This window comes from Lactuca virosa, chromosome 2 (assembly GCF_052849685.1).
Source record: "Lactuca virosa cultivar CGN04683 chromosome 2, Lactuca_virosa_CGN04683_v6, whole genome shotgun sequence".
Lineage (NCBI taxonomy): Eukaryota > Viridiplantae > Streptophyta > Magnoliopsida > Asterales > Asteraceae > Lactuca > Lactuca virosa.
The window spans coordinates 185,290,583-185,362,671 of record NC_136427.1 but is presented as its reverse complement, the minus strand read 5'-3'; the positions used below and the strand labels follow the sequence as shown (position 1 = coordinate 185,362,671).

Sequence of the window (72,089 nt, the reverse complement as noted above, 5' to 3'; positions counted from 1 at the left end):
ACCCAATAATCTTATAATGGAGATTAGAGGGGAAGGTCTTGATACGAAGGTTCTTCAACGTTCTTTTTGCCTTAATTATCACCAAAAAAAATATAAATTAGTAAAAGCTAGTAATAGATTTAAAACAAAAAAATTCGTTACCTTAAGCCAATCGATCTCCCTGATGCTACAAACATTTTGGTTTTCGAGAAGAAAGTCCACAACTTTCCCTGGTTTGACTATCATTGTAGTCGATACATCTATAAAAGAATCAAGTCAATGTCGATTGATAATCAATTAATCCGTCACATCATTATAAATTTTAAAATTAGCCAAAAAAAAATGTTGAAATCTTTAGTCTTTTTTACCAATGTTCAAACTAAAACCAGATTGTGTGGCATGAAAACTGGAATGAAAACCCTTGCAACCCATAACACCACCTCCAATGTCTATGAAGTTTCTTGGGTCGTTCTTAAAATAGCATTGTCTAACAAGAAGACAACCTCTGTGTATAATCCCAAACAAAACATGATTAAGGTTATCTAATATGAATAATACAAATAATTAAAAATTATGTTTGCATGTGCATGGCTTACTGTTTTGCAGCATGTTGTCTCAAAAGAACATCGAAAACCCTCATAGCTTCATTGAATTGCTCAGAATCTTGACCTTCAAGTGCATTAACAATGGCTTGAATCGGGATCTTCGTGGCATAACTTAGTGTTACCTTATATGGTTTGGATTGAGGCAGACGCCTTGATCTCTTGGTTTCACCTCGTATAGTTCTATACAAACAACACATGTTAGCAACTAGATCCTTAAAAATATCAAAAATAGACAAAAACATTTAACATAATTGTATACCTATTTGAAGAGGCGTTCTCCAACACAACTATGAACTCGAGTTTAGTCCCTGGTAAAGCACCAACTGTAAAAAGTGTCTTTTCACCATCAAACGCGACCTCTTTACCACCCATTTCAGACTCATAAGTTTTATGGACCATATCTAGTAATCTTCTACCTATTCCTTTTGACTCTACAGGATTTCCATCTTCATTGAAAAACGCAACCTGAAAGGCTTAAAATAGTTTCAGATCTAGTGTTTTTCAAATTTCAAGTTTGATATTGAGATTCAGTTATATCATATTTGACACTCAAAATTCAAAATTTGGCGTTTTAGAAGAGGACAAATCCATCCTCGATGATGCACATCAAAGAATCAACTTTTGACTTTAAAGCTTCAAATTAACCTAGTTTTCATTAAATTCAATTTTTTCATAAGGATTTCCATGGTTTATTGTTTCTTAAATTGATCAACTTATACATAATTGCTAAACTTTCAACACAATCCTAAACAATTTTGAGATTCAATAAACTTTATTGACACTCACGATTCAAAAATTGGACCTTATGAAACAACATACAATCCAAAGTGAGAAACTTTTACAAGTCCAAGTCAAAGAATTCAGTTCTGATTTTAGCGATTGAAACCTTCATTTCTTTGAACTTTAAGTTTAACATAAACCCAGACGCCTTTCAATACTTCAAATGTTTAATAACAGAATATTTGCAAATTAGAAGCCAAAAGAGTTGAAGAGATACATTGTATTGATAGAAATGGTCATTATTCCTGCTTAATTTCACATTGAAATGGTTGGTCAACAGAGAGATCCTTTGGCCTTTAGTGCCAAGTTCACTCCTAGCCATTGGACGGCGGTTTGACTGATCGACTTTTGCCGGAGCAAAATTGGATGGAATCACAGGCGGAGGTGGTGGCAATGATTCTGGTTTCGAGTGCTTCATTTTTGGTATTATAGCCAAGAAAACACAAATGAAGTGTTTCTTCAATTAGGGTCCCAAAACCTTTGTGAAATCGATGTTTTTGAGAGAGGAGGTGTGGAAGATAGAGTCAGAGAGAAGCTGTTACTGCAACTACCAGGGTAAAAAGCACTTTTTCGTTCTACTTGTACGGGTGTTCGTACGCTTCACGTCGATTTCGTGTTATTATCCACATCGTGATTTTTTTAAGTTTTACCAAAACTTTTAGAATATTGGGAAATGTATAATAGTGTTTCTAGAAACAGTTTATATTATTTAATAAATATATACAGTTATTCAGAATTTATATTTTACATGATTCGAAAAAACACTTGGATAAGTGGTAAATAAAAAAAAACAGCGGTTATACAATTAAGAAATTTAATACGAATATTTATAACTTTAATTTAATGTGAATTTACTTTAGTAAAAAAAAAAACAAAGCTTAAATCATGATTCATGAAATTTAGAGAATATGAACAAGTTGTCCGTTAATTGATTAATAAAAAGCATAAGTCTAAGAAATATACCTTCCGCAAAAGGTTAAGACTCGGTAGCTACAAATCTGACAAAATTTTTCATAAGATCTCCAATTTATTGTAAGAACTCTTGATGTGATTGTTGATAATAGCAAAGCTCTTAATCAGATTGTAAGCAAATATTGATGTGTCTCATGGACCTATTACCTATATTCAGTATTCAACTTCTGTTGAAGAGAGGGAGATTGTTACTATTTGTTTTGTCTCCGCCAAATAGCTTGTTTTGTAAGCAAATAACTTGTTTTTTTTACTAGCAATAAATACTAGCAATAAGCTAGCAAAATCGAAACCAACTTACAAATTAAATGCCAACATGCATGGGATATTAACCCATTTGACTTTTAGTTTTCGAAATCTAAGATAAAAACCAATTAAAAGACAAGAGAACGAATTTTTTAAAAATCTTATTTTTACGAAAGTCTTTATCCCCAAATATGATCGAATTTTAATACGTCCAGTTAAATAGTTGTCATGCAAACCGCTTCCAAAGCCTATTGTTTTATAACCCAAGACATTACACCCATAAACCCACTCAAAAACATCCACAAAGGTTACTAAAGTTTGGAAACTCTCCAAATCCACCCATTTTTTAATTAGCCAAACTTTCACAACTACATCACATCCCAAAAACAACATGTTAGTGTATCTTCCACATGATTATGACAAGAAATACATGTGATCGATTTAAGATTAATTCTTTTTGTTCAAAATAAACCTGGTAGGAATTTTATTCATGAGAGCACACCAAATAAAGATATTTACCTTTAAAGAAAGGTATTATTCCATCTTTTTTGTGAATCATTAGTAGGAAGCAACATTTCATCTATATGTACTCAAGTGGAACCAGTGGCGGCACTAGTAGTGGTGCAAGTGTACGGTCGCACAATGTCCAATCATAAGGGACCTCTGATTTGAGAACTTTTTTTAATATCATATTACTAAAAAAATTAGAATAAAATAATAATAATATGTTAATTAAAGTATAATTGTATGTTACAAATCTCATTTGTATTATTAAAATTAAAATTTATGTTTGTTAAATATGTTATCATATCAGTTAGAATCTAACACAGATATATAAATATTTGCACTACGAAACCAAAGACTAACTCAAATTTTGAAAGTATTTGATTATAAGGTCAAACAAAGTATATGGCAGGTGACACGATTTTAGTTTTGAAAGATGCAACAAGAGTAAAGTTATTAGTTCAATTGAATATATTAATACTACTTTATAAAAAAGGTATAAAACCTTAATTTAATTTTTGCACAGAGCCTCCAAAATTCTAGGGTCGGGCCTAAGCAGAACTAACATAAAACTCTCTCAAAGTGTAATAACTAAATCCATTTATCACGAAAATGAGATGTAGAAAACACAACTAACAACTCAAGCATATCTTCGAATCGTGACATCTCGACCCTACCACTCACTTGCCTCTGCCACCTCCAACCTCCAATTCCAACTGAGACCCTCCTAATGATTCTCAGTAGGTTGTAAACGAACTGAACGAACATGAAATGTGGTTTGTTCATGTTTGTTCGTTTAAGTTAGTCAAACAAGTTAACGAACATGAACGGATAAAAGAAAGTGTTTTCTTGTTCATGTTCGTTAGTTTAATAAATTACATTGTTTATGTTCGTCCGTTTAGGTCCGTAAACATGCTAAACGAATATGAACATAAATGAACAAAGATAAAAAATAAATAATAAAATAATTGAACATATATGAATATAGATAAACATATAATATAATAATATAGCCAAACACAATTAAGCATATATGCAAATAAATGAACTTATATGAACAAACATAAAAGAACGTAAACAAACAATATAAACGAACGTTCACGAACATAATTAAACGAACAAGACTATTACTCATGTTCGTTTGTTTAACTAAACGAACGAGAATTTGTGTTCATGTTCGTTCATTTATTAAATCAATGAACATAAACGAACTTTTCGTCGAACATTTCACGAACAGTTAGTTGAACGTTCAGTTCGTTTACAGCCTAATTCGCAGTACAACAATTTTGATTCGTCTTCCAAAAAATAGGCTTCAATACTTTTTTAAAGGCATCCCACTAATCCAATTATCAATCTAAAACTAGGTCAACCCAACCATTACAAACTGTAACTTGGAAGTGTGAATGTTTAATAATACTTTTATTGTTCAAAATATTAACGTACGAGGAAATCTTGCACTAAACTCTTGTTATTTTGTTTTTTCTTCCGTACCCAACAAACCCTCACTTAGCTATGTATCTCCTTAATAACTTTAACCCATAAATAGTTAGAATCATTCAAAAACATCATGGCAAATTTAAAATAAGCCCAACACTAAAAGCCACCAAGCTACCCACTTTAAGTCCCCCACTTTGTCTATGAGATACAATTTGATCCCGTTTTATCCCGCTTATCTTTCTTTCATGAAGATCTGGTCTGCAAAACAATCTAACCCGACTAGCTTCCAATAAATGATAAATCGTTTCCGACATTTTAAAGTTAAACTAGTAAAAAAATAATATCAAGACTTCCCAACACCGATTTCATAATAGTGAAGCCACCTCAAAAGGAAAGCATTTTAACCTTTTATTTGGACAATTTTACGTGAAATTTTGAAATATCTCATTCCAACCATCAATACTAGCCATATTGGTTCCAACGGGGAAACTCAAACACTTGAACATGAAAGAAGTCACAAAACATCGGGTGTTTCTCGCCATTTCGTCTACTAAACTTGAGGCCATTCCTACCCCAAGCAAGTCAAATTATTCAAATTAATTTTTAGGCCGGAGGCTAAATAAAAACATCGTAAGATTCTAAACATGTCCACTCACCCAAAACCAATGCATCATCGGCATACAAAATGTGTGATCGTCTTCCCAACCCTAAGCGCCTGAAGAAAAAAAAAAACATGTTTTGTTGTGTCTTCCATACGACATGTAATGGTTCTATTATAACAATAACAAAAAGGAGACATGCGATCTACTTATCTTAGGCCATTGTAAAACTGGAACTCCTTCGTATGACTGCCATTAACCAAGATGGAGGTTAGAGAAGACAACAAACACGCCTCCGCCCAACTAATCCACTTAAGCTTATATTAAAAAAAAATTAAAAGGTACTTCCAACTAACCGATTGATGCTTTTTTTCAAAATCAACCTTGAAAACCATCAATTGTTTTTTTCTTTTTCTCGTACCATTCTACCACTTCGTTCAAAGTTAGAAGGTCGTCTAGAATTTATTGTGTGACAACCCGAACCTTTTTTCGTTTCCGTTATCCTAATTCCGTTAATAAAATTTGAAGTTTATTAAGTTCCATCAAAATTTAGTGGTTTAGGAAATCATCTAGTTTTATATAATTAAATTTATATAAGTGATTCGGAACCAAATCACGCGAAAACCCGAAGTCCTTGAAAAACAAATCAGTTTTTGGCCTAAGTGAGTGTATGACCGCACACCTGTGTACGGCCGCACACCCATGTACGGCCGCACCCCCGTGTACGGCCGTACACCTGTTCACGGCTGGTGTCAGGTGGACCCCACCACCGACCATACCCCCGGCCTATAAATACAGGACCCCCACCCTCATTTGAACACTTTGGACCGGAAACTCTCTCATTCTCTCTCTAGAACTTCTGACCGTACACACTAAAAACACCTCATTTCTTCCGAAAAACATCAAAAATCGTCATTTGTAATCGTTTGGGAGCATCTGGAACACATTTTCTTCGAAATCAAACACCATTGTTCTTGAGTGTACGGCTGTACACCTTCAAATCTGCAAAGGGCCGTACACCCCTCAAAGAAGAGTTCACGGCCATACACCCCGATTACGGTCGTACACTGGCTGTTCGGCCGTACACCCCCGTTCGCGGCCGTACACGTCTCTTAAGCAGTGAAAAACTCGTTTTCTCGATTCAATCAAGTCCCGGTAACATTTCTTAACCGAAAACAAGTGTTTTTCTAACACTTTACCTAACGAAATCGCTAATCTAGATGCATATATGTATTTATTGATATTAGGATTCCGTTAAGTGTCACGTACAACAACCCGAGGATCTTCGTTTCTAGTCGACGTTTTCACACAACAACAGTGAGTTCATACCCCTACGCTTTTACGATTTTTAATGTTTTCAGGGGGGATACAAGCCAAACACAAATGATTTTATCAAGTTTTAAACTTATGAAATTAATACAGTCAACGATTTCCACGTTTTATAAAATATTTAGATATTTTATCCCTTTTGTACTATGCTGAGCAAAAGGAACACTTTTATTTTGGAAACACAATTTCATAGTTTTCAGAACAGTTTACAAACCAAGTACATAACATTTCACACAAACTATAATAGGTATAGTTTGGGGATTCATACAAGGTTATACATATACAAACACACAAACTATAATAGGTATAGTTTGGGGATTCATACAAGGTTATACATATACAAACACACAAACTATAATATGTATAGTTTGGGGATTCATACAAGGTTATACATATACAAACACACAAACTATAATAGGTATAGTTTGGGAATTCATTAAACGGTTTACAAACTTCTCTTTTATAAACCTTTCCGTTATTTATAAAAAGGGTTTTCCTGTATTATTACTTGTAAAGTCGTTAATCTAGTTGGAGACACGTCCTTGTGCGCTTACAAACATAACTAAGTGGAGGACTACCCTTATGATCCAGAGTCTCCTCGAGGGAGAGCGTGAGTTTATATATAGATCTATACGGGACTGACTATCCCGCACCTTACTGCTAGCTATAGTAGGACCGACAGGTCTACGGGTGACAAAGTCATAAAGGATACTGGTGCCCGATTTGCGCCATATCAAGTTTAGTATGGTCATAAAACTCGCAAGTAGATAACAACGATATATTTACGTAGTAATATGCTTTACATGAACAACGATTACTCAGAATAAGTATGGAAAATACATGGTTTCTTTATGAGAAATAAAACTACTATACATACTGGTAATAACCAAGGTTTCAAACGGAACATTTTATTCATACTAGTGATAGTCAGGGTTTTCATAAAGAACATACTATACAAAGATTTTTGTACAAGAATACACACATACTACGATTGATAGTAATTAGAATACAAACTAACATTTTTCTACACTACAACAAGATACACTAACAAACATTCATAGTTAATCCTATAATTCCTTAGTTTAGGCATCAGGGTTACGTATGGAGCATATTCGATAAACTGTTGAATGTGTGGTTTCCGCCTCATTTCCTGTTCCTTGTTTGGTTGTGGACTTAGGGCAGATCCACATAGTCAACTGTCTGTTCAATATTGGTTTATACGTGGCTAGCATGAACTAAGTGGTTATAGATGGAACTGATATTATTTCACTCTTACTAAAGAAAATATTGGATTTTCTTGGAAACATAAGAACATTTTTACAGAATGATCAACAGGTTTTCATTACAAAAACATCGCTTATGAACACACCAGCTTTATGCTGATACTCTTTCAAAACTGCTTGTATTCTCAGGAAATCAGTAGACAGGTACCTCCTGGAGTTTTGAGAAGACGGAGCGTATAGAGTCACATCTTTCTATTTTGTTTATACTTTTGATGTATAAAAACAAGAATTAAACAGATGTAACAACCTTTTTCATATATGTATTCAACGTTTGGTTGTGTTTACTATGATTGCTATGATACAATTGTTGTGATACTATACATGACGTCATCTACCCCCGAACGTTTCCGCCGTTCCGGTTTGGGGGTGTGACAGATTGGTATCAGAGCTATTGTTTATAGTGAACTAAGTATACCGAACCTTACATGGTATACAACTATAAACACTAAGGGGTTAAAGCGCTCTGAACTAAAAGTATACTTTTAAAATATAAGAATTTTATAAGAAGTATACAAGTATACCTACATACCAGAAACAGTATCATAAGTAGAACAAAACAAAAGTATTTGGATGTTGGACACTACGGTTAAACCTGGGCAGTTATGTAATCATGTCTAGGGTGAATATAGCCTGATCAACTATATTTATTCGAGACATGACCAACATGTGCTTGGGAGTGACTGTGGTGTCGCAGCAGGCCCAAAACTTACCAAGTATATATATATACATCAAGAAATCAATAGAACATAACATACAACTTAAAATACTATAGGAGTATTTTAGCTAGATCCGAATACAGTATAGAGATTCATTCCAAGTGTTGCTAATCCCTAGCGATAGTTTACTTGTATTGGTAACTTTCCTCTGTTTATCGCTTAGTAGAACACATTATCTATCAGGCTGAGATATATCTTGTTTCATATCTCTTGATTTAAAATCTAGGGGACTTACCATCCTCTTCTTCCTGATTACTTTTAGAACAAGATGCCTCCCAGAAAGAGACCCAACCGAAAGAACAACAATCCCCCGACGGATCCGACGCCACCACCTCTTCAGTTCGATCATGCCATGTTCCAGGCAGCAGTTTCAGCCACTGTGAATGCAGTAATGGCACAAATTAACCCGGGTGGCTCGGGTGGATCAGGAGGTGGACCAGATCCCCAAAATCTTGGTGGATGCCAGGGACACCAGAAGGAGTGTTCCTACAAAGACTTCATCAACGCAAAGCCCAAATCCTTTGACGGCAATGGAGGTGTTATTGCCCTCACTCGATGGATCGAGAAGATCGAATTGGTCTTCGAGATCTGTACGTGCTCCGAAGCAAACAAAGTGAAGTTCGCTGCTTATACCTTCACTGGTAGAGCATTGACCTGGTGGGATGGCCGAGTCAAATCCCAAACCCTGACAGTGGAAAATGTCATGGGTTGGGAAAGTTTAAAGGAACTCATGCTCGTTGAGTACTGCCCGAGGGGCGAGATGCAAAAGTTAGAGCACGAGCTATGGAACCTGAAGATGAAAGGTTCCGACATTGCTGCATACACAACTAGATTCTGCGATCTGGCTCTTCTCTGTCCGAGGATGGTCACCCCGGAAAGCAAGAAGATTGAAAGGTACATTTGGGGATTGACACCCCCAACTCAAGGAAACGTGTTGGCTGCTAAGCCTACCACTTTTGACAGTGCCAAGTACCTGGCGCAGACTTTGATAGATCATGGAGTTGGTTTGGATGAAGTGACAGCCGCTCCCGAACCACCAAAGGAGAGTGGTGGGAAGAAGAAGAAGTTCTGGAACAAACACAAGGGGCAGTCTTCATAGGAGCCCTCCAAGAAACAACAAACAGTGGCAGTCCACGCTGCTACTACTCCTGCTGTAGTTCCCACTACTCCAACAACCCCCAGCCGCTATGCTGAAAACCTACCCCTATGCAACAAGTGCAACTTCCATCATCATGGACAGTGCCGGGAGATGTTGTACAACAGCTGTGGTAAGAAAGGACACACAACTCTATTCTGCAATGCACCAGTCCAACCAACCAATCAGGCTCCTGGAGCGGGCGCTGGTCAAGCCTGTTATGGTTGTGGGGAGGTTGGGCATTTCAAGAGAAATTGTCCCAAGGCGTCAACAGCTGGCAACACAGGGAGAGTGCTAGTGATGGGCCAGGAGGAGGCAGTTGTTGATCCCACAGTTGTTACGGGTAAGTTCCTCCTTGACAACTCTTATGCATGCATTCTTTTCGATTCTGATGCGGATAGGAGTTTTGTTAGTCATGCATTCAAACATCTACTCAAATGTAAATCCCAACCTTTAACCGAAACATTTACCGTCGAGATGGCTAACGGAAAGAAAGAAAGTACTAACGACATATTCATAGGTTGTACCCTTACCCTAAACGATCATTCCTTCCCCATCGATCTTATGCCAGTCTCTATAAAAAGCTTTGATGTTATTATTGGTATAGATTGGTTGAGCCCTAATCGTGCCGATATCCTTTATTACGAAAAAGCCATCCATCTCAATCTACCCTCGGGTGAAGCTCTCATAGTTTACGGTGATAAACTCAGCTCAAACCTTCGTATCATTTCCTGCATCCAAGCCCAGAAATGTCTGCGAAAGGAATGTCATGCATTCCTAGCCCATGTCATTAATAAAAAGCAGGAAGTTAAGGACCAGGAGAGCATCCCCGAAGTCTGCAATTTTCCTGATGTCTTCCCCGAAGATCTTCCAGGAATCCCTCCCGAGCGCCAAGTCGAGTTTCGTATCGACTTAATCCCCGGAGCTACTCCCGTAGCAAAATCCCCATATCGTCTAGCGCCGGCAGAAATGCAAGAGTTATCCGGTCAGCTCAATGAGCTGCTCAGCAAGGGATTCATCAGACCAAGTTCCTCACCCTGGGGAGCCCCGATCTTATTCGTGAAAAAGAAAGATGGATCCTTTCGGATGTGCATTGATTATCGAGAACTGAACAAGCTCACCGTCAAGAATCGTTATCCTTTACCCAGAATCGACGACCTCTTCGATCAACTTCAGGGAGCCAGTTACTTCTCAAAAATAGACCTAAGATCAGGGTACCATCAGTTGCAAGTTCATGAGAATGATGTTCCCAAGACAGCATTCCGAACTCGTTATGGACACTACGAGTTTGTAGTAATGCCCTTTGGTCTAACCAACGCATCGGTGGTATTCATGGATCTGATGAATCGGGTGTGCCGCCCTTTCCTTGACAAGTTTGTAATCGTGTTCATTGATGATATAATTGTCTACTCTAGGAGCGAGGAAGATCATAGACAGCACTTGAGGCTAGTGTTAGAAACAGTAAGGGCGGAGAAACTCTATGCAAAGTTTTTAAAGTGCGAATTCTGGATCAGAAAAGTAACCTTCCTTGGTTACGTGGTTAGCGAGGAAGGCATACACGTGGACCCCTCCAAGATCAAAGCGATTGAGAATTGGTCAGCACCGAAGACGCCCACAGAAATTCGTCAATTCTTGGGTCTCGCTGGCTATTATCGCAGATTTATCCAGAATTTTTCCAAAATTGCTAAGCCTTTAACCACCCTGACACAGAAAGGCGTAACCTTTAGTTGGGGAGAAAAGCAAGACACTGCGTTTCAAACATTGAAGCAGGCCCTATGCAGCGCACCTATCCTGTCTCTGCCCGAAGGGACGGAGGACTTCGTTGTCTACTGTGATACATCCAATCAGGGCCTAGGCTGTGTGCTCATGCAATGAGGAAAGGTTATTGCCTATTCCTCGAGGCAGCTGAAAACACACGAAGTCAATTATACAACTCACGATCTAGAGTTGGGAGCAGTGGTCTTCGCATTAAAGATATGGAGACATTATCTCTACGGAACCAAGTGTACTATCTTTACCGATCATAAGATCCTACAACATATCTTCGATCAGAAAGAGTTAAACATGAGGCAGCGGCGATAGGTAGAGCTACTCAGTGATTACGAGTGCGAAATACGCTACCATCCCATCAAGGCCAATGTGGTAGTGGATGCCCTCAGTCGAAAGGAGTATTCAGGTCGTAGAGTGAAGGCGCTGACAATGACTATCCATTCCCAATTATCCGCACAAATCAGAGAGGCTCAGTTGGAAGCCTTAAAGCCAGAGAACATGTCGGACGAAGCCTTGAGAGGAATGGAAAAGAACTTAGAGGCCAAAGATGATGGAGTCTACTATTTCATGAACCGGATCTGGACCCCGAGGTACGGCGGGTATAGGGAGGTTGTCATGAACGAAGCTCACAAGACTAGATACTCCGTTCACCTAGGTTCAGATAAGATGTATCTGGATCTCAAACAACTATATTGGTGGCCGAACATGAAAGCAGAGATCGCAACCTTCGTGGGCAAGTGCCTGACTTGCACCAAGGTAAAGGTAGAATATCAAAAGCCCTCAGGTCTACTCCAGCAACCAGAAATACCTGAGTGGAAGTGGGAAAGGATTACAATGGATTTCATCACTAAGTTGCCCAAGTCTCCGAGTGGGCACGACGCCATCTGGGTAACTATCGACCGATTGACTAAATCCGCCCACTTCCTGCCAATCAAGGAAAACTTCAAAGTGGAAAGACTCACACGAATCTACATTCGAGAAATAGTCCGCCTTCATGGTGTACCTGCGTCCATTATCTCCGATCGAGATAGCAGGTTTACCTCGAGATTTTGGCAGTCACTACAGAAAGCTCTTTGGACTAAGCTGGACATGAGTACATCTTACCATCCACAGACTGACGGGCAGAGTGAGAGGACCATTCAAACATTGGAAGATATGTTAAGAGCCTGCGTCATCGATTTTCGGCATGTCGTGGTACACTCATTTGCCCTTAGTCGAATTTTCCTACAACAACAGCTACCATACCAGCATCAAGGTTGCGCCGTTCGAAGCCCTCTATGGTCGTAAGTGCAGATCCCCTCTGTGATGGGCTGAGGTGGGTGACACGTAGCTAGTCAAGGGTCAAGTCCCCGATAGTACCCTCACAGGCCCAGAGATCATCCGGGAGACTATTGAAAAGATCATACAAATCTGGGAACGATTAAAAGCTTCAAGAGATAGACAAAAGAGCTACGCCGATAAGAGACGAAAACCCTTGGAGTTCCAGGTTGGTGACTGTGTCCTTTAGAAGGTCTCACCCTGGAAAGGCATGATATGCTTCGGAAAGCGTGGAAAGCTGAATTTGAGATACATTGGACCATTCGAGATCCTCGCTAGGATCGGTCCCGTAGCATACAAACTTCGTTTACCTCGAGAACTTAGTAACATTCATCCTGTCTTTCACGTCTCGAACCTGAAGAAGTGTCTGTCCGATGAAACACTTGTGATTCCCCTCGATGAGATCGAACTAGACGAGAATTTACACTTCGTAGAGGAACCCGTAGAAATCATGGATCGAGAAGTAAAGCGAACAAAACAAAGCCGTATCCCGATAGTGAAGGTTCGCTGGAATGCCAAGCGAGGACCTGAATTCACTTGGGAGCGCGACGATTCAATGAAACAGAAGTATCCCTATCTTTTCCCGAGCCCATGATTTGTATTCTATGTTTGAATTTCGGGACGAAATTCCCTTTAACGGGGGGATGATGTGACAACCCGAACCTTTTTCCGTTTCTGTTATTCTAATTCTGTTAATAAAATTTGAATTTTATTAAGTTCCGTCAAAACTTCGTGGTTTAGGAAATCATCTAGTTTTATATAATTAAATTTACATAAGCGATTCGGAACCAAATCACGCGAAAACCCGAAGTCCTTGAAAAACAAATCAGTTTTGGCCTAAGTGAGTGTATGACCGCACACATGTGTATGGCCGCACCCCCGTGTACGGCCGTACACCTGTTCACGGCTGGTGTCAGGTAGACCCCACCACCGACCATACCCCCGACCTATAAATACAGGACCCCCACCCTCATTTGAACACTTTGGACCGGAAACTCTCTCATTCTCTCTCTAGAACTTCTGACCGTACACACTAGAAACACCTCCTTTCTTCCGAAAAACATCAAAAATCGTCATTTGTAATCGATTGGGAGCATCTGGAACACATTTTTGTTCGAAATCAAACACCCTTGTTCTTGAGTGTACGGCTGTACACCTTCAAATCTGCAATGGGCCGTACACCCCTCAAAGAAGAGTTCACGGCCGTACACCCCGATTACGATCGTACACTGGCTGTTCGGCCGTACACCCCCGTTCGCGGCCGTACACGTCTCTTAAGCAGTGAAAAGCTCGTTTTCTCAATTCAATCAAGTCCCGGTAACATTCCTTAACCGAAAACAAGTGTTTTTCTAACACTTTACCTAACGAAATCGCTAATCTAGATGCATATATGTATTTATTAATATTAGGATTCCGTTAAGTGCCACGTACAACAACCCGATGATCTTCGTTTCCAGTCGACGTTTTCACACAACAACAGTGAGTTCATACCCTTACGCTTTTACGATTTTTAATGTTTTCAGGGGGGATACAAGCCAAACACAAATGATTTTATCAAGTTTTAAACTTATGAAATTAATACAGTCAACGGTTTCCACGTTTTATAAAATATTTAGATATTTTATCCCTTTTGTACTATGCTGAGCAAAAGGAACACTTTTATTTTGGAAACACAATTTCATAGTTTTCAGAACAGTTTACAAACCAAGTACAAAACATTTCACACAAACTATAATAGGTATAGTTTGGGGATTCATACAAGGTTATACATATACAAACACACAAACTATAATAGGTATAGTTTGGGGATTCATACAAGGTTATACATATACAAACACACAAACTATAATAGGTATAGTTTGGGAATTCATTAAACGGTTTACAAACTTCTCTTTTATAAACCTTTCCGTTATTTATAAAAAGGGTTTTCCTGTATTATTACTTGTAAAGTCGTTAATGTAGTTGGAGACACGTCCTTGTGCGCTTACAAACATAACTAAGTGGAGGACTACCCTTATGATCCAGAGTCTCCTCGAGGGAGAGCGTGAGTTTATGTATAGATCTATACGGGACAGACTATCCCACACCTTACTGCTAGCTACAGTAGGACCGACAGGTCTACGGGTGACAAAGTCATAAAGGATACTGGTGCCCGATTTGCGCCATATCAAGTTTAGTATGGTCATAAAACTCGCAAGTAGATAACAACGATATATTTACGTAGTAATATGCTTTACATGAACAACGATTACTCAGAATAAGTATGGAAAATACATGGTTTCTTTATAAGAAATAAAACTACTATACATACTGGTAATAACCAAGGTTTCAAACAGAACATTTTATTCATACTAGTGATAGTCAGGGTTTTCATAAAGAACATACTATACAAATATTTTTGTACAAGAATACGCACATACTACGATTGATAGTAATTAGAATACAAACTAACATTTTTCTACACTATAACAGGATACAGTAACAAACATTCATAGTTAATCCTATAATTCCTTAGTTTAGGCATCAGGGTTACGTATGGAGCATATTCGATAAACTGTTGAATGTGTGGTTTCCGCCTCTCCTGTTCCTTGTTTGGTTGTGGACGTAGGGCAGATCCACATAGTCAACTGTCTGTTCAATATTGGTTTATACGTGGCTAGCATGAACTAAGTGGTTATAGATGGAACTGAGTAAGTCTTCTTCTCTTGGTTGTATCTTTTAAGTCTACTTCATAGGAGTCTATCCTAAGAAGTCTGCATTATAGCTGCATCTCAGCAAGATATACTAGCTTCAACTTGGGTCTCTGTCATTCCTAATTACCACATTTCTTCTCATATAATAATATGAGTGTATATCTTCTTCAACTTAGTACTCTACCTTACTCTAGCAAGTAAGTCACTCAGCCTTTTCACAACCAAATAACCTATTTCACTATCCCAATCTTGTATGCTAAAGTCGGTTTAACATACAATGGAACTTCCATAAGGAGGTGATAGAAGTCAATCATCACTCAGTATTATGAAATACTAAGTCTGAGCATCATGTATAGGGTTACTATTTGAACTACATACGTCATCACAAGGCCTTGGCCTATTGAGTCTAAAAACTTCGTTAGCCTTTCCTTTGATCTTCGTTTAATTCTTCTAAATCTTGTACCACATAAATTTCAATACTGTCGAAGTATTTATCACCATCCTCGGTTCTTCCGACTCTATAAACAATCACTGCTTCGATCTGGACAGCGATGGAACAACTTCATGGATTTGCACCAACACATTTATCTCACCCAAACGTGTTTCAAACGCACATCTTTCTTCCAAAGATGTTATTATATTATCTTACATATTTTAAATGCATAATACCACTTCATAGGTATTAATACACTATTTACGATAACATTCCATATTTATTATTTTACGATATCCCGCGATCGTTTATTTATAAACTTATCGATGTCAACTATCATAAGTCTCTTTATCACTTCGAAAAGTTTCATGTAAATTCTAATACATAAATTCTTAGAATTCTGAACATATAATTTTCTAAACCAAGGTCGGCAACAGACCTTAAACTTTCTCAAATAATAGCAATATAGGTATGAAACCTAAAGCATGCTATATTTACTTATCATTTAGCAGATATTAGAATATAAGGCATATCTCCTCTTAATATTCTAGTGCTTACCCCATTAGGTATTCAACCTAAAATATATCAGATACATATTGTATCATCTTCACTTAACAATTCATGTTTAAATCTAGAAATTCTCAAAATTCCTAGTTCATATATACTAATTCTCTAAAAGTTTTGAAGTAACTTAATGTCTTAGAATACTAGGGTTTATCACTACCCAATACCCCACTTAAGTGTTTCCTATGGTTTGTATCCAAATATTTATAATGATTCAGTTCATATATTGAACTTCCAATAGTTTAAGTCTAAATATCAATCCATGGGATTTAGTTCACTTAAACCACTGCTCTGATACCATGATTGAAAGAACCCCTTTCTATACTTTCATATTTCTGAAAGACCCAAACTTTCATACTTGACAATATAGTTACTCCAAAACATGCAACATGCATATTTGTAAAATAGTATTTTACATTGATAAATTGATTACAAAGGATTGGATACAAACCGACTATGTTTTAAAATTTTACATGACTACCCAGGATATTGTAAATCTATACAAACCTAAACCAAAATACAAAAATAATATTACAACTATTCTAAGTCTTCCAACTATACTGGGTGCTTATTGTCTGCATTATGTTAAAACATTGGGAGGGGTAAGCGATAACGCTTAGTGAGTTCAATAATAGATACAATATAACGTTATGCCATATATATACCAATATGGCAGAAGCAAATAGGAGCAACGAACAACAAAGGCATAATGTGATAAGTTTTCCCTAACAATCATTGATTTGATTCAAAGATATACAATCATTGAGACATAACAATTTCCATACTTGATATACATCAATAACGCTTTGGCCCAAATGGCATAGAAGACATACAACTTCGGATTAACATTTTGGTAGATTTCAAGTTTTCACGCCCTGTCTAACCATCTGCCAATGCCATAGAATAGAGTCATTCACTTACTGGGGGACATGCTCTACATGGCCAGAGGCTACATACCAGTGTCACTGTGAATCTGAGTTCGTAAACTGATCACATGGTCAAAGGTATAACTTTGCTATCATAAATAGCAGAAATAAAAATAACACGGGAAAATACTCAGGGAATAACATTCTACCGAAGCCAAAGTGATGCCTATGTCATACACTTCATGGTCAACGGTTCATACCAATACCCAAGTGATGCCTATGTCATACACTTCAAGTCAGAGGTACAGCCTTGCTATAAAAATAGCGGATACAACAACTTGAGATGATAACATGGAAAAGCACATAGCACATATAACACATAACATACAATTGTTTCTACATATTAAACTCACCTTGAATTAACCGGGGGTCAAAATAATAATTTGTGCAGCATTTCGGCTGTAAATATGACTTTCGTCGTTGAAAACCGGGAGTTTTCTTGAAAACCGGGCTCTGCGAAGGTAGAGCTTCGAAACTGAAAAGATAAATTTTCTGGGTCTCCGGGCACTTCGGGGCGTGTTTCGGGCGTTGAAAATAATCCCGGGGCTTCGGGAGAAATCAAAATGGTAAAAATATTGAAAGGGGGTGAAAAAGTGGCAAAAATAAACTTTTCCTCGGCAAGGCTCGCAGGCACTATTTATAGTGTGCGAGCCGGAGTCTTCTGATCCGAGAAGTAGCGAGTCAGTAGCGACGTGGCATCAGGAGGCGAAGGCATGCGGAGCGAGCTCGGATGCGACACGGAAGCAGCAGCGCGTCGGATGGCTACTGGTCGCGACGTTGGTCGAATCCGGAAGCGGCACACATCGGACGTGCGAGGAACTGGTGATACGTGGCGCGCATGACTCATCGACATTGGATACGTGGCTGATCGCGGTGGCCGGCACTGTTCATGCGAGATTCATCGGGTCTTATCAACAATTTCTCGGTTTTTGTGCAAAAATCTTCCGAAATTCATAACTTTTGCATACGGGCTCCGTTTTTGACATTATTTATATGCACGCGTAGAGAAAATTATGCTTTACAACTTTTGTTTAGACTTCGTCGGAAAATTTTCACTTTATTTTTATATTATTATTTTTAACAGACCGGGACTGGTAAATCCGTTAAAAATTCATAACTTCTTCCTCCGACGTCCGTTTTCGTCAGAATTTTTACCGTTGTACTGCTAATGACGAGACCTTCGATTCTCGTTTAGGTTGTGTCGGCTAAAAATCACTCGATCTAAAATTCGAGTTTTTAGCTGTCTACTGCTAAGCTGAAACTTGTAAAAATCATAACTTCCTCATACGAAGTCAGATTTTGGCGTTCTTTTTATCGAACTTCTCGGTTTAACGAATACTATGACTTTCATTTAGATCGCTAAGGCCAAAAAAGTAGTTTATCAAAAACTCACTTTTTACGTCATTCGGCACCGTGCCGGTTTTATCGCGAATCTTCGATTAGTCATAACTTCTTCGTTATAACTCGGATTTCGACGAGGTTTTCGCCTACGTGTTTCTAACGAGATTATCTACAACTTTCAACAATAAAATTTTACTTATTTCAATTTTTATATTTTCGCTAAATTTCACTATTTAGCTTTTAATTGGAATCTCATAAGACTTCCAATAATTTATGAGTGATTCTAAACATAGTTTTACTTTATTTCTAGTAAAAACTATCTGTTAGAACTCAATACTCAATATCACATAATATTTCATAATATTATTTATATAAAACACGATCTCAAAACGTGTATGTTACATTTATGCTGATACTCTTTCAAAATTGCTTGTATTCTCAGGAAATCAGTAGACAGGTACCTCCTGGAGTTTTGAGAAGACGGAGCGTATAGAGTCACGTCTTTCTATTTTCTTTATACTTTTGATGTATAAAAACAAGAATTAAACAGATGTAACAACCTTTTTCATATATGTATTCAATGTTTGGTTGTGTTTACTATGATTGCTATGATACAATTGTTGTGATACTATACATGACGTCATCCACCCCCGAACGTTTTCGCCGTTCCGGTTTGGGGGTGTGACATATTGACCTTTTATCAAAAGTAGTATGTTTCATACTAATAATGGAATCAATTACTTGAGCAATCATATAAGCGAAAATTTTAGCAATAATTTTGTATTGCAAAACAATTAGGTTAATATGAAGAAAATTATTCACCAAAACCAAGTTATCATTCTTCGGGATCAAAGTAACAAACGAACTATTACAACCATTCGGGATACGAATATATTCTTGTAAAAGTCAGTCATTCTCCGGGATCAAAGTAATAAACGAGTTATTACAACCATTTGGGATACGATTATGCTTGTAAAAGTCAACCACTGGATAACCAAATGGCATCCCGTACTTCTTGTTCCATAAAGGCACCTTCAACTCACTCGAAATCAGTGGATTTACAGCCTTAAAATGCTGAATTATTCAAGTTAATCCAAAACTAAATTCTTTTCAAAAGTAGTAAGAAAAAGAAACATGTTTTACTTGAACCGGAGATCTTTCATCACAGCAACTACCACCAATTGTCTACAAATTTCATCTTCCATTCATGAATTATACAATCTAAAAGGAGGATCTTCATAATCCAAAAACCCATTTATGAGAATAATTGGATTATGATCCGATCACATCCTATCCAACGCCACTAACGTAATATTTGCTAAAATATCAATAACTTCTTTTGAAATTAAAAAACAACCAAGTTTTCTTATTTTTTTCCATCTAAATCCGCCCAAGTAAAGTTCATGGATCACTACTAGCCCCAACAATGTTCAACATAGAAGAACAATGAGGTTTAATTTTATAAAACCAATTGGTGATAGAATGGATTACGCATTGCATTATATGCTAGCATCTAGTTTTCTTTTTGCTGATATGGGATTGGGTTTGCACCCAAACAATCTTCACCTGAAACCCAAGTTCCTCCCTTAGCCTCCCCTTCAATGATTGTTCATCAGATCCAATCATTTTTCCTACCGTCGATACTCTCAGGACACGTTCACCTAACCTGGCAGGAAGAATTTGGTACAAGGATTTAGGATCAACTTTATTGGACTGGAAATTACTAGGGATTGCGCCACCTGCGCCGGCCACATTGTAACACCCGCAAATTAGGGCTAGTCAATTTGAATATTATAAGAGTTAAAATTGACTTTTTGATAGAAGATTATTTAGGATAAAAAATCTTAACCAAAGTTACAGTATATGTGACAATGATACTGCACATATAAAGAACGCCTAAATCTTACTTTGTGAGAGGAGGCTATGAATTTTATAATATTTCAGCGTAGCAGTACACAACTCTTAAACCGTAATTGAAATTGGTCGATTGTTAGGAAAAACAATCTAAACAAGAGTTGAAGATCTCGTCAACACCTATCTGTCGATATAAATACAGTCGAGAACGGATATCAAATAAGAGAGTTATGGAATTTTAACGGACTTTAACAGTCTAAGCCTATTAAAAATATAACTATAAAAACAAATTCAAAATTAGCCGACTGATTCTAAATTAAAGTTGTAGATCTTGTTGATAGCCACACGTGGATATAAAACCCATCAAAAACGGAGTTCGTATGAATAAGATATGAAGATTATAGGGAACATAAATTCTTCGAGCGCACCCGCGCATAATGACAGAGGGCGTCATGCGCACTGTCACTCCACCCAGCATGTGACACGTGGCACCATGTAGAAATCGACACGTCGTCACTTCCGACCAAATGCATGAAGCGCAGGGACAGGTGCGTGGCGTGCAGTCCAAACTCAACTATAAATAGGAGTCGGAATTCAGTTCATTTCCACACCCTTCAAACATTTCTCTCTCAAATTTAAGCCCTTTCTCCCTTAAGTTTTTAGTCGATGAAGCCCTATGGTGTCTGATAGCCGATGAATAGAAGCTCACAGATCAGAGTTTTGCCCGCATAATCCACGGTTTTCATCAGAGTAATCTATAAGTTAAGCTACACTTATTTCATTCAAGTTTAACTTTTGATTAAATTCATAGTCATTATTATGAACCTATAATTAAGATTTATCTGTAATTCCAAGTCATTATACCGATTGAACTACTTACAGAGATGATGTCTATGCTGGATTTAGTGAGATGTCTAAAGTGGGATTTCCAAACAGTATACTCTGTATACCAGACGGACCCTACCTCCAATATAATCCTACATGTTTTTCTCTTATTAGCTATAGATCAGTAGACATTGGGATTATTGACAAATCTCAACTATTAATTAGTCATAAGAAATAATAAAGTAACACTTAGTGATGATTGAACCTAGCTCATATCAAGGGAAAAGCCAAGTGCTAAAGCGAAGCGTTGCCTAACTTTACAATCATCCACTTTAACAAGTAGGTGCATAGTTACTTTCATCTTACACATAGATATGAAGTATCTAGATAACTAGTTGCTTATGTGCTGAGAATATTGTGTGTTAGATAAGATATTATGAGATAATGTTTAACTGGTTTAATCATATAAGTATTATACACTTATAAATATGTATTGGTAAGTAATAGGTGATGTTATATAGGAGATGATAGATAGGTGATGGTAGGTAGGCGATGATTAGTAGGTGATGATAAATAAGAGATGACTAGGAGATGCCCTGACCTTGACTTGTGATGTTGTGATGTAGTCATGTACCATAGTATAGATGGCGACCACTGACTAATCTAAACAAGTCATGTGGAAACACCAGCAGGCTCATAACCTGTAGGTGATGAATTATGAGTTTAGACGATGTAGTAACTATGTATTCATGCGATGATACTCTAACCCTTTAGACATGTATTAGGGGAGTAATCACCGAACATTATTGTATATGCAATGTAGGCGATGATCCTTAGGAAAAGTCCTTAGCAACCAATATATAAGGAAATGTGATATAGGAGATGATAGGTAAACAAGATGTAGGTGATGACCCTTAGGATAACCATTTAGGGAAGAATAAATAAGAAAGAGGGGATGGGTAATTGGGTTAATTGTTTATTTGATGATTAAACATATTAACTATATGATTGTGCGTTGAAAACCCTATATACTCACTAGGTTTCCCAACCTGACCCACTCAGTTAATTTGTATCACAGTAATTGATGCAAGGATACATTACACTGGGAGATTAAAGGAGATGTAGATCATTAGAGTAAATTAATGTAAGGTCTGTTTATGCTTATGTTTTGTATCAATTATGACATCTCATGTTTTGAAAGAATATAAATATCGAACGTTTCTTCAGAAATGTTTAATGTTAATATTATCTCATCTTGAAATAATATTTTGTGGGACCAATTCCGCAACAAAAGAAATACTCTATATTTAAAAAAAGAATAAATGTTTTTTTAAAAATTACCATAAAAGTGGGGATGTGACAATTGGTATCTGAGCATTAGTTTAAGAAAACTAGGTGTTTTAGGGAATTTCTAGACTTAAACTTAGAATGCTAAGCAATGATTGTGAGGTGAGTGTCTATTTTACTTTAGGTAGTATACCTAAATTGACACAATAACTAGAATACATTAAGGAATGTGCCTTAGTTGCTATTATGTGATAAATGATTTGTAGCATGCTTTAGGTTGCCTAAATTTCTATTATTAAATTAGATTTAAGGCCTGTTGCCGACCTTGAATTAGGAAATTTTATGTGTTTAGATTTCTAAACGTTTAATTACGATATTAGAACTGGCATATAACTTTTCGGAGTAATAAGGAGAATTACGCGTCTAAAACCATCCCTATATATATATATATATATATATATATATATAGTCGTCTCGTTACACCGAACGACTGCACTGGTGTATTGAATGTCGTGATAAGGACTCGTAGCGGACTGAGCAAATAAAGGGAACGAGAAGACTTACGATAGTGAATGATACCTATCGGGAGATATCAAAAGAATGGTATCTTGCCTTTATAATATGTATGATTAATGATACGTCTAGTTTGGGAGAAGAACACTTTCGATTGGTAGAAGGATAGAACTTTTGCTGTAAATCCCTGAATTCGTCCCATCGTCTGGCGTTTCCACCACCAACTGAGTTGAAGCAGAATTGTTGTTGAAGATACACATCGAAGAAATCCTAATGGAGTCTAGGGAAATTCGTTATGCTTGTTTGGACACATTCGTATGTGTTAAATTGTTGTGTAAATTTAGGAATAGGAACTTGGGGACTATGGGGGAATTCTTAGGATGAATATGAGTAGGTGTGAAAGGTAGTAGAGGCCTATACTACCGGAAACACATGACTCACACTTGGATCAGTAAAAGTCACAAAGTACCAAGGCGCTAGTAAATGAATTTGTTGTTCATGCCTGTCGTTACCATCGTTTTGGTAATGAATAAAGAAAATGATTGGTATTCCGACCCTAGTGGTTATATCGAATCAAGTCCAGCTAAGTTAAGTTTGCAATGTAAGTTATAGAGAACCATGTTCGATGTAGCATCAAACTTAAGCCAGAAGGTTGAAGAAAAAGATCATTGGAGCGTTCAATAGAAATATCGCAGTCGTCGTTAAGGCTAAAGCAGCTTGTAGCTAAGAATGTTAAATGCTAGAAAGTGATTATATCACATTAGAACATGAAGGAAGGTATTTTCCATTATGGAGTCTGACTCAAAGAGACCTTATTCTAGCCATTGCATCATATGATAAGAGGTCATTTGAACAAGACCTATCGGTCTAAGTACGATAGTCAAAGTAGATGGAGCTGAAGTCTCCAATGAAGATCAAATTTAGAATCAAAGAACATGTGCAAGATTGAGGACCGTCATTAGTCAAAAAGTCTAAGGAGTTAGAAACTCATTTGAAAATACATAAGAATTACAGTTATTACCTACGAGGAAAATGTAACATGCGGAGTTATTATACAAGCCATGTTTTGTTGATGATTCTGGGACGTAATCATCCTAAAGGGGAGACAATTGTAACTCCCGCAAATTAGGGCTAGTCAATTTAACTATTATAAGCACTAAAATTGACTTTTGATAGAAGATTATTTAGGATAAATAATCTTAACCAAAGTTATATTATATATGACAAAGATTTTGCACATATAAAGAATACCTAAATCTGACTTCGTGAAAGAAAGTTATGATTTTCTAATATTTCAAGGTAGCAGTATACAGCTCAGAAACCGAAATTGAAATCGGTTGATTGTTAGGAAAAACAATCTAAACGAGAGTTAAAGATCTCATCAACACCTATTCGTCGATATAAAGACAGACGAGAAAGGATATCATATAAGAGAGTTATGAATTTTTAACGGACTTTAACAGTCTACGCCTATTAAAAATATAACTTTAAAAATAAATCCAAAATTAGCCAACGGAGTCTAAATGAAAGTTGTAGATCTCGTCGATAGCTACGCGTGGCTATATAAAACTCATTAAAAACGAAGCTCGTATGAAGAAAATATGAACTTTCTAGTGAACATAAATTCTTACCGCGCACCCGCACGCAACGACAGAGGGTGCCACACACACTATAACTCCACCCAGAATGTGATACGTGGAAACATGCAGAAATCAACACGTCATCACTTCCGACAAAATGTATGGTGTGCAGAGGACCAGGTGCGCAACGTGCAGTCCAAATTCAACTATAAATAGGAGTCGAAATTCAGTTCATTCCTACACCCTTCAAACGTTTCTCTCTCGATTTTAAGCCCTATCTCCTTTAATATTTTATTCGGCGAACCCCTGCGGTGTCTGATAACTGGTGAATAGAAGCTCCCGGATCAGAGTTCTACCCGCATAATCCACGGTTTTCATCAGAGTACTCTATAAGTTAAGCTACACTTATGTCATTCAAGTGTAACTTTTGATTATAGTTATAGTCATTATTATAAACCTATAATTAAGATTTATCAGTAACTCCAAGTCATTATGGTGATTGATCTACTTACGTGGATGATGTCTAAGCAAGATTGAGTGAGGTGTTTAGAGTGGGATTTCCAAACAGTATACTATGTATGCCAAATGGACCCTACCTCTGATATGATCCTACCTAGTTGTCTCTTATCAACTATTGATCAGTAGACATTGAGATTATTAAGGAATTTCGACTATCAATTAGGCATAAGAAATAATAAACTAAGACTTGCTGATAATTGAGTATATGTCATATCAAGCGAAAAACCAAGGGCTAAAGCAAAGCGTATTCCAACTTTCCAGTCATCCACTTTAACAAGTTAGTGCATAGTTACTTTCATTTTACACATAGATATGAAGTATCTAGATAACTAGCTACTTATGTGCTTATTATCGGTGCTGAGAATATTATGTGTTAGATAAGATATTATGAGATGATGTTTAACTAGTTTAATCATATAAGTATTATACAATTATAAATATTTATTGGGTAGTAATAGGTGATGGTAGATAGGTGATGGTAGGTAGGCGATGATAAGTAAGTGATGATAAATAGGAGATTAATATAAGCGATGATAAATAGGAGATGACTAGGAGATACCCTGACCTTGACTGGCGATGTTGTGATGTAGTCATCTACCAGAGTATAAATGGTGACCAATGATTATTTTAAACAAGTCATGTGGAAACATCGGCAGGCTCATAACCTGTAGGTGATGAATTACGAGTTCAGGCGATGTAGTAACTACATATTCATGTGATGACACTCTAACCCTCGTATTGGGGGAGTAATCTCCAAAACATTATTGTTTATGTGATGTAGGCGATAATCCTTAGGAAAAGTCCTTAGAAACAAACATATAAGGAAATGTGATTTAGACGATGATAGGTAAACACGATGTAGGTGATGACCCTTAGGGAAGAATAAATAAGAATGTAGGGATGGGTAATTGGGTTAACTATTTGTTTGATGATTAAATATATTAACTATATGATTGTCGGTTGAAAACCCTATGTACTCACCAAGTTTCCGAACCTGACCCACTCATTTAATTTGTATCACAGGAATCGATGCAATGATACATTACACAGAGAGATTAAAGGAGATGTAGATCATTAGAGTAAATTAATGTAAGGTTTGTTTATGCTTATGTTTTGTACCAGTTATGACATCCCATGTTCTGAAATAATATCAATATCGAACGTTTCTTCGGAAATGTTTAATGTTAATATTATCTTACATTAAAATAATATTTTTTGGGACCAATTCCGCAACAAAAGAAATACTTTATTTTTAAAATAAGCATAAATAATTTTATGTTAAAAAAAATGATAGTAAAAATGGGGATGTCACACACATCATCCGGGCTATGACCGTAGCTCTGATACCATATTTAAGGATCACTCCTAGCCCCAACAATGCTCAACATAGAAGAACAATGAGGTTCTGTTTTCTAAAACTAATTGGTGGTATAAGGGATTACCTGATGCCTTATATGCTAGCGTCTAGTTTTCTTTTTGCCGATGTGGGATTGGGCTTGCACCCTAACACTTCTCACTACCAATCGAAACATCATGTAATCCTGAATCCATAATATATTCATTAAAAGAATCAGCTGAACTTTGACCCAAAAAAATAAATCGAACCCATAGGCCTTTTGTTTTTGTTTCGAAATAAAGGTTTTGGGCTTTAAGGTAATAGGGTTTAGACCTTATTAGATGTTGATAATATGGATTATGTAACCTAAGCCTTTCGTTTGTGTTTTGGAGCCAAAGGGTAAAATAGGAAAAGTTATTAGTTAGGCTTCTTGCATGGATTATGGTTTTAGTTTGACATGTGTTAATTCAAAAGTAACTAAATAGAAGTGTGTGTCTCATCAATACCTTTTCAATGATATAAATATTGCCAAAAGCGAAGTTGAAACAAAGAAGTTATTACTGTTTGAAGTTGAGGTGGATTTGGGGAACTGCACGACGAGAATTTGCTACGGCATGGGGAAAATTGCCACAACACGATGATCAGTCAGGCCCAAGCCCATGATTTTAGAGTTTTCAATGTACTTAAGCATAAGGTTCTGAATTTTTAGCCATTTTATCAGACTCCACCACCTCCAGAACCCCTTGGGAGAAACCCCAACCTCCACCTTCAAGATTGAGCTTCTCCTCTCTCCTCTCTCCTCTTTTGGGTGTTTTTCATGATATTTTGATGAAGTTAAAGATCAAGAAGTCTCTTTTGGTTGCAATGAATGATGTTTCAAGTTTAGATCCATCAAAGACACTACATTTCTGGACTATTGTAAGTATAAAGTTCCAATCTTGCTATCTACTTCTTTTGCTCTTGTCATTTGGGGTTTTTAGCACTTTTGGTGCATTTTTATGGGTGATCTTGGAGTTGTGTGGACTCCAACATTTTTTGATCAGTTTGGAATGCTTCTTGGACCTCATGGACTAGGAAAATTTTGATATTTTGCCTTCCTTTTTAGCAATGCAATTTATTTTGGTCTGTTAGGTCATTTTGGTGTATTAAAGTTTAGATCTTAGAAGATTGTGGCATTATTATGGATAAAGTTGGAAACTTTATCCATCTACACATCTTGTTGATTCAGATCTAAAATTTGGAGGCTTGGACTAAATGGATTAAGTTAAGAAGGATGCATTTTGGGTCCCTTTGAGACTTAAAGTCTAGATCCTGATGGTTTGGACCATCCAAATGGAAAAAGTTAGAAACTTAATCCATTAAGACCTTGGAAAGGATCAGATCTAAGCTTTGGAGCTCTTGGAATCGGAAGAAAATGGATTAAGCTTGCTTGATCTGTTCAGACTACTCCCCACAGCGTGACCTTAGGCTGCCACGACGTGGCAACTGGGGAATCAGCGACTATTTTGGCATTTTGTACCCACGACGTGGCCAAGGAAGGCCACGACATATAAGGATGTTGATTGGAATTTTTTACTTTGACTTTGACCATTGACTTGTTGACAAGTTTGACTTTTGGTAAAACTTAAGTAGAAATGAGCATTTGGCTAAGGACTGGTTTCTGTTTGGCTTTAGAAAGCTTGGGTTAGATGTTCTGTTGTTAAGGTAGTTGTTGGGATTCTGTTGAATAGTTCAGGTGAGTCTCGTCACTGTACTCGTGGGTCGACGGCACCAATGTCGGCCCACTGGATTATGCTTGTAGGATGCTAGTTTTCTCTGTGATACTTGCATATTTTGCATATTAGGCAGAGCCTGTTATGCGAGTTAGGGTGAGGCCCATTATAATCATTAGGTGGGGCCCATTATGCTGGTTAGGAAAAGGCTCATTATACTCATTGGACAGGGCCATTATGTGATTTAGGGCATGGATTGTTATACTCATTGGGTGGGGCCCGTTATGCAAGTTAGCGCGAGGCCCTTTATACTCATTGGGCGGGGCCCATTACTTGTATGGTATATGGTATTTTGGGGAACTCACTAAGGTTTGTGCATACGGTTTATATTTAAAATGTTTTCAGGTGCTATTGATTTCAAAAGGAAGGGCCCGACTTGATCGCACTGCATCTCCTAGAGATTTATTTTGCATTGACTATTTATGATTTTACACTAATGTTTTGATAATACTTTTATTATAAGCGTCTTTTGGGATAATGAATGAGTGATTTTAACTTATTTAAAACGAAACTTTTACTCGAAAATTTTGGGACATTTCAACATTTGTTTTAGTAATTAGTTGATAGATTGAAACTTTGTAACAAAATAAATTGTAATTGTTTTGGTGATTAAATAATGGAGATATATTTATGAGTATTTGTACTACCTTATTCAATTATTTATTATTGTATTTCATTTTTGCATGTTTTACTTCCCAAATAATTTTGTTATTATATGATTCCACAGTCGTTCATACTTTTGGAAGTAAGTAGTGAATCAAGTCTGTCATGAATTGTTTGTAAATTGTCTATGGAGATTAGACATTGCATAGAGATTGCTAAAATATTCATGAGTACGTGGAAAATGGGATTTTAAGTATCGGATAAACCCACACTTAGATATTACATCATGGATTTTATCACAAATAATTCTAAGACGATAATATCTACTATTCTTAAAGCAAGATATATAGTTCGTAGTTTGCGGATCAGTTATGCATTAGTTTACCCAAACACATTTTGTAACTGGATGTTATAAAGAGTAATTACATGCATGATTTGGTAAGTAAATTATAATACTATATAGTCAAAGTAATTCGTTCCTTTTTCCCTAACAGGAAAAGCGAAATCTTTAGGACCCTCGGTGATTTGATGTTGAGATTGTAGTGCTAGATCCAACCAGGACTAGAATGATGTGTTCAATTGGTAGTCTGATGACATCATCATAAATTAGGAAATCAGGAAACAGAATCTTGGACAATGAGATTGATCATAATCCATGTCTCGTGTCCATACGATATCATGAAGAACAAAGGAGTAGCTGATCACTTATCTTAGCGCTAACGTGTAATTTGATTCAGAGTTTGATAGTAGATTTAGAAAGCACTCTTTGTTGTTTGGTTCAAGGTTATACTATCAATTATAGTTATAAACTTATACATGTGGAAGACTGTTGGATTAAGATGTCTAAGGTCATAACAAAATTGGTATAAACTCGTAATTAGAAGCAAAGTCCTTTTTGGGTTGCCCTCATAACTAGAAACTGATTAGAATGAAATCTGAAAAGAGAGTAAAAATTAATTTAATAGTTTATTATATGATTGATAAATTAAGTAGAAATATATTAAACTAATTAAGAACATGTCAGAATTAATTTTGAATTAATTTGTGGTCAGTTGAAACTAATTAGAAGTACAATGGCTACTTTGTAATTGCTTAATAGTTGCGTAAAGGAGAGAGGTTCTAGAAGCCTCTTATGGTGGATAGATTTGTAGGGCCTTTTAAGGCAATCTAGAATGCTCCATTTGATATAGGGAAAGTATTGATTAGGTGTCTAAGCCCATAACTATAATTGGTATGTACTTTACCCGATAGTAGCATGGTCCTTTTGGGTTGCCTTCACCAAAACAACTTGACTGGAAGAATAATGGAGAAAGAGGTTAATTGTGATTTATTAATATATTATAGGAATAATATATTAAAAGAGAAATCATATTATTTAATTAATACTCGTCAAAAATTAATTTAGTATTAATTTTGTGGTCAAAAGAGATTAATTAAATTAAGGGGACTGATATTGTAATTATAAGATAATTGCAAAGTTGGGCTTAGGATCCCTAAATAAGGGATGGACGAATTCTATGGGGAAGCCCACAAAGAAATCGTCCATAAGGGCCTTCTGGAATGATCCTATGGGCTGCTTAAGGACTAAGCAACTGGATTAGGGTTTTGACTGAAACCCTAACTGCTTAGCTATATAAGGAACCCATGGGCATGCCAAAATCTGCCACTTGAAACCCTAAAAGGATCTCCAGCTGATTTTGTGCCTCCTCCTCTCTCTCCCATTCTTCCAACTTGTTTTTGGTGTTTGTGATCGATTAGAGGTATCACACTTGAGATACTAAAGCTCTCAAAGGTTGAAGATCAAGCTAGCTACAATTGAAAGGTAAGATTCTAACTTCAATTAGAAGTAGATTTCGATTTATGCATGCTAGATTAGGGTTATAGCTTTGGATAATTTTTTTCATGTACAATTAGAGAAAACCTAGATCCAAAGCTTTAGGGTTTGCATGTGCACCATAGGATTGTTGTTGTGCTCAAAACCCATCAGTGGTATCAGAGCCTATGCCAGTTTTCTATTGTATTTGATGCTATGCTTAATTTTTAAAAGAAGAAAAAGTCAAAATTCTGAATCTGCAGCATGGACTCGACGAGTCCATATATGAACTCGACGAGTTCACTGGGAACTCGACGAGTCCAAGTCTGACTCGACGAGTTTGCGGGTCTGTTGGCAGATTTTTCGAGATTTTAACTAGAATTGGGTTAGGATAATTACCATAAACTATTTTTACTGATAAAATTCGATTTTTACAATATGGTGATGATTATCCTCATCCAATTAGAAGATAATTGTCAAATTATAAGATAATTACTAGTTTATATGATAAAGATTAAATATTTGTATTATTTGATTTGAATTATCATGCCTTGAAAGTGGATTAGGTCAAATTATGTGATAAATATTAATTATATGATTATTTAAATGTTTTTCAAATTTGATCTAAAAGATATTTTGAAAAGTTTTAAAATTTGCCCTCAAGTGGAGGGTCGTTAGCCGTTAGTAGAATTTATGATAAAGATTAAAAAAGTTTTAATTTTGAAATATTTAAATTCTAAACACTAGAGTTTTAAAAGATTAAAATTCAACCATTATACTATTATAATATTAAAAGATTAATATATATATATATATATATATATATATGTATAATACGAGTCAGTCTTACCATTAGTAGGCTTCATTCACGAAGTTGGTCTATAAGGGGTGTTTAAGGAAGCGACCTATAAAATGACTGTCATTGGGTATCCACTCTTACCCACCACACTCTTGACTAGTGGAGGGTCGTTAGCCGAACGGGTGGGATAGGACAAACTAATTCCTCATTAATAAGTATAATGATTATATAAAGTAACTAAATGTTTTCATAAATTCCCAATCTTAGTTACTTTAGGAAAAATGTGAAAATGATGTTATTCCATAAAATTGCACTTTGCACTTTGCCAAGTCGTTAGTGGTGCGTGTGTGGCTAACCGGCACACTAATTTGGGACTAGCAAGGGTGGCAAAGGGTAGCTCGATGTTTATCATAGATTAATGGAGCGTGTGTAGTTAACCGGCACATTGATTAGGTGATAAATGACATCGAGAGTACCAAACACATTTGCATGGTTTTTCCCACCTTGTTTGTGATCCTTGGTATCCCAGTCACAAACTTGAAGGGCATAATCGAGATTTAAACATGCCATTGAAAAGTTCAATGAATCTCAAAAGAATCTAGGAATTTCAATTCATTTAAAACTTAATATTCTTTTTCGTTTTTCATGGTGGAAATTGGTAAATCGTCATTTACCTACCTTCAAATTATTTGCAATTAGTTTACGGCATCCCTTTTCTGAATTGTAAATAAATGTGTTGGGTCCTAGCCCTAATTTTTCATTTGGGTGTTAAATTGGGGATTCTTATCTAATCTAAACTTTGTCTCTTTTCTTTTCAGATGTCTACTCCAAACAACAACGCTTCTGGCTCCAACCCTTCTGGCTCATTCTCACTCATGAACTAGTGTGGGAGGGTGATCTTTGATCGATCCAATTTTAACGATTGGATTCGCAACATTCGCATGGTCACCCGCTACGAGGACAAAGAGTATGTTCTCGACAAGGATCTAAAGGAGATTGACCATAACACTGCTACTCATGAGCAAATCGCTGCATATGATGCTCATGAGAGGGACGCGAGAAAGGTGTCGTGTATCATGCTCGTGACCATGACTGTCGAATTCCAGAAGTCCTACGAGGACTACAATCCCTACGAGATGCACCAAGATTTGATGGAAATGAACCATCAAAGTGCGAGGCAGGAAAGGTACGAGATCATCGCCTCCATGATCACTACTAAGATGAAGGATGGAGAGTCCATCATGGCCCACTTATAGAAAATGCAAAGGTTTGTGGACCGCTTGCTGAACTTGAATGTCAACTTCGACGAAGAGTTGGCCATAGATATCATTCTACACTCTTTGCCTCCTTGTTATGATCAGTTTCATATGACCTATCATATGAACAAGGAGGAGGTCACTCTAAGCAAGCTTCAAAGCCTTCTGCGAACTGCTGAGAGTAGTTTGAAAGGCAAGTCTGTTTCATCCACTCCTACTGCCGCTGCCCCTATCTTGGCAATTGGGCAAGGGAAAGGGAAGACAACGAAGGCTCCTTCTAAGAGCCACAAGGGAAAGTCCCATGATGGATCCTCTTCTAGTGGAACCAAAGGTGGTTTTGCTGCCCCCTCTACCAATCAAAAGGATGCAGAGTGCTTCCATTGTCATGAAAAGGGGCACAGGAAACGAAGTTGCCCCAAATATCTGCAGGACATCAAGGATGGGACGATAAAGCCCACCTTCGCAGGTATTTACACTATTCAATCTAATAACTCATCACATGCTAGTTCTTGGGTCCTTGATACAGGATGTGGTTTTCACATTTGTTCTGATTTGCAGGGTCTAAGAAGAAGTAGGGATGTGGAGCATGGGAAGATGAACCTGATCATGGGGAATAGGAAAGCGTCGCCTGTCACCAAGATTGGAGTTTATTCTTTAGTGCTTAGTAGTGGGTTAGGTTTAGAGTTGAATAATTGTTGCTACTCGTCTGATATGGCGAGAAACATTATTTCTTTTCATGGTTTGTATAAAGAAGGTTTTAGATTTTCGTTTAATAATGAAATTGGTTCTATTGATGCTTTCTTGAATGATACTTTCTATTTTGAAGCATTGCCTTGTAATGGTATATATAAAACTGTGATGGTTGTAGACAACTTAGGAAATAATGTGTTGCATATCGATTCGTCCAATGATTTGGACAAAGCATGCTTGTGGCATTATTGTCTTTGTTAACAAGGCATAGCCCAACTCCAAAAGGATGGAGTGTTGGAGTCGTTTGACCTAAAATCAGATGACACATGCGAGTCTTGTTTACTTGGAAAGATGACCAAGTCACCCTTCACTGGTACTTGTGAAAGGGGTAAGGGTTTGTTAGATCTCATACATACTGATATATGCGGGCCCTTTAGATGCACCACGAGGGATGCGAGCTGCTTCTATGTGACTTTTACTGATTATTATAGCAGATATGGGTATATCTACTTAATCAAGCATAAGTTAGAAACTTTTGAAAAGTTCAAAGAGTTTAAACAAGAAGTGGAGAATCAACTGGGCAGGAAGATAAAGATGCTCCGATCCGATCGAGGTGGTGAGTATCTTAGTATCGAGTTCCACGAGTATCTTAAGGAATGTGGAATCGTTTCACAATTGACGCCACCTAGGACACTACAACTTAATGGTGTGGCTGAGAGGCGCAATCGAACCTTGTTGGACATGGTTCGTTCCATGATGAGTCGTGCTTCGTTACCTATTTCATTATGGGGGTATTCCTTAGAGACTGCCACCTAGATCCTTAATCTAGTCCCAACTAAGAAGGTTGCCAAAACACCTAACGAGATGTGGACAGGGAAGGCTCCCTCGTTGACACACATCAAGGTTTGGGGTTGCAAGGTTTTTGTAAGACGAGAGACTCACGACAAGCTCGAATCTCGTAGTGAGCGATGTATTTTCATCGGCTACCCGCAGAAGTCTTTTGGATATCTCTTCTATAGACCGAGTGACAATGTTGTCTTCGTTGCGAGGATAGGGGTCTTTCGCGAGAGAAAACTCATATACCTAGAGGACAGTGGGAGGCAAATTGACCTTGAAGAGCTTCAAGAGTCAAGCAATGAAGGAACCTCTAACACTAGCGATCACCCCGAGGAGGAAACTCCTGTTGAACTAGTTGACGAGTCCTTACCTCTGAGACGTTCCAGTAGAGTTACTATTCCACCTGAGTTTTATGGATTCCATATTACTACTGAAGGTGATATGTTTATTAGTGATAGTACACTAATAAATTTGGATGAACCTAACAACTACAAGTAAGCCATGGTAGGCTCGGAGTCTGTGAAATGGAAAGAGGCGATGGACAGCGAGATTCAGTCCATGTGTGACAATCAAGTTTGGAACTTGGTTGAAAATGTACCAGGTCGTAAGACGGTCGGGTGCAAATGGATCTTCAAGAAGAAGACTGACATGGATGGGAAAGTACACACATATAAGGCGCGATTGGTTGCGAAGGGCTTTACTCAAACTCCTGGACTTGACTATGATGAGACCTTCTCACTAGTAGTGAATATCAAGTCTATAAGGGTTATGCTTGCCATAGTTGCATTTCATGATTATGAAATATAGCAAATAGATGTCAAAACCGCTTTCCTAAATGGGAAGTTAGCTGAGGATGTTTACATGAGTTAGCCAGAGGTTTTTGTCGATGCAAAGTACCATAATAGAGTGTGTAAGCTTGAGAAATCCATTAATGGATTGAAACAAGCGTCTCGCAGATGGAATCTTTATTTCGATGAGAAGGTCAAAGAGTTTGGTTTCTCGAGAAGCGAGGATGAGTCCTGCGTATATGTTAAAGCTAGTGGGAGTATAGTTAGCTTCCTCGTATTGTATGTAGATGACATACTGCTCATAGGAAACGACATCCCAACCTTGCAGGAGGTTAAGTCCTGGCTTGGGAAGTGCTTCACTATGAAGGACCTCGGAGAAGCTGCCTATATCCTAGGGATAAGGATATTGAGAAATAGGAGTAAGAGACTAATAGGACTTAGTCAAAGTACCTACTTGGACAAGGTGTTGAAACGTTTCAGCATGGAGAATTCCAAGAAAGGGGAGTTACCAATCCAAAGCAATACCAAGTTGAGTAAGACTCAAAGCCCGAGTACCGAAGCTGAGATAGCAGAAATGAGTCGAGTACCTTATGCTTCCGCTGTTGGCTCGATCATGTATGCTATGACGTGTACTCGCCCTGATGTGGCCTTCGGTTTGAGCATGGTCAGGAGATATCAAGGTAATCCTGGTAGAGCTCATTGGACGACGGTAAAGAACATTCTTAAGTACCTACGAAGGACTAAGGACTGGTTCCTTATCCTCGGTGGGAGTGATGACTTGAGAGTGAGAGGGTATAGTGACGCAAGTTTTCAGACCGACCGAGATAATTTCCGCTCTCATTCGGGCTGGGTGTTTACCCTAAATGGAGGAGCAGTGACTTGGAAAATTTCCAAGCAGGAAACCGTAGCTGATTCAACGTGCAAATCAGAGTACATAGCAGCGATCGAAGCGTCAAAGGAGGCAATATGGCTAAAGAACTTCATCGGAGACCTTGGAGTTGTACTAGCCATAAAGGAGCCTATGGAGATTTTCTGTGATAACGAAGGTGCGGTCGCCTTAACCAAGGAACCGAGGGATCATGGCAGATCCATGCATATCGACAGAAAATATCACTTCATTAGACATCGGGTAGAAGAGGGACTCCTCGTAGTGAAGAGGGTATCGTCTAAAAAAAACCCAGCAGATCCCCTTACGAAGGGACTGAGTAGGGTTAAGCACTTGCAGCATGCTTGGAGTATTGGGCTGAAGGACGATATTAGTTTTAGTGATTAGATAGCTTTTAGAAACTGGTAATAGATAAATTATAATTAACATTTGATGATTAAATAAAGGAGTTTTATTTATGAGTAAAGTTATTATCTTGTGTTAATTATGTACTATTGTTTCACTTTTCATGTTTTGACTTCCTGAATAATAAGATTGTTCAAACTATCCACAGTCGATGATACTTTGGAAGTAGGTATTGAGGCAAGACTGTCATGAATTGGCTTGTAGATTGTCTAAAGCATTTAGACATAGAAAAGGTTTGCTGCAACGTTCATGAGTGCTCCTGAAATAAGATTTGAGTATTGGATTAAACCCGCACTCACATGAATCACTTCATGGAATTTATCATGAGTGATTGTGAGACGATAATATCGTATAGTCTTTAAACCGAGATATATGAGTTGTTGTTTACAAGGTGGTTGTGCATTGATAATTTTTAAACGCATCAGTAACTTGATGCTATAAAACGCATTGTTGTGTATGAATTAATGAGTAAATAGTACAAGCATATAAGTCAAATTTTATTTGTTCCTTTTATCCTGAGAGGATTAAAAGTGATATCTTGGGCCCCTCGATGATTTTATTTTGACTTATGTGTCGGGCCCGGTCAGGACTAAGTTGATGTGTTCAATTAAGTTCTATGTCATACAAATCAGAAATCGGGAAACAAACTGCTGGACAATAAGTATGACTAAGTTCCATGTATTTGTCTACATGATATCTTGAGAACGGAGGACTACATGATCCCTTATCTATAGGACGTATTAGAGTTTGACAGCGGCTTTTGAGAGCTACGATTGCTAATCGGATTTTGAAATCATACTTGCATTTATAGTTATTAGACTTATCCAAGTGGGAGACTATTGGATTAGGTGTCTAAGCTCATAACTATAATTGGTATGTACTTGACCCGATAGTAGCATGGTCCTTTTGGGTTGCCTTCACCAAAGCAACTTGACTGGAAGAATAATGGAGAAAGAGGTTAATTGTGATTTATTAATATATTATAGGAATAATATATTAAAAGAGAAATCATATTATTTAATTAATATTGGTCAAGAATTAATTTAGTATTAATTTTGTGGTCAAAAGAGATTAATGAAATTAAGGTGACTGATATTGTAATTATAAGATAATTGCAAAGTTGGGCTTAGGATCCCTAAAGAAGGGATGGACGAATTATATGGGGAAGCCCACAAAGAAATCGACCATAAGGGCCTTCTGGAAGGATCCTATGGGCTGCTTAAGGACTAAGGAACTGGATTAGGGTTTTGACTGATTCCCTAACTGCTTATCTATATAAGGAACCCATGGGCATGCCAAAATCGGCCACTTGAAACCCTAAAAGGATCTCCAGCCGATTTTGTGCCTCCTCCTCTCTCTCCCATTCTTCCAACTTGTTTTTGGTGTTTGTGATCGATTAGAGGTATCACACTTGAGATATTAAAGCTCTCAAAGGTTGAAGATCAAGCTAGCTACAATCGAAAGATAAGATTCTAAGTTCAATTAGAAGTAGATTTCGATTTATGCATGCTAGATTAGGGTTATAGCTTTGGATAATTTTTGTTGCATGTACAATTAGAGAAAACCTAGATCCAAAGCTTTAGGGTTTGCATGTGCACCATAGGATTGTTGTTGTGCTCAAAACCCATCGGTGGTATCAGAGCCTAGGAAGGAATCAAGGAATTATTTGCAATAACAATTTAAAAGGTATGTAACCCTAAGCCTAGTAATTTCTATTATACTAGCATTCTTATAGAGTTCATAGTTCCTAGTATGTTGCCTTTAATGTGAATACATAGATCCTTAAAGGTTGCATGTACCCTTAATTGTTAAGTGTTATCTTTCCGCATGAACATTATTTTTGTAACCTATAAAAACCATCAATTTAAACACATGGAAACAATATTTGTCGGAATATAAGTCTGGGGAGTTATACACAAATATAAACAACATAAATATACATCACATAATATTGGCTTGTCGCATAAGTGACCAAGCACTATACATATATCGGATGATAAATAACTAGTCATCATCATCATCATCTTTGTTTCCATGCATAATCTAGCATACTCTTCCTATGGATCCCTTAATCTAACTCTTGCATGTATAACATACACAACATACAACATAACATAAGTTATGTAACGTAAAAAAATCTAACAAGGATGTAATCGCTAACTACATCCAAACATTCACATGCAATAATGACATGGATCCCCCTAATCTGCATCAGAGTAGCCAACAAGGATGATGTATGGAAGATGTGAAGCTCGAGCCCATCATCAAGGGTGCCTCTCATGTAGCTAATAATTTTTTTTGAGAGAATGAAGGTGATGCTCTCTAGGATCATGCATGTATAAATAAATATGTTGAACTGTAAAGGCAATGTCAGGTCTGGTAAAATTGAGATACTGGAGAGCACCAACTAGGTTGCGAAAAAGCATGGTATCAACAACTAGAGATCCAGAGGAGTCCAATTTGTGAGCTGATTCAACGTCTTTCCAACATGGATTACATTGCATCATGTTTGCTCGTTCCAAGATCTTGATAGCATACTTATTTTGAGATTGAAAAAGGATTGTATATGGTTTGACTGAAGAAATACCCAAAAAGTAGTTAAGTGGTCCAAGATATGTCATTGCAAACTCGCGATTGAATTTGTCAATGATATGATGTATGAGCTGTAGAAGAAGTTGTCTATATAATATGAACAACATAAAGTAACAAATATGTAGTTTCACCGGCTGAGTGTAAAATAAATAGAGAAGTGTCGGTCCGACTATGATGAAATCCAATAGATGCAATGTGGTCAGTAAACTAATGATATGAGGCTCTCACATCCTGTTTGAGACCGTATATGGATCTTTGAAGATGACATATGTGGTTGGGAAACTGAGTGTCTCTGAAGCTCGGAGGTTGATATATGTACATAGTTTCCTGCAAATGGTCATGAAGAAAGGAATTTTTCATGTCTAGTTGGTGAATCAGTCAATGCATAGAAATAGCAATGCTAAGAATTGTATGGATCATGGATGGTTTGACAATCGAGATGAAAGTATCATCGTAGTCTATACCCTGTTGTTGACTACAACTATTTGTTACAAGCATTGCTTTGTAGCGAGTGAGAGAAAGAGAGAGACATTTGCATTAAATTTGTGATGAAAAAACCACATCGATCTAACAACATTGACCCCTAAGCGTTGAGGTACAAGGTTCCAAGTTCCATTTGAGATAAGAGCATGGTATTTGTCATGCATAGCCTGATGTCGGTTAGGGTCTGTAATATCTTGTATGTGCGACCGGGGAACGTGAGAGAGGGATGATGTGTGACTAATGATCAAGAAATAAGACATAGTATTTTAAACCACTTATACTAGTAATAGGTCATCTCCAAACATCCAAGTGTAGTATCTCAAAAGAATACGAAATAATAGAATCCGAAGAGCTAAAAGGAAGTTTGATAAGTTTGCCAAGTTGACACGCTTGACAAAAAGAAGCGGTATCACTTTTATTACATGGAATCAATTTATTAGATAATAAAAATTGTAAAACATGGTCGTCGGGATGACCAAGTCATTAGTGTCACACGGAAGAGATTGCGGAGACAATAACTTGAGTAGTTTGAGGAACAACCGAGTAGAGAGGACTATCATTGTCACATGGATTAGTGGTAGATGAGTCCTGTAATCCTTGACAGTAAAACCAAATTCATCAAATTCAATTGTGCATTTATTATGATGGGTAAATTTACAAATAAATAAATAAATAAAATGATGATTGAGGAAGTGATGAGGACGTTATTTAGGTAAAGGGGTCGGTGGTTATTTTTAAGAGGGAAAAGGGTATGTCCAATCACAACAACAAGTATCGTGATCAAGAAATAAGACATAGTATTTTAAACCACTTATACTAGTAATAGGTCATCTCCAAACATCCAAGTGTAGTATCTCAAAAGAATACGAAATAATAGAATCCGAAGAGCTAAAAGGAAGTTTGATAAGTTTGCCAAGTTGACACGCTTGACAAAAAGAAGCGGTATCACTTTTATTACATGGAATCAATTTATTAGATAATAAAAATTGTAAAACATGGTCGTCGGGATGACCAAGTCATTAGTGTCACACGGAAGAGATTGCGGAGACAATAACTTGAGTAGTTTGAGGAACAACCGAGTAGAGAGGAATATCATTGTCACATGGATTAGTGGTAGATGAGTCCTGTAATCCTTGACAGTAAAACCAAATTCATCAAATTCAATTGTGCATTTATTATGATGGGTAAATTTACAAATAAATAAATAAATAAAATGATGATTGAGGAAGTGATGAGGACGTTATTTAGGTAAAGGGGTCGGTGGTTATTTTTAAGAGGGAAAAGGGTATGTCCAATCACAACAACAAGTATCGTGGTCCCGTTTTCAACTAGGATATTATGACATACATTCTTATCGACAAGAGAATGGAGTATACCTTGATTTGCGTACACATGATCTGTTGCGCCCGTATCCATGACCTATTCGGTTGACTCCCGAAGTGGCATCGAGTTAAACATTTGAGGAATGGGATGTGGGCTATTGTTTGGTATTAAACCAAGCCCAAAGAGGCGTGATTGAGGCTGAGTTGGGTTGGACTAATGAGGCAGCAGGAGTAGTGACATGGGCTTGTGCAACAGAGAAAGGAGCCCTCTGTGGAGATGGTGCGAGAATACCAGGAGTGATTTGTCGATATTGAACAATCCATTGTTGATAATTGATAGGTTGCGAGGTGAGCTCCAAGGGCGCTAATACGGGTTCGGTTGTTGTCGGACCATTATTGTTGTTTCCCTGTTGTCGATGTTGGTTCTATGAAGGACGACTGTTATGGCGGCGCTCATGACAATGGTTGTTGTCAAAAGTGGTATGGAGGATGGATAGTGATGATGGAGCGGGTATCTTCAAACGATTGAAACATTAGACAATGGTGGATAATTACTAGAAACATAATCAAATCGAGAAGAAAGGCCATTAATGGCATAAATGACAAGGTTTTTTTTATTGGGAACCCTGTCTTAAGGGTCGAGATTATCAAAAAGATTGGCAATAGACTTGATCTTTGTGCAATAGGCCTTAACACTAAGGTCACTGATAGAAATGTTACGTAGTTTGGTGTCAAGTTGGATGGCCCTCGTGTCTTTGTTGTCGCGAAAAAGAAGTTTGATAGTTAACAAAACGTGACCATCAAGAACGTCTTTTTTAACGATCATATTGAAAAGGTTTTGTGAGAGAGTGGTATAAATCCACCCTTTCACAACTGAGTCCGCTTTCTTCTAGTTTGCATAAGTGGGTTGCGGTGCGGGAGAATGATATATGGAATCAATATGATCTATTGCATTGTAAGCTTCACAATGGGAAAATAGTTCACTCCAAGCATCTAATTCATTCTTTCTAGATCGAGTATGAGCAGAATATGAGATTTAATGTTTGTGACACAAAACACTTTATGTGGTGGTGTTGTAGGGCCTGACATGGAGTCGTAGATGAAGGAGAAGAGAAGAAATGTTTAGGGTTTGGGGATGGAGTTGTTGGCAGTGAAAGAAGAGAATAATGAATGGAAAGATTTTAGGAGAGAATCTCTGATACCATATTATAGAATGAAAATCAAATCATTCTCATTATCTTACAATGTACAATACAAAGGCAATATATACACATCAAATACATATGAGTTGGATACAAGGTGGGCAATTATGCGGGCTAATGCACAATACAATACATACAATACATACAATACAGATAATACAAGATATAATAACAAATGCATTTTGGTAGCCATTGGTTATCATTTTGGAATGGTTTCATTTAACAGTTTTGAACTGTTAATAGTTTTGGTTATAAGTTAATATTAGTTATCATAATGGTCCAAAGTGAGATAAACATAAAAAGTACATTGCAATTAAAAGTAAAAAACAAAAAGAATATTGGTATAAGTAATGTAAATCACTAAGTATATCGCAATTAAAAAGATAAAAGTGAAAATTCCTTGTTCGTTAAAAATTACAAGGGTAATTCTTATCTTTTTAGCATCACATATTATTTTCAATTTTAATTCCTTAATTAATTAGTATAATTACCTCTTAGATATAATATTTTTAAGTTGTTTATAGTCATTCTATACAGTGGTTTGATTTGGTTATGTATGAGACGTTTTTACAATAAAAGTGAAACCGAACCAACTGTATTTGACTAAAGGAAATAAAAAACCTCATCACTATTTTTCGTACGTAATGTATGTGTTATATCAGTTAATTTGGTATTGTCCGATTTTATGGCTTTTATGTTCACCCTTACTGGTAGTCCAAGTTGCCTTGGTAAAACTGGTAAACGAAGTTGTTTGTGATAGCTTCAGCCCATCCGTCAATTCAGTTTTTTAGAAATTATTTTCAATTATAGAATACATAAATTTTATTGTCTTTATGCAAATTCTGAATAAACGAGTAAATGTACTCATATTTTAAATATTTGGATATCTTTTACGAAAATTAGTTATCCATATACTTTTTCAAATTCAAACTCTCTGTTTTTTGCCTAAAACTTGAAGTTATCCTTAGGGGGACGAAATCGTAGCGGGGTGGAGATGGAGGGAGGGGTTGAGCGGGTTTGAACAGAGAGGAGGAGGAGAGGGATTGGCGGGAGGAGAGCAAGAGAGAAAGAGAGGGGTGTTGCGGGTTCAAGAAACCGTTGGAGGTTGGAAGCAAAGAAGGAAAATTGGGAATACGGGTTGGGAGGGATCCGACTTGGGCGGGATCAGCAAGATCACAACTCCCTCCACCATTGGGTTCGATTGCTTCACCAGCTTCAACAAGTTCGACGGGAACGATTCCATCCACCCTTATAGATTATCTCAAGTTGAATTTCTTTGCAATTTAGACATTGGACGGGAGACATATCAACAAAGAAAGTGATCATACACAACCCGTGAGATATACGATTTAACTAAAAATATTTTGGTTTCTACCATAATTTTTCTAACAAGAACTACCTACCACTAAATTTCATATTATAGGTGTATCTGAACAATTTGGTATTAAAATGACAATTTGGTATCTGAACAAACCCTAGAATCTACCAAATATGAAAACGAGTTTTGAATGAGATTGAGTTATTAGATACTTTATCGTGTTGTTTTTTTAATCTAAGCTGATATTTAACAAAAATATATGTTTTTAGAAGTTCCAAATATGGCAAGGATGTAATTTTATAACCCTAGATATACTCGATATATATTTCCACGTGAAATTTCAAACCTACCCCACGCCAAAACAATGGATATTTTGACTCGAGATTCAATAAAATTAAAACCAAAACCACATATTTGTAATTGCACCTTAAACCAAGGGCGTGTTTGGCACGGAGCTTTTGGAAGCGTTTGAGAGCTTCTAGCTTTTAGCTTTTGACAAAACGCTCTAGTTTAAACAAAAAGCTTCGTTTGGCAATACGAGCGTTTAGTTTTTAGTTTAAACAAAACGTTCCAATTGTAAAAGCTACTTCATGTAGCGTTTAACAAAACGCTACTGAGCTTTTGAAATCAATTTCCATAATTACCCTTAAAAATATATTTATATATTTGTTTATTTTTAATTAATTGTCCTTTTATGTAATTTTATATATTTCAAAAGCTTCCAGCTACTTTTGCCAAACATTCATATAACAAATTAAACCAAAGGGCTTCTAGCCCAGCGGTATCAGGTGGTGCCATCCCTCCTTGAGGTCGAAGGTTCAAGTCTCGTGGTAGATGTAGGTGGAATTAGGTGTTAGTTTAGGAGTAGATCATAATATTTGTATTTGCCGGTTCAAAAAAAAAACCTCCGCTTCCAGCTAACAGCTACTTTTGCCAAATACGCCTCAAATCAAGATTGGATTATAATTTTAGTTTTCTCTGCTTTATATTAAAGATAACTATTAAATTTGATGTTCTATCACATTTTATAATATATGCAAGTAATTTCACATTAAAACTTCTAGCTATTTTAATTGTAGGCACAAAAGGTAGGAAGTAATTTAATTTCTCTTAATTAAAATATGAAGTATAAAGGTAAATTTTATATTTTCGTCAAATTCAATATTTACCATAAAATAACCCAAATAATTTTTTAATTATAGAAGTTTATGTAAAGTTGCATTAAATCCCCATTTAGCGGATCAGGCACAATAAATAGTTATGTTAAATTAGATAAAAACATCATTGAAAAATATGTTGCCTTTGTTTTATAAAAAATACAGCATTGATAAATATCATAAAGAGAAATATTAGGTCCCAAGTCGTGTAAAATCGTGATAACTCCATATAAAAATCTTTTAAGAGCAAATCCTCGATATTATAAAACTTTAGCTAAAAGAATTGAATGTCACAATCTATAAAGATTATCTACAAAAAATAAAAAAATTAAATTTAAATATATAGATTTCATGATTTCAATAGGAATGATTACACGGAATCGTCAACAATTACTAAACGAAAAGACGAAACAGCCCAACGCTCATTGCTAAGAGTAAATAAAAATCGAGGGTAACAAAGTAATTTACAATTCAAGTAAAGAAAAAGGAGATTCGTGGAAGAATATATGTTGTAGCGCCAACACGATTTTTACCCTTGCAGAAGCAGTAATAGTTTCTCTCTCATCTTCACCTTCCTTTTCGAAGAACAAAACCTTCCGTTTCCCTGATGAATATCGATTAACAACCCTTTTTATAGGGTTTTGCTCTCCATTGTATTTATCTCGTTATATTCTCCTTCGTTATACATCCGGATATCGATTCGCTCTAAGCTAGGTAAAGAAGCTTTTCTTCATTCTTTGTCTAGCTATGTGTATATACAAAAGCATATATGTATTGGAGTATTATATACATGCATTACATTGTGTGTGTGTGTGTGTTTTTTTTTTTTTGTATGATAGTGTGATTTGCTCTTTTTGTGTGGGGTTTGTGTTTATATTTACCTATATATACGTTCCATGTTTTTTTTATCGAACATGCATGTATGATTTTATAAATAGGATTATCGAATCTGTGTGTTTAATGTTTATTTATATGCATACGTATATTCGATGTTTTTGCTCTTTTTTTCTGCATTACACGTAGAAATCATTCTTTTTTTATAATTTATTGAACTGTGTATGATGATTTTATTGATTGGATTCTTGGTTTTCTTTTTATAAGAATGCGAAGTGTGTATTTGTTTGTGGGATCGTATATATAAAATTTATACATTATACGTATATAATGATTTACTTTCTATTCTGGGTATTGCTAAAGATCTTACGTGCTCTACATGTTTTCCTATGAATATATAGACTATTTACTTTTTTTGTTGAATTTCACTTTCTGTTCAAACAATATAACAGGGTTTCTTTTCTGGAAAAAAAAATAAAGATGAAATCACATGGGTGTGTATTTTGCCACTTTGAACATATTTTTTTAAAATAATTGGTTGGTTTTTTAGGTTATGGAATTATTTTAGGTTTAACTATCTTTACCTTCAAGTGTAAATTCAATTCTTATTCTTACCAGTCTCTGTAAAGAAATACCGAAAATGAAGCACGAATTACCACCGCCTCCGCCTATTCCACCAAATTTTGTTCCGGCGAAAGTCAACGAGTCAAACCGCCGTCCAATGGCCAGGCGTGAATTGGGCACTAAAGGTCAAAGGATCCATCTGTTGACCAACCATTTCAACGTGAAACTAAGCAGGACTAACGACCACTTCTATCAATATAGTGTATGTATCTCTTCAACTGTTTTCTACTATTTATATTCTACCGCATACATCATAACATATATATATATATATATATATAATGTATTAATGTTTATTAACTTATAAATCACAAATATCTCTTCTTCAGGTTGCGTTATTTTATGAAGATGGAAATCCAGTCGAGGCAAAAGGGATCGGAAGAAAAATACTCGATATGGCTCATAAAACCTACGAATCTGAAATGGGTGGCAAAGGATTTGCGTATGATGGTGAAAAGACTCTTTTTACCATTGGTTCTTTACCTAGAACTAAGCTCGAGTTCAATGTTGTTTTGGAGAATGCCGCATCAAATAGGTTATACACAATGTTTGACTTTTGACTTTCGTTTTAAGAATCTTGTTTGCTAACGATTAACAAACACGTGGAATTGTTTGTATAGAACTATCCGAGGTGGAAGCCCAAGCGATGGAGAAACAAAGAGATCGAGGCGTGTGCCTCAGTCAAAGCAATTTAAGGTGACTATAAGTTATGCAACAAAGATCCCGATTCAAGCCATTGTTAATGCGCTTCAAGGTCATGATTCTGAGCAATTCCATGAAGCTGTTAGGGTTTTAGATGTTCTTCTTAGACAACACGCTGCGAAACAGTAAGTCATATACATATGAAAACAAGAAATTCTATTTATGATATATTCAATAACATTAATCATGGATTTTTTTTTTTGGTTATATCTGTACAGAGGTTGTCTTCTGGTTAGACAGTGTTACTTCCAGAATGACTCACGAAACTTTATAGGAATTGGAGGTGGTGTTGTGGGGTGTACGGGTTTTCATTCGAGTTTTCGTGCAACTCAATCTGGTTTGAGTTTGAACATGGGTAAAAAACACTAAACATTTCGTTTTTTTTTTTTTTTGTCTAATTTTAAAAATTGTAACGCTATGACCGATTAATTATCAATAAACATTAATTTGATTATTTTGTAGATGTATCGACTACAATGATTGTGAAGCCAGGGAAAGTTGTGGACTTTCTTTGTGAGAACCAAAATGTTCGTAACATTAGGGAGATTGATTGGGTGAAGGTAACAAGTTTGATTTGTTTTTTAAATGTATTAATAGTTTTTATTGATTTTATATATTCTCTAATCTTGATTCTTTTTTTGGTGATTAGGCTAAAAGAATGCTCAAGAATTTGCGTGTCAAGACCTTCCCCTCTAATCGTGAGTACAAGATTATTGGGTTAAGCGAGAAAACATGCAGAGAACAAATGTGGGTTCTATTCGTTCATTTCATATAATGTTTTCATTTTTTGAAATCTAATAATGACTAATTTTGTAGGTTTTCAATGAAACAAAAGAATCAAAAAGATGGAAATAGCCCAACTGAGACAATTGACATAACAGTGTTACAATACTATGTTGATCATCACGGAAGACGCCTTGAATACTCTGCTGATTGCCCATGTCTTGATGTTGGAAAACCTAAGCGACCAGTTTATATCCCACTTGAGGTAATTAAATATATAAATCTTTTTAGATTTTGTTAACAAATATTAATAACTCAATGGCTCAAATCTAATGTAAATCCTTTTTTATAGTTGTGTGAATTGATTTCACTACAACGATACACCAAGGCTTTGTCTAATCTACAAAGAGCTTCACTTGTTGAGAAGTCACGACAAAAGCCTCGTGATCGAATGCAAGCATTGACTGGTGTAAGCTTCTATATCTTAATATCAATTACGAAAATAGAAAATATTAATTAAATGGTAATATAAAAAGTAAAAACTATTTGAATTTTCCTTTTCAGGCACTGAATCAAAGTAACTATGGTGCTGATCCTCTTATTAATGCCACTGGGATTACAATCAGTACCACTTTCACACAAGTCGAGGGTCGAGTTTTGGAACCTCCAAAGGTACTTATTTATTTATTTTATTTTTTTAATTTTTATTATTTTGTTGTACGATAATTTTCTCACTCGCGTGTGATTGTGTTGACTTTTTTACAGTTGAAATTTGGGAGAGGTGGGGACATGGTGCCACGTGGCGGTCGATGGAACTTCAACAACAAGGTCAATATTCTTCATTTTGACCATTTTTACATTTATTTTTTAACTTTTTTCACTTCATCTAACGATTAGTTATTGGTCTTCAGACACTTATTGAGCCAAAAAGGATCACCAATTGGGTTGTAGTCAACTTTTCTGCCCGATGTGACATGGATGCCCTTAAGAACAATCTCCGTGTGTGTTCTCAAGCAAAAGGAATCGTGAGTTCTCTCACATAATTAATCCATCTATTTGTAATATACCCAAAAGTAAAAACTTATCAATAATAATAATAAATTACGGGTGATGATGATATTTACAGGAACTTGATCCACCACATGGTGTACTCGATGAGAACCCTCAATTCAGGCGTAGTCCTGCTCCTGTTCGCGTTGACAAAATGTTTGAAGCGATAAAAGAGAGACTTCAGGGCCCACCTTCTTTTATTCTATGCATCCTCCCTGAACGAAAGAATTCGGATATCTATGGTTTTTACTTTTTACCCTTTTCCTTGATCTTTTAGGGTTTACTTTCTTTGATTTAGACTGATTTTAATTTGTTAAAAAAATGGAGAATAGGTCCATGGAAGCGAATGTGCCTTGTTGACCATGGGATTGTTACACAATGCATTGCTCCAACTAGGATCAACGACCAGTATGTCACAAACGTGCTTCTCAAGGTCAACGCAAAGGTCTGATTTTCAAACCAAACACGATTCTACTTCAATTCCTTTCTTTTCTTAATATCCTGAAAAAACTCGAGTCATATTAGTTTAATTTCTTTTTTTTTTTCAGATGGGTGGAATAAACTCTTTATTGTCAATGGAGTTTGCAAATGCTATACCATTGGTGTCAAGGACTCCCACCATGATCTTTGGGATGGATGTCTCTCATGGGTCACCTGGACGTGCGGATGTTCCTTCAATTGCTGCTGTACGTAATAATTAATTAATATTCTTTTTTTTTCTTAATCTTATAAAACGATAATGATTTCTTTAATATGTACATTTAGGTTGTAAGCTCAAGGAAATGGCCTCTAATTTCGCAATACAGAGCATCGGTTCGTGCACAATCAGCAAGAGTTGAGATGATCGATGGCTTGTTTAAGCCTGTTTCAAAGGTTGACAATGAAGGAAGGACCAAGGTTGAAGATGAAGGAATGATAAGGTTTAATGAATCATAAACATTTTCAACGTTTTCAAAGCTTCCAGAATCTTGAGTGTTATAAATTAAGCTTGATGTTTTTATGATTTCAGGGAGCTGTTGGATGACTTCTATTTAAGCACTCCAAAGTTGAAACCGAAGAACATAATCATATTCAGAGATGGTGTAAGCGAATCGCAGTTTAATCAAGTGCTCAACATCGAACTCAATCAAATCATTGAAGCGTGTAAGTTCTTGGATGAACAATGGGATCCGAAGTTTTTGTTGATCGTGGCACAAAAGGCTCATCACACGAAATTCTTCCAAGCCAATTCAGAAGCTAATGTCCCACCAGGTTTCCGATTTTGAAATTGTTTTGATTTTGGATGAACAAAAAGTCAAAAACGAACAAAAATTGAATTTTTTTTGCTTTCTTGTGTTACAGGAACAGTCGTTGATAATAAAGTTTGTCATCCTAAGAGCAACGACTTCTATTTATGTGCACAAAATGGACCGATTGTGAGTATTGTGAAAGGATTTGTAAGATATGATTGTGATTAAAGAAATGTTTTTGAATTGATTGTATTTGGGTTTTTTAGGGAACTACGCGACCTACGCATTACCATGTGCTTCTTGATGAGATCGGGTTTTCTGCTGATGAGTTGCAAGAGCTTGTTCATTCGTTATCCTATGTGTAACTCGATAAAAACTTAAATTTTCTAAAATATTAGGTCAAAATTACTAAATTAGTGATTGATTTGGGGATTTTGGGTTATGTAGGTACCAAAGGAGTACAACTGCTATATCTGTAGGTAAGAATAATGTATATAAGATGCGATGATTATACAATGATTTTGTTGCATGTATTTAAAGTAAACATGAAGAGAATCTAATGATGTGAAAATGTTTATATATGCAGTTGCTCCGATCTGCTATGCTCATTTGGCGGCAGGACAGGTGGCGCAATTTGTTAAGTTTGATGACATGTCGGACACCACATCTAGTCATAGTGGTGGTGGTGGTGGTGCAGATGGGTTCACCCAATTGCCCAAGCTTCATAAAAACGTATGGAGTTCTATGTTCTTCTGTTGAACACAATGGTGATGACTGATTTAGGATATTTGATGAACAGATGAATTTTTGAAGTTAGTTTAGTTTAACTATGTTAACTGGATGCTGATTTTCATTTAGAATGTTGGAACTAGTTATATGCTAAATATTGAAGATAAAGTAAGTGCTTAAATAGCCTAAACTTTTTATATTAAATTGCTAAAGTACACTAGACCTAAGCATATTATCATTATTTAAAGTACACATTGAGGATTGTTGGGTGTGTAGATCAACAAGATTTGGACATTATTTTAATCAAAAGAAGCTATATAACTTTGCTATCCAACATTTTTATCCGGAATGCTATCTAGCTATCCTACCTAGCTATTAAGTCGGTTTAAATATCGCATTCTCCTCCTTAAACCAAATTAAATCGGTATCCGTTGTTGTGTTTGTGTTTTAGGTGTGTCAACGTTTTGGCAAAGATGTCAGTTCATTGATTCTTTGAATTAACATACTCGACTATATTTTGTCCATTTTTAACACACTACTGTATGCTTGATGTGAATGTGTTTGCTTCGACCATAAAACACAAAATTTTTCATCAAGGCAATTTTCGACTTGTGACATACAAAAGCGAAAGGTATGATGTGACATCCCGTAAGCTCTCTCACGAGATTCTCAAGTCAAATGGCTTGACATGTCGTCATGGTGATTGCAATGAACTACATTTAACATGTAGACAAAACAGTCTTTTTCTTTTGAGATTGTCATCTCACATTTCTTTTAAAATAAAAAATTATGCCACTTATACTCTTGCTATTAACCGTGTCACCTCCAATATTACTAGGTAAATCGAACTAGGTCTTCTTTTTCATTACCATTTTCATAGTTAAGTCCATTGATTCCTTTTTCATAACGCAAAATATATTTTACTACTTGAAAGTGCAAACTGGATGGTTCCTCTACAATACAACTCGCAATACCAACCGCAAATGACACGCTCGACAAGCGTGTATGAGGTCCTAAAAATGTTTAGCTTGCACCAGTGATCCAAAACTTGCAAATTTTTTTGTTGTTTTAGTACCTACCAAACTTGAAAAGTCTATTATACTCTTAATTATTATTTTTATGTTTTCTAGTTATTTTAATATTTTTATAATTAAATTTTTTCTAGAAAAATCCCCTCTTCCTACTGTTTCTTCTTCTTCTTCTTCACCTGTCGCTTTTAGAAAAAAAACACTTGTAATTACAGACAATACCTATCGTAATGCCTAAAGATGACAACAAATGTTGTCATTAAAAGTCATGTCATACATCAAGATGACATACATTTTTGTCTGTCATAAATTTACGAAAGACATTTACGACCTACAATTAAGATTATGGGTGTTTATGGATGGTTAACCGAACGGAAAACATATTTTGGAAGGTTAACCGAGACTATCGGTTCATTCATTTCTTGAACCTAAACCTAAACCGAAAAATCATGTTAACCGATTTTTTCGGTTCGTTTACCCGGTTAACCAATTAACCGTTACTAATTAAAAAAACTATATTAAGATTATCGAACCCCATAACAAATTTCCTAAAAAAGAATGAATGGCAATGAATGACCCATATACTTTGTTTAATTATGTTGTTGCTTCTATTAATAATGAAATTATGATGAATTACCAAATATCCATGGAATATGGAAAATAATATCTACTAATATAAAAACGTATTTTTTTAATTAATAAATAAAAGGTAGTTAAATATTTATTTATTTAAGTGAAATGATGGTGAAATGCAAAAGACAATTTTAATTTTTTTGAAACGGCAAATCTAACATATTCCTAAACTACACCTTAAATCCACCTATGTCCACGACGGGACTTGAACCCTCAACCTCAAGGAGGGAAGACAACACCGGATACCGCTGGGCTAGAAGCCATTTGGTAAAAGACAATTTTAATGGATATCAACCTATGTATATTTATAACAAATGTTAATTATGACCATTATTGATTTAAAATGGAACATGTAAATAATACTACGATTATTAATTGTAATTGAAAAGTTCTAACAAATAAGTTGATATTAACTTAAACGGCAGTATTTTGAAAAATAGAAAATAAAATTTCGGTTTTGCGGTTAACCGTCCGTAGCAAAAAAAACATGAACTGTAACCGAACCAAAAAACCAAAGATTTTACTGGTTTGGTTAACCAGAAATATAGGTTTAGTTGACTATAGCCAATGTATGCTCTTCAAAATAAGTTACACAAGAATTATTTAGCTCAATCCTAACACTTATCTTGTGAAAATCAATTAAATCATATCATCTTCTAATTTTTGAAAAGTTTGACAAAACTGAAATGGAATACAATGACATACTGATAAATACAAACATATAGATATATAATAACATAAAATCTATGTCGTTTTAACTAGTTGAGCTCAGTAAATTACACAACCACGCTTCAAAAAGATTAGTCGTAGGAGATGAGAGATCCTTAAATAACATCGAATTACAAATCCATAAGCTGGAAATAAAGGAACGCATGTAATTATATGATTGATCTTTCAAGCACATGACGCCTAAGGCTTATCAGGCTGCGTTCATTCACATATAGTTTGGATCAAATAATTCAGAATTTGGGTGATTCAATTCAAATGAATCCACGGAACAAAGATATAGATACCGGTTAAAACCTATAGTGGATAAAACAACCATGAAAAAGAAAGAAAGGGCAACGTTAAATCCAACACCAAATAGCCCAAATATTCATCAAGCCAATGAAGAGAAAAAGAAAATTTTGTTTGTTACCTATAGAAGAAGCTTTTCCGGCGAAGAAGACAGAAAGTAGCGAAATCCGAGTATAAAAACAAGTACTTAACCATGATAAACCCTAAATTGAAAAGACAAACCTTTGGGGTTTGATGGTGATCGAGAAATTCTTGCGGTGAAAAGAGACGTAAGCAACAGAACAAGAAATACCGTATAAAGAAAGGGTGAAAAAGGGTGAAGAGTCATGTAAAAATGTGGCAGCATACAAAGCCTTTAAGAAATAGTTGGCCCAAAAGAAAACAAATTATTAAAAAAATAATTGTCTCACAATACTATATTATGCCACTAAGATGCTCCTTTCTTTCTTCAACAAATATTTTGTAGGGGTTTTGCTATCTTACACTGCCATCCTAAGGCCGTCGCGTATACCAACCACGAAAGTCTTCATGGTATACGTGGCCACGAAATATGCTCGTGCACACTATCCCGACCATTCGTGGTCGGGCATGCTCGTTGCTATTCGTGGTACGTACCACAGAACCAAACGCCCAATCAGGGCACGTCTCTCAACTTTCAACCGGATTAGCCGTTGAACGTCTATTTAAAAAAAATGTTTTTTAACCACAATTTTTATCTATAAATACCAAATTTTTAACCCTCATTTCTTACATCATTCTTTTCTTTCTCTATACACACCCAAGAAAGGGTCCCATGGACAAAATAGAAAGAAAAAAAGCTAGCGGAGGCATGGATTTCGCATTCCCACACTACAAGAAAATCGGGCAATACCAGCGACACCAATAGCGGCGACACTTACCTTTAGCGGCAACATATTGATATGTCGCCGCTAAAGGTAGGTGTCGCTGGTAAAGGTCAATGACACTGATCCGCCTTCTCACGTTATGTTAAACTACAGTCGTTGGATCGTGTTTCTAATCCAATGGTTGGGGTACTCTTTGAACGCATAAAAACAATACCTGCGACGAAAGTCACCGCTAAAGACCTAACCTTGTCGCCGCTAAATGTCGAATAAATGATGCGGCAATAATTCCCTCCGAAGTGTCGACGTTATTGATAGGAGTCGCCGCTAAAGCCTCTTGAGACGCCGGTAAAGGTCGACGCAGTTAACCAAAAAAATCGACCCGTTTTCCTTTTCTGCTTTTGTTTCTCTTTATCTGCTGCTGCATTTTTTTTCTTTCCTTCCTCTTCGTCGATTCGCAAGCGTTCAGGACCATCAGCGTCGACATTGAGGAATTTCGGCCACAGTTACCGGCGGGCAAAGTCAACCGGCGACTGAGGACAAATTTCTGGCCACTGAAACAAATCTCCGACGACTTTTCTCTTGTAACTTCGATTTTTAGCTTATTTTAGTGATTAATTGCAAAAAATTGTCAATTTTAGTTTTGATTTTGTTTCTCGACTATCACCAACGGCGACTACCGCCACCACTACACCATATCTTTAATCTCTGCCACCACAGGTTCTATTTGCTTCTATTTACTGTGAAATTCGAGTTTAATTGCAAAATATGTGTAGTTGTATACATTTTGTGAAATTTGGCATATGTGTGTATATTTGATATTGTCACAACTAGCAAATTTAGGGTTGAGATGGTGATTCATGTAAAAAAATTTCCTTTATGTAACCTTGCAACATCAAATTAGTGAAATTCAAACTTCAATGTTATTTGAATACATATGTGCATACATTGTGAATCAAGTTGAAATAGCCTCATGCAAGCCCAAAAACTTGATCCAATAGCTAAGCCTAATCAATTTTGGGTCTTGGTCCAAGAATTCTCGGCCCAACGCCCTATTGGACCGAAAACTCTTCCTTAGGCCTTATTGGGTCGATAACCCTTTTATTGGACCCAGTTAAACCCAAAAAGCCCATACATACTCCAAAATGAAAACCCTTCTATCTTTGGGCTTTAATGGACCGAAAACCTCTTAATGGGCCAAGCCACAACCGAAAACCCTTTATTGGGCCAAATTAAACCCAAAAATCATACAAACTCTCCCAAAACGCAAACACTTGAAGGGGATGAGGTGTTTTCGGCCACCCTAAAACCAAAAACCCCCTCTCAAGGTGATGAAATCGGAATTTGGAGGCAAGTAACAAAAAAAGGAAAAAGAAATATGAAATTAGTGGTGACACCTCACCTTTATCCCACAAACAACAAGGCTTTTGACCATAATGTTTCTATTAAAATTTCCCATCAAACATCAAAGAAGTCAACCCCCCCCCCCCTCTTATTACTTGTGGTCGATCACCACAACACACACACACACCAAACACTTTCCTCTAACTTATTCTCAAGAATTTCCTCCCATTCCTCTCTTAAAAATTCGTGTGTGTGTGCCATCTTCAAGGATTCTTCTTCAAAAACTCATAAACTTGGTAAGTTCCTTGTAAAAATCTAGTGTTTTTACATATTTAAGTTAAGAACTCCATATTTACACACATATTTCGTGTGTAGCTTCTTAGAACATCATCCATTTCGAGTGGTCTTCAAGCTACACAAAGCTAGGCTCAACAACTTCTTTCTTCTTCTTCCTATCACACGAAAAATACCAAGGTAAGCTTCATACCCCCATCTTTTCGTGTTTTTCATACTTTTCGGGGGGAGAATACAAGTCGAGTCTCGTTTACCCTTTGGATAATTGCATGCATCATAGTTATGGGTTGAACATGGAACAAGTTCTTGAATAAAAAGATTCTAAACATGTGGTAGAATCATAAAGTAAATTTTGATAACCTCTTTGTGTTATAAAAGTTTTGTGGTCATGATTGTACACTAAAAATGGCGAAAATATGAGTGTTATACTCAAACATGTTTAACTTTTGGACATATGCATTTTCAACTCTTATATTTTACACAAATACTTGAATATAATAAATCTCTAGGTTATTATATGCGTTTTGTAAAAATCGTGACTTGTTAGGGTCAAAACAAAATAGAATATTTTGTGTTACAAAACTTTCAAACCGGTTATGGTGTGTTAAACAAACTACAAAACTTGATTATTTTGCTAAAAATAATTTTTATTAGTAAAATAGTGGTAACTATGTTATCACTATTTTGATGGCTTAAAACTTAAGATATTATGTTATTTTCACAACATATGTTACAAGTAAACATATTCACTAATGATTATTTATAAAAAGTTTTATAAATAATTTAACCAAAATGGTATACAAAGCAGAATTTACAACAGAAAATTTCGTTTGTCATAATATGCCTATCATAAATCTTTTAAAGCATGAGTAATAAGTTGTATGTCATAAAGCTGTAAAACATGTGTCATAAAACTTCAGTCATAAATTCACACTAGTAATGTCATTTTCATTATTCAATAATGGAGTCAAAGTTCGCGTAAATCCGTTAAGGCTCTAGTGAGACATTGTCTCCACCGTACCTACCTAGCGTACACCTTAAGTCCTGCTTTATAACCAGAGTCTTCTGGAGGGAGAGCGAGACTGTTGTGTATAGATCTATACGGGATTGACAACCCCACACCTCAGATGTTCGCTACAGTTAGACCGGCAAGTCTAGGTTGACAAAAGTCTACCAATTCCGACGCCTGAAGAACGTCGTTCAAGCATAACAGACATATCAAGCATGGTTATAGGAACTCACTCAGCGATTAACAATACTATCTTGATTTACGGGAAGCTTACACTTCACCGGTTTTATTAAAATATAAAACTACATATCATTTTTTAGTATACAGTCACTTACACTTCTGGTCTTAGGGTTTAAGAATACAGTTTACTTATAAGAAAATATTGGATTTTCTGGGAACAAACGCTTTACATTTACAAAAGAAAACAAAGGACATGCATGCATATATATTCACAGTTTTGGAACGAGACTTACAAACCATTTTCATAGAAAATATCGGATTTTCTGGAGTCATACAAACTATTACAAACAAGGATGTTACAAATCTTTTCATACAAATATGCTTATGAACTCACCAACTGTAACACCGTAAATTTTCGAACAAACTTTTTTCATTTTAAATTACAAAAATTCCCATAATACATTTCACAAAAATCCCAATTATCAAATTAACAAAACACCCTCTCGCTGACTAATGAGTACTACGGCTCCCCGCAGTATCACAACACCCTCTCGCTGACTAATGAGTACTACGGCTCCCCACAGTATCACAACACCCTCTCGCTGACTAGTGAGTACTACGGCTCCACGCAGTATCACAACACCCTCTCGCTGACTAGTGAGTACTGCGGCTCCCCGCAGTATCACAACACCCTCTCGCTGACTAGTGAGTACTACGGCTCCCCGCAGTATCACAACACCCTCTCGCTGACTAGTAAGTACTACGGCTCCCCGCAGTATCACAACACCCTCTCGCTGACTAGTGAGTACTACAGCTCCCCGCAGTATCACAACACCCTCTCGCTGACTAATGAGTACTACGGCTCCCCGCAGTATCACAACACCCTCTCACTGACTAGTGAGTACTACGGCTCCCCGCAGTATCACAACACCCTCTCACTGACTAGTGAGTACTACGGCTCCCCGCAGTATCACAACACCCTCTCGTTGACTAATGAGTACTACGGCTCCCCGCAGTATCACAACACCCTCTAGCTCTCGACTTGAAACACAGAGAAATCGTCAATGACTCAGATCTCGTTGACGACAATCCGAAACACCATCCTCTATTTCCCAAAACCCATGCAAGAATATTCAAACCGACTTTGAAATCGGTTGCCCAATCGACTTCTGCCGTTCCCAAAGTTCGTATAACAACTCATACACTGAACCAGAAATTCTCAGCCGACGAAACAATCTTACGATCCAACCACCTCGAATTCACTATTACAACCTCACAGAGTCCCTAACCACAACAAGATCCCTGACCAAAGGCTACTCGCCGTGGATACACTCGTTCTTTCCTGGACACATACAATATGCATAATCTCGCTCTGCGCCTTGCCTCATCCACCTCTAAACCCAAGTCTCATATGACTGTACCGCAGGTTCCTGACACCCAATTCTCTAACCCCAAATTGAACAGAGTGATAATCCTCCCAGCAAAATACCACGTTCTCCCCCACTTAGGGTTCGAACCATCGCCCAATGTCATACCCAATCAGCCACACTACGGACTGGCTCTCCAGATGTATCATTCCCAACTCAGGGGACGTACCACATAGCACTCGATGACTTTCCGGAAAATGACCAAATAACTCCAAGTACCCCGAACCCCATATGTAACCTCGGAATCCTCCCCATGTGACTGCCTCCAGTCACCTTGAAGCCTCAGACCGACACACCGCCGTATATCCCACTGTTCCGCATTAGATCTGACTCAAAATCTGAAAACAATGCAATATCACGCGCTTCGACTCTGACTCCTCGCCCCGCCTCCCAAATCGGGAAATATTCATAAAAGCAATAGACCTCATTCTCATTGTCGATACAAAACGTAGACCACGAGGGCCACCGCCCAGATATACTCCTTTTAACCACCGAGAACTGCTAATAAAAGTACCTTTCCCCCAATAAGGCACCTCCTTGTTCTCATACATCTCAGTCCCACTAATGACTCTTTCCTGGTATAAGAATACCTCATAGCAAACATACTGCCCAAACACTCTGGTGAAAAGGTCACCACTCTTGCTACCCCACAGGGTTTACCTCCAACTCTGGACCAGAAACTCAATATCCCTTCTGCTCCTCACAGAAATAGCACACTGTAGTCACAGGAAGTGGCATTTCCGCTACCGTCCAACTGCGTAGCTCAAACCGTAATCCTCCATGAAGTACCACATCTACTCATCCCTGAGTCTTGCGACTCCGACCGACATCTCATTTTCCCACCTCAAGGTACACTCCCTTGAAGCTCGTCAACATGGCCCTCTGGCCCCACACTCTATCATATCTGATCTCAATCAGAATAACTGGTAACACCAGAAGCACTAACCGCCACGAATCATGGTACTCGAACCACGTGATCACCTCTTAATCTGCTACGGATCATGGTACTCGAAACCATGTGATCACCTCTCATTCTGCTACTAATCATGGTACTCGAACCATGTGATCACCCCTCATTCTGCTACTAATCATGGTACTCGAACCATGTGACCACCTCTCATTCTGCTACTAACAACCTCTGAAACTTTCCCTGTATCGAGTATGGGTCCTCTGCATTCAGTAGTACGGGCCCATACTACCTGTCACATCTACCCATACTTTCCACATGGATCATCCCAGATTTCCTAAGTAGCTGCTCAACTTCCTCAATCACCAATCCCGTCATACTTGGTCGCTCTCCTGCGAATACTCTCCTCTATCAGTGTACTCATCTGACAAAGTTCACTCTCTAGGCTCTTCCTAGATTCTCACACTTCTCTTCCATCAGTTGCTGAAGAATTCCTTATGATGCCAGCCATCTACCTCCTGAATATCGTCATATTCACTTAGTAGCTGACTCCCATCATCGAGAGTTCCACAAAGCACGAAGCAAGCAGCATTCGGGCATCGAATAACTTCCACCAACACGTAAAACCACTCTAGGTTACAAATCCACTTGCTCTACACACACTCAAAGGTGTCACCGAACTCAAGAAACTCTACCCCACGCGGGTATCTAACTACTCTATCAGTAGGCTCCTCAAATGCTCGTCTAGGTATCTCTCCTAGATTACTCCTCTACTCAAATCCCTCTCTAAAAAGGATTCCTGCTGGATACTCTTACTCCGCACATACTCAAAAGCAAATCACAGATAGCAACAACTCCTAGGCTAAGGCATCACAAATCAGGCCACTCTAGTCCTAAAATATGAAATACCTAGCCTATCTCTAGCATGCAGAATATCTCATATATATCTCATAACACAAAAGTAAGGGTATTTTGGGAAATCACCGTTCGGGCTCTGGCTGATTGTACACACTGCTCTTTCTCGTTGTTCTCTTAGAAACTCTTGCTCGTTTTTAGAAAATCATTTCTTTTGAAAAATTTCTCAAATCCTCAGTTTGAGTCCAGATTCACCCGAAAGTGCATCCGAATCCCTCAAATCAAGGCTCTGATACCAACTTGTAACACCGTAAATTTTCGAACAAACTTTTTTCATTTTAAATTACAAAAATTCCCATAATACATTTCACAAAAATCCCAATTATCAAATTAACAAAACGCAGTTCCATAATTGTTTGATTAATAATCCAGGATCCTCAAAAAGATAACTCTTTATCTCGTGTGTACAATCGAGTCGTCGCCTTCCCGTGGTCCTGAGAAGTACCTGAAACACATAACACATAACACGGTAAGCACGAAGCTTAGTGAGTTCCCCAAAATACCACACACAAGTCATTAGCCACTCTAGGCTATAACTTTGTAAGACCCTCCGGTCTATGTGTCTCAGTGGGACCCTCCAGTCCCACATCTCGTTGGACCCACTGGTCCGGTCTAGGTGAGAACCCTTCGGTCTCACTGCTCATTGGACCCTCCGCTCCGGTCTAAGTGAGGACCCTCCGGTCTCATAATTCGTTGGACCCACTGGTCCGGTCTAGGTGAGAACCCTCCGGTCTCACAGCTCGTTGGACCTCCGGTCCGGTCTAAGTGAGGACCCTCCGGTCTCATAATTCGTTGGACCCACTGGTCCGATCTAAATATCACATAATATATCACACAACACATATCACATAGAAAATGTACAACTCAAGCAAGCACATAAGACCCTCTGGTCACACATAACTACCACTCTAGGTAAAGTATAGTGAGAAGACTCACCTCGGATGGCGAACAGATCCTATAAATGCTGCTACTACACTCCGGCTTCTATCACTAAGCCAAACCCACAAATAACCCCATTAGGATCTGAGACCAACCTTCACATATTATGTCTAAACATGGTCCACCAACCTGGCCCATAAATAACTCAAGTCCATTGGGCCCACCAAGGCCCAACCATGGCCCAATTTTTCCAAATTGGGCCCAAACCCTCATATGGGCCTTACCCTAAAGCCCATCTAAATATTCTAGTCCATATGACTGCTCTTTGATGGCCCATCAATGGCCCAAACACCAAAGCCCAATAGGAAGGCCCAATTCAAGTCCTAAGCCAAAATTAGGGTTTTCACATAAAATGAAGATTAGGGTTAAGTGTTTCTCACTTAACCCATTAAGGACTTAACTCATTAAGTCCATCACTCCACTAGGCCATTCATACAACGAAGTCGGATATAATTCACAATGTCAATCTAACAGTCTAACCGCGGGTCCCGGTAAAATCCAAACTGACAAACCCAAAAATTAGGGTTTTCCAAACCCTAATTAGGGTTTCTAGCCCAATCACCATCCAACTAGTCCAAATCACGCATTTGGGCCGATTAGGGTTCACTATACCAAACACCACCCACTACCACCTCCGGCAGTAGTGGTCAGTGGCGGCTCACGGCGGCGACCACCACGTCACGGCGGTGGTGGTCAAGATTTTAGGCCAAAAAATAATACAAAAGTACTTCAAACACCGATCCATATATACCCACAAACACACAGCCACCAGAGATGGTGGTTGGTGGTGGCAAGGAAGTGGCAGCCACCACCTCACGGTGGTGGTGGTGGTTTACCGGCCACACAATCACCAATATAGCCCCAAGATGGCCAAGGCAACGACTACTCTCAATTTCACGTCCATACAAACACCAACAACCACATCCCATGGTGGCTGGTGGTGGTGAAACACGGCAGCAAGCAACAATAATAAAAGAAGGGCGGCAGCGAACCATATTGGACACCGAACCTGAGAAGAGGAACGAAGGAAAATGAGGTGTAGTGCCTTACCGAGAATCTTCCGATCACGCCGGACCCACACAGTGACGAACGCGGCTGTAGCCGCCGGTCTCGGTGACTCCTCGGGTTCCCTTACGTCTCCGGCAACAGTAAGGAGGTGGTGCTCGTCGGCGCTTCAACGGTGAGGCAGCAGCGGCGGTCCTGGAGTTTCTCTCGGCGGCTGAAGAGAGTTTACGGGATGGCGGCGGCGACTTCAGCTATTAGATTTAGGGTTATCTCAATAGAACAGGACGTGGGGAAGGGATACGGGTTAGTCCCGTATCTCATTTCAAACTTTGTACCAATTCTCCAAATTTGGTCCCTCCTCCTCAAAACATTTTCAACTTAGAGCCATATTTACCAATTAGCCCCCTATCTTTAATAATTCATTACAATGGAAGTCCCAACAATTACCAACCAGCCCTCGCCACTAGAAATATTTACAAAGTGGCCCGGAAATTACACTTTAACCCTCGAAATCCATAATTATATCAATTTGCTCCCCAACGCCAACATCCCGCTCAATATTATTTAATTCAGAACTATTATCCATTTATAAATCTTTATCTACTTATTTAATCAATGAACGGGATGTTACACCAACATTCAATGTTGACGATTTTCAAAATGACTTGTATTCTCAGGGAGCCAGTAAGCAGGTACCTAAGAACCGGATTCGCTGCATTTTGGAATTTCATACTTTATGTACTTTTGTGTAATTGATGAACAAATACAATTTGTAAAAAAATGTATATGTTGGTACCTCTTAATGTATGTCGTTTGGTTGATATGTTTCATTCATATTCAATTGTTATGATAATATACAATGACGTCATCCGCCCCCGGACGTTTCCGCCGTCCTGGTTCGGGGGTGTGACAGATATATGTATGTGAATCTATGTAAGTTCCGTGTATAGATTCGCTTTGCAATGAGGATCATTAGATTCGCTTTGCAGGCCGATACTTTTCGTCTTGTTAGTTCGTGTGATACTGCGAAAGCCATCTGGGATAGGCTCAAGGAACTTTACTCCACTGACGCAGATCTTGAGCATTCTACACAAACACCCCTGCTTTCAGAGTTTGGTGCTTTCGCACAAAAGCCAGAAGAAAATCTGAGCCAAACATTCAATCGCTACAATCATCTTCTTAGCAAGATGATGAAACATGGTATTGGACGTGAGGTGATCGAGCAAAAGGTTACTCTCATGAATGGGCTTAGATCTGAGTCGATGGCAGTGGTTTCTACCGTCAAAGCGCACGAGTAATTCAAAAGTTACACTTTAGCCAAGCTTATTGGGATTCTTAAGGCACATGAAAGTGAGGTGTCGAAAGAAGCGAAAGTTGTTTCTGGTATGGGATCTCTAGATCTTGTTGCGAAGGCCAAGACAGTTGTAGAGGATGAGCCTGAGTCTGATCACTTTGAATGTGATCTTACAAACGAGGAGTATGCTTTAATGGTTTCAAATCCCAAGCGGTTCGCAAGAAAGAAATTTCCATCAAACAAGAACCGGAACTGGTAGGGCAGCTACAGATCAGAAAAGCTGAAAGAGGAGAACAAAAGCGCTTCTCAAAAGGAGGAAGAAAAGAAAGAGAAAAAGCTCATGGGTGACTCCGGATATGACTGCAACTATTGTCATGGGAAAAAACCATTTGGCCAAGGATTGCATGCTGAGAAGGTTAAATGAGAAGAAATAAGGAGAAGATGATGAGACTTACCACATGCGAAAGTTGGAGGAGATCAAGAAGAAAAAGGCTGCTGATAACTCTATGCCTGCTTTGATTGTACAGGAAAATATGGCTGAAAACGAGTTTGGAGGAGTTGAGTTTTGGTCGACAGACTCAGAAGACGACAAGGTTCGTAGGCCCACACATGGCAGGGCGTTCGTTGCGAAAGAGGAAAGTTTGCGGTTTGCAGGAAGGTGTTTGATGGTGACAAGTGATGGGTCACAGACGTAGGAGAATACTACTGGAAGTGGAAGAAGGGATGATAGTTGTTTCATAGCAAAATCAGTTGGTGAACAAATCAATGAATGTGAACAGCTGATCAACAAGGTAAATATAACTCTTGAATCTCTAAATATTCTTGTGTCTAGATATGAGAATGAATTAAATGACCTAAAATTTACCTTTTCAAGCTTTAGTGATAGTTTAAAACGAACCCGTTTAACAAACTCTAACCTAACTTATCAAATCAGCAGGGTTTCGTCGAAAAGCGGTGAGAGGCGAATGTGGATTGAGAAGATCGAGTTTGATTTGTCTAAGTCTAGGGATCAATTAATTTACTTGCAACGAGACAATTTGATGCTTTTAAAAAAACGTAACATTTTTTGTTTGATTGCTAAAAGACTTTACTTTAACATTACTCAGTTGCACCTTGATTGTGAGATTGGTAAGAAAATTCACAATATGATTTTACCATTTCTTGAATTAAAAGAAGACGAAATTGACGCCGATTGTTATAAGTGTGAATCCATCGTCTCATCTGATGACACTTCTGATGCTTACAGGGTAGGACTGGAAAGAATTGAATCGTACATTAAGTCCAAAGATCACAAAAACATATTAAAACAGCTTTTGGACAAAAACAATAAGAAGCAAAATTAAATCTGATACTATACAGAAATTCGATTCTTTGAGTACCAAATTGAGTTCAGAAAATAAGATAAATGTTGAAAGCACATCTGAATTCGATGAGGACAGTGATATGAGCGAAATCTCTATAGAGGATGAGGTGGATTGCTCAAAATTTGTTAAAAACGAAAATGAACCTGCGAAACCTTTGACTTCTGAAAATTCGGTTGAATTCGCACGTATTTCTCAAAACAAACTTGAAATTTTAATAGCTAAAGCAACCATTTTTTCCAAAGTGCAAATTGTCCTTAATCAAGTGTTTGCTACTAAAGGACTGAACAAAAATCAAATTGTCGAACTAACGTCCATCGTCAACGAAGACAACAAAGATGGTTGCGACGAGTACTTTTGGTCTGTTCCTATAGACAATGCAGACGAAATGAAGGATCTGTCAGAATGAACCTCATGGAGAGTAAAAGGTAGATACGTGGCAGAACCACTGAACAATCGATCAGGCTATGAAAAAGGAAGTTCTAGTGGAACAAAGGAAAGTCCAAGCGAACCTCAATCAGTGAAGGACGAATCTCATGCAAGAAAAATGAAACCCAAGGCGAATATTCACAAGTCCTCTGAGCAACTTGCAAAGCAAAAACGTCAAAGGAATTTGAGATATCATAGAAATCTCAATGAAAGGAAGCAATTTTGGCAATCCCAAAATTCCAACTATGTTTGCAAAGAAAAATCTTCAAATCAAAATGCGAAAGCTCGTTCGCATGCGAATCCAAATCAATGTTCGCACTGTCATTCTTGCAATCCACAAAAACCCAAAAAGAACTCTGCACAAAAACCCTCTCTTTCAAAGAAGCCCAATGAGAAACCAAACTCTCGTCATTCTCAACCCACGAAGACTTCGTTCAAAGATGTCAAAGGAAATGGAAAGTTAGTCTCGGATTCTGAAGCTCAAACCAAGAAATCGACTGCTAACCCAAAGAAAGTTGAGAAAGAATTCGTCAAGAATCAAATAAAAAACAAACAAAAACGGTCTGATTCAAAAGAAACGAAAAAGAAAAATAACAAAGTAAAAGTTTTCACCATAACTAAGAAAGATGAAACCACATTAGTTAAACGAACGTATATGGTTGATATTGCAATTACTTTTCCTCGTTCTGTAAAAGGCTCACAAGGACCCAAGCAACTTTGGGTTCCTAAATCTGCTTGATTTTTGCAGGTAATTCGTGAGGAGCAGTTCGATTCTGAATGATATATCAACAGTGGCTGCTCACGTCACATGACTGGTAGGAAGGAGGAGTTACGAGAGTTTCAAGCTCTCAAAGATGGTGGAAATGTAAAGTATGGAAACAACTTGTTTGGAAAGATTAAAGGCTATAGGATGATAACGAACGGAGATTTTTTGATTCGTAGGGTGGCGTATGTGGAAGGCTTACAACACAACCTCATTATTGTTTCACAATTGGTTGTAGGGACGGGCTTGAAAGTATCCTTTGACGATGAAGGATCTGAGATAATAGAAAAGAAAACGAAAGCAGTTCTCTTAAAGTCACAACGAAAAGGAGAAATGTATCCTTTGAATCTGAACCCGATACGAGGGAAGCCTGCTATATGCTTGCTTACGAAAGCTCACTCTGATGATAGCTGGCTATGGCATAGAAGACTTTCGCACCTCAACTTCAAAGACATCAACAAGCTTATTCTTGGTGATCATGTGTGAGGGCTTCCTCTCTTGAAGTATGATAAGGACCATTTGTGTGCAGCCTATGAGATGGGGAAGCAAAGCAGGAAAAGTTATCCAACAATAGTAAACACGAAAGTCATTGAACCATTGGAACTTCTACATATCGACCTTTGTGGACCTTCTGCAATTGAAAGTGTTGGCGGTAGTAAGTACATTCTTGTAATAGTTGATGATTTTTCACGTTTCACTTGGGTGTATTTTCTTAAACAGAAATCTGAAGCTACTCCTAAACTCAAGGATTTTATAAAGCAAATTGAGCTTCAACTGCGAAAGCTGGTTCGCAATGTTCGCAGCGACAATGGGCTAGAATTTAAAAACCAAGCGTTTGAAGAATTTTTTGTTGAAAACGGAGTCTCACACAACTTTTCTGCTCCTTACACTCCACAACAGAATGGTGTATTTGAAAGACGAAACCGCTCTTTGTGTGAAGCTGCACGAACTATGCTCGCATTCGCATGCCTGCCTCTATATTTCTGGGTGGATGCAATGCGACTGCTTGTTTCACCCAAAATAGATTTATCCTGAATAAGCGATTCTCTATTACTCCTTATAAAATCATAAATAATCGTAAACCTAATGTTAAGTTTTTCCATGTATTTGGTTCTAGGTGTTTCGTCTTCAATTCCAAGGAACAACGAAACAAATTCGATGCGAAAGCTGATGAGGATATATCTTTGGGATATTCGCTGACCTCCAAGGCATATAGGGTTCTCAACAAACAATCAAAGAAGATCAAAGAAACCTACTATGTTACGTTCGATGAAAACTACTTCAAGAGGATTCAGTCGAATGAGACTCAATTGGAGGAAATCTTTCCTAAGCCAAGTCCAGCCACTGTTCCAATCTCCAATCTGTATGAGGAATTCATGCTACTTTGAGATGAGCCAGAGAAGGTTATCACATCTGAAGCGAAAACAGCTGACATAAAGTAGATGAATTGAAAAAGATCATTGATGACGCTGCGAAAGACATGCACAATCAGTCATCAACTGCGAAAATACCTCAAGACACGAGCACTACATTCCAGGGGGGGAATTTTGACTCCAATGCAAGTCCTCAGGGGGAGCAATCTTCACCACAAGATACGAACATTCCATCGCATGGGAAAGGTTACACTTTGTCTCTTTCTTCTGACCCACCCTATGATACAAATGACTCACCTCCCACAATGTCTCTCGAACTTCCATTCACAGGAGATACTTCAATATCTGAAGAAGAGGACCACTCGTCATTCGAGGGGGAGAATAACGATGTGAATGACGAATCGGATGTTCAGTCAGAATTTGAAGAAGTAATGTTGAATTGGATCCCTCTTATGATCCAAACTATCCTCCACTAACCAAATGGACCAGAGATCACCCCAAAACCCAAGTAATCGGTGAATCTTCTGCAGGAGTCCTTACGAGATCTCTGCAAAAAGCGAAAAAAACTGCATTATTCTGTAAAGTAGAATTTTTGTATGTTTAACTCATTCGTTTCCAAGGTAGAACCCAAAACAGTCAATGTTGCTCTTGATCATTCTGATTGGGTGCAAGCGATGCAAGACGAACTCAACGAGTTTGAACGAAACAAAGTTTGGAGGCTAATTCGAACTCCACCAGATGCATCGGTTGTAGGTTTAAAGTGGGTGTTTCGCAACAAAATGGATAAAGAAGGGAATGTTATAAGAAACAAGGCGAGACTCATGGTCAAGGGGTATTGTCAGGAAGAAGGCATCGACTACGAAGAAACCTTCACATCTGTTGCAAGGTTGGAATATGTTCGCATCTTCTTGGCATACGCAGCGCACAAGAACTTCGAGGTATTTCAAATGGATGTTAAATGTGCTTTCTTGAACGGAGAATTAGAAGAGACTGTATACGTGGAACAACCCCCTGGGTTTGTAAACGAGAAGTATCCCAATCACTGCTACATCTTAGACAAGGTAGTATATGGTCTCAAGCAAGCTCCAAGAGCCTGGTATGAAACTCTCACTTGCTTCCTTAAAATGTCTAAATTTTAACAAGATTCGGTTGACCCAACCTTCTTTCGCAAAAAAGAGGGTGACCACTTGATGATCGTCCAAATTTATGTTGATTACATCATTTTCGGTTCTATGAATCTCAGCTTAACAACTGAATTCTAAAACTTGATGGAAACTAAATTTGAGATGAGCTCCATGGGTCCAATTAACTTTTTCCTTGGATTGAATATAAGACAGGGACCAGAAGGTATTTTTATAAATCAGGACGCATATACGAAGACCTTACTGACTAAGTTTGGCATGGTGGGAGACTCTAAAGTGAAGGTTCCAATGGCATTCGGAACGAAACTGACACCATCTCTAGAAAAACCAGCTGCTGATATGACCCTTTATCATCAAATGATAGGATTATTGATGTATCTAATAGCTAGTAGACCAGATATTATGTTTTCCATTTGTTATTGTGCTAGGTTCCAAGAAAATCCTCGCGAACCTCATATGGTGGCCGTCAAGAATATCTTCAGATACTTGAAACGAACTTCATCACTTGTTATATGGTACCCTGGGAAATCAGGCTTCTTCGTACAAGAATTTTCGGATGCTAACCTTGGGGGATGTGGATTAGATAGAAAAATCACAACTGGAGGATGCTAATTTCTCGATGGCAAACTTGTCAGTTGGCAATCCAAGAAGCAAACGTGTGTGTCATTGTCAACATCTGAAGCTGAATATATAGTTGCTGCCTCATGTACATCTCAAGTCATTTGGATTCAAAGTCAGCTTCGTGACTATGGCTTAATCATGAAACGAATCCCACTATATTGTGACTATGAAAGTGCCATTCGCATTTGTCACAACCCAGTGCAACACTCAAAGACGAAACACATAGCACTGAGGTACCATTTCATTAAGGATCACGTCGAAGATGGCAACGTTGAAATTCATTTTGTAAGATCCTCTGATCAGTTAGCTGACATATTCACGAAAGCCTTACCTGAGACAACCTTCAACAGAATTCTTCAAGGCCTAGGAATGATGGAAGCTGAATTTGTACCAAAACCACCTTCGCTTTAATAAAGTTGTCGATGCGAATCGATGCGAACGCTCGCGGTAACTCGCAGTCCACTGTTCATTTGTGGTTCGGTTTTACCAATATTCTTTTGTACTTTATGTATAATGTTTAAAAAATTCAAAAATCAGTTATTTGAAAAATCCAAAAATACAAAAGTATTTGTTCTTTTTTCGCTCTCTTGGTACCACTTTCGTTTTTATTCTTGTTACGCAAATTGGCACGAGCGCTCGCTCTAATTCGTTTCCGATTTTTTCGGGACATGAATTGAAACGAACGTTCGCCTTAATTCGCATCAAATATTTTTTATGATCGCTTTCAATTCTATTTTTGTCACGCGAATTGGCACGAGCACTCGCTCTAATTCGTTTCCGATTTTTTTGGGACACGAATTGACACGAACGTTCGCCCTAATTCGCATCAACATTTTTTGTTTTGTTTTTTTTTGTTTGGCATTATTCTGTTTTCCTTTGTATATTATGTCTTTAAATTATGTTTTATTCAAAATTAAAAAAATCTTTTCTGTTTTATTTCTTTTTCAGAAAATCTCAAAATATAAAAATATTTTGTTTGTGTTTATTTTTATTTCTTTTATTTTCACAAATTTTAAAAACACCAAAAATATCTTAAGAAGATCATGGAGGCACAGATTCGTATCTCAATTCGTGTGATAGGGCAGGTAGAAGTTTCTTTATCTATGTATTAGCTAAGTGTCCCTAAAAGCATGTTGTTGTATGTTGTCCAAAGCCTCAATTGACTCGATGTGAAGCCTTAATGAATCGATTCTACCAATCGTTTCTTCCCAATCAGACTGTTAAATTCACATTAGTCATGAGCTACCTTACTCTTCTCACCTTGAGTTAATAGTTATCTGCTTAGTCACTTTCGTATAGCAGAGGTACATTCGCTTCTCTGGAACCACCTTCACAATTCTCCATTGCCTTCGCACTCATTAATGTAACCCTTGAGACTCTCAGCTTTACCACTGAGGTTTATGGTTACACAACATCTGTGTTAATGATCTTAGTTTCGTTCACCACGAACTGAATGAAACCCCAAATCCAACACACTTACATGAATTGACGGTGGACAATTAAATGTTCTAGATTTTCACCATGGAATTAACGAAAGCCACTTTCGTGGTCTGTATCAAGGAATCTCTTTTTCTTTTGCGAGATCTTTATGAAGTATTCTGGTTCCAAGACACTTCTTCCCATAAGATCCAGTTTTATTTTATTTTTTTGAGATTTCAAAGTCTAATCTTGTCACTAAAATAATTCCAAACCTACTCGTTCAACTGACTACACTGGTCACACGAGTACTTCATCCAACATTCGTACTTATATCAAGTTCGTTGTTTGGTTGGAGAGTTAGCCTCCCATTAAGCCTAATTTAAAGATGTATTTCAATGTTTCTTATTAAACACTTGATCGTATTTCAACGGGAAACCACACAGACACTTCTTAGTCTCTCTTGACTTTGAAGGAAGAGATCATCGCCCGGGATCTATAGTTTCATGTCTTTTAAGACATCACTAATATCCTGCAAATATATCTTGCTTTATTTCTTTTTCTTTGGCACACTCTTGCACGAAAATGTCTCTGGTTTTTCTTAAAGTCTTGTTTGCGGTACTTATGGCATTTTCAGTTTCGCAGATTCAATGATGCTCGATTTTATACACACAAGTTACCTTGTGTCTCAAATGCGAACGGACGTATGAGTATTTACTGAAAAGATTCGAAATTGAAAGGATGAGAACAAGATAATGATGACGCGGCTTGTGGTGGATAAAATTTCGAAATTTATGCGCGTGGAGTTTGAAACGCTTCCCATTATCACGGCGCCTGACACCTTTATCGGGGCTACAGTTGTCAAATCCCGCTTTTTCAGGCGCCGTTTTAGAGGAATTCGATCGATCGACGCTTCAAATTCTCTTTCCTGCGTAATCGTATAAAAGGAATTTTCATCTACAAAGTTACTTTTTACCTCTACCAATTCTCTCAAGAACCCTAACGGAGATTTCTCTCAATTGTTCTTCTTCTTCATCAACCTGCAACAATGGCCATTTCTTCATCAGCTCATGATCAGACTGCTCACTCGTCACTACTTGCTATCAAACAAAATCAAAACTTGATTCTTGATTTGTCTCCCTTCAAGTACGATTCTTTCATGTTACCCTTTATTAAATGCTTGAAGTACTCCCCTCTGGTCACTGCCTTAACTAAGGTTGAGTGCATCCCAATGTCTCTACTCTCGAAGGCTTATTCCTCGGCATCATACATCAAGGAAGAACGCATCACATTTGAAATCTCTGACAAGAAAACTTCTATCACCAAGTCCAGGTTCTGTTCTCTGTTAGGGCTTACATATGATGACTCTATGGTGAATCCAGACTCAATCTCCATCGCAGCTATTATGGAGATGTTCTATGAGATGGGGTATAAAGATCTCATTCCTTCTATCTCCAAGTTCCGAAAACCCAACTTGCATCCTCACTGGAATGGTCTATTTACTCTTCTTTTCAAAGCTTTCTCTGAAAGAGTCACTGGTTCTGACTGTGCCAGTAAGCTGTTTATGACTCTTATGTATGGTCTTTACCATGGCATCAATCTTGATTATGGCACCGTTCTATGGGCTCAGCTGGTGCTAACTACTCATTCCACGACTCGACACAGTAAGATTTCTTGTGCTCGATTTTGGACTTTTGTTGTTCAACGGGCGATTGAAAAACACCAAATCCCCATGATGAAAGATTCCCTGATGTCATCGATTTCCACTTTTCATACAACCAAGATCATCATTGCTG

The 72,089-nt window shown here is 37.4% G+C and overlaps 2 protein-coding genes across 2 annotated transcripts in view; one reads left to right on the top strand and one right to left on the bottom strand.

The window, feature by feature from the left end:
• Positions 1-1,890, bottom strand: part of LOC145156660 (protein argonaute 4A-like) — a 4,932-nt gene extending 3,042 nt beyond the window's left edge. Inside the window, exons 1-6 of the mRNA XM_079075946.1 lie at positions 1,582-1,890; positions 844-1,049; positions 576-764; positions 348-484; positions 142-239; positions 1-70 (exon numbers count right to left, since the gene is read on the bottom strand). The exon at positions 1-70 is cut by the window's left edge and continues 28 nt beyond it. Of these exons, the coding sequence (XP_078932072.1) occupies positions 1-70; positions 142-239; positions 348-484; positions 576-764; positions 844-1,049; positions 1,582-1,782 (901 nt within the window). The 5' untranslated portion in view covers positions 1,783-1,890. The remainder of the gene's footprint in view (positions 71-141; positions 240-347; positions 485-575; positions 765-843; positions 1,050-1,581) is intronic.
• A 43,128-nt stretch (positions 1,891-45,018) lies between these two features.
• LOC145159831 (protein argonaute 4A-like) lies at positions 45,019-50,558 on the top strand. The gene is made up of 21 exons (XM_079078875.1): positions 45,019-45,177; positions 45,916-46,123; positions 46,251-46,456; positions 46,542-46,748; positions 46,842-46,978; positions 47,086-47,183; positions 47,273-47,370; positions 47,440-47,611; positions 47,699-47,815; positions 47,911-48,018; positions 48,112-48,174; positions 48,258-48,371; positions 48,473-48,638; positions 48,729-48,841; positions 48,945-49,082; positions 49,162-49,316; positions 49,406-49,647; positions 49,738-49,811; positions 49,892-49,986; positions 50,073-50,104; positions 50,212-50,558. The coding sequence occupies exons 2-21, from the start codon at positions 45,938-45,940 to the stop codon at positions 50,382-50,384; spliced, it is 2,694 nt and encodes an 897-aa protein (XP_078935001.1). The 5' UTR covers positions 45,019-45,177; positions 45,916-45,937; the 3' UTR covers positions 50,385-50,558.
• Positions 50,559-72,089: the final 21,531 nt, after the last annotated feature.

What these genes read in the sequence shown, in the direction of transcription:
- LOC145159831 (XM_079078875.1), top strand. Translation starts at nt 45,938, where the DNA reads ATGAAGCACGAATTACCACCGCCTCCGCCTATTCCACCAAATTTTGTT. An exon ending in CAGTTTATATCCCACTTGAG is followed by an intron (nt 47,612 to 47,698) that starts GTAATTAAATAT and finishes CCTTTTTTATAG; the next exon opens with TTGTGTGAATTGATTTCACT. An exon ending in ATGTTCCTTCAATTGCTGCT is followed by an intron (nt 49,083 to 49,161) that starts GTACGTAATAAT and finishes ATGTACATTTAG; the next exon opens with GTTGTAAGCTCAAGGAAATG.